Here is a 68491-nt window from a genome sequence, read left to right on the forward strand (position 1 = left end):
GCTGCACCTCCCCCCGCCCCCCACTACAGTTAAGATTGTGAACAACAGCTCTCCCTGGAGCTGGGCTGCCAGTGAGTAGCCAGAGGTTGGCGTGAGCTGCCGTGAGCTGCTATGAGCGGCCCACCAACAACTGGCAAACGACTGCCTCAGCTGCGGAGAGCGCAAGGCCCATAATACCAGCACGGGCCAGGGAGCTGTGTCCTACACAACTAGACTGAGAAACAACGGCCTGAACCGGAGTGGGGGTTGGGGGGGTGAAAGAATGGGGCGGGGGGGGGGGGATAATAATAATAATTTGAGGCTTAGGCTGATGCCATTTTCTTCCGGAAAGGATTTTCATTGGTATCTTTAAGATACCTGAGCTGGGGGAGGGGGAGGGAGGCTCTTACCAGATCAGGACTATTTTTATTTCAAGTTCAGAGCTTGAAGTTTCCTGAAGACAACTAAATGACAGGAAGCTGAGCGAAAGCCCATGGTGGCCTGGTTTATTTTCACCTTTCTCCCAAAGTGCGGCCCTTTGGGGTTCTAGCCTAAGGTAATGATATATATCAGATTCCCCAAACTTGGAGGGACCCTAGACTCCTAACTCCTCCCTTTAGCTGCTTCTCCTGAATCAGTAGATGCTCCAAAGGACAAAAGCGCCTTGCCTGCTCAGCTCATCCTTCTGGATTTCTGCATGCAGACCTCGGTTTGGCAATCCCGCATGCTCTTGTTAGCTCTTCTTGCTAGTTGCTTTTTTCTTTCTTAAATAAACTTTATATTGTGGAATAATTTTAGATTAACAGAAAGTCCCTGAATGTCCTTCCCTCTGTCTGCTTTCTCTAACACTAACATCTTATACAACCACGGTCCATTTGTCACAATTAAGAAATTCACATTGGTACATTACTAGTAATGAAACTCCAGGCTCCATTAGTATTTCACTAGTTTTTCCACTAATATTCTTTCTTTGTTCTGGGATCCAATCCAAGATACCATATTGCCTTTAGCCTTCACTGTTTTTGAGAAGATTTTAAAATATATGTCTATTTTACCCAGCTTCTAAGGGAGGAGGGCCCTTATTTCCTGGTCCACCATTACTTCCCTCCCATGTCATTTCACTGTTATTGCTACAAGTTAAAAAAATCCTTAAAACAGTCAACAGAAAAATCTTGAAAGGAGTTTTCAGATTTATATTAGTGGAGGAAGTTAACAATTGAATTTGCAATTGGCTGGGGATGGGGGAGCCTTAGGTAGAAGATGGAATGTGTGTGAGGAAACAAAAGACTGTGCTGGTTCAGGCCATCCCACAGCACCTAACAAACTGCCAAATTCAGTGGCTGAACACATAAAAGTCTGTCTCTTGCTCACATCAGGTCTGCTACAGGTTTGGTAACCGTCAGGGCAGTTTTCTTCCAAGTGCTGACTCAGGGATCCAGGCTCTTTCCAGCTTGTGACTCACCCATCTTTGTTGGGGCGACATCTTCCCCAATCCTGATGTTTCCTTCCATGAGGAGGGAACCCCAGTGGTATAACACCCTTGGTCTGTCTCTATGTCATTTATTTGATTAATGAATTGCAAGGAGAAACAAGACATGTGTCACCCAGCCCTCTTTCTCCTGGGAGCTGGCTCGGCTGCAAAGAGGGTGTGTTTGCGGAACTACTCCATATCTGAGTGTGACATGGACTGCCCCAGCCCCACGGGGGCGGCGAAGTTTTCCAGCATTGCATAAAGTCTGCTTAATTCCGGGCTTCATAATGAGGAAGCCCACTCTCCTACACCAAAACCTTGTTACTACACCTGTATAAACACAACTTACATGACTTACACTTTTATTTTTTCATAGTTTCATTCATTACCTAAGACAGTGTTTCTCAACCCAGGGTAATTTTGCCTCCCAAAGGGAGAGTGGAAATGTCTAGAGACATTTTTGATTGTCACAACTCAGAGGGCAGGGAGGAGACTACCCGTATCTAGTGGTAGAGGCCAGAGATTCTGCTAAACATTCTACGAAGCACAGGACAGCCCGACAAAGAATTATCTGGTCCCAGATGTCACTAGTGCTGCTGTTGAGAAAACCTGATCTAAGGGAAACAAATGACCATCTTAGATCAGCAGAAGTGACAGTCCAAGTGAGTCCAAACCAGAGGAGAACTGGACTAGGATGAGTACTAAGAGGCACCCATCAAGCTCGGCCCTGTTTTGGGCAACAGATTTTGTCTGCCCTACTACTAGGCCTCTCTCAACCCTATCCCGCAGCTGGGACTTAAGTTTCAATCTGAGTTTTCTCAGCTGACTTAGAGTCTCTTTAGGGTTCTCCCTTCTCCTCCCTTCTCCCTTAAGTGAGTCTAAGTTCTGGAGGTCTTTACTTATCATCAGGGCCTAGAGAAGGAAGGGGCACCCTTCATCTTTGTCTGCCCAGGCCAGCATCCACGGGGCTCTCTGGCTTCTTCCTCCCCATGTCTGCTGCCCATCCCCTCATCCCAGCCATGGTGCCTACAGGCATGGCCAAGCCATTACCAGGCACAGGGATGTCACGGAAATGTGAGAAGGCTGCTGCAAGCCCACTGGTCCAGGAGCCCTTTTGCCCCCAATGTTCTCCCATCCTTTGATGGCAGGGCACTTCCCAGTGCTCCAGGTAAGAAGCAGGAGTCAAGTGTCCTCTCCTCTTAGATCCTTAAACCTACCAGGGGAATCTATCCATTGCCCCTCATATACCCTGTGGGGTAGGACCAGGTGCAGGGCCCATGCTAGCCCCTCACCTAGGCCCTCCTCCCTAGCTCTTGCAGTACTTCCGGGCCTGAAGAATCTGTTTCTAACAGAGTCTTTAAACCTGTCTCCCGGTTAGGTGTGGAGATAGGGGGAAGGGGGACTGGAGGGAAAGACCTCACAATACACACGAAGGAAGCAAGGATGACGCATATGACACCCAACACCCTGTACATAAAAATTAAAATTTTGGTAACACTTCTTTTACTCTTATGAAATGCAATTGTAAATAATATGCCTTCTCACACAGTTAATTTTTAAAAATCACAATATAATGCCCGAGCTGTAATAGAAGGAAAAAGGAAAAGGAAAACAACTTGTCACCAAATAACACATATTTCCAAGTGTCAATGGGCAGGCCCCTTGACAACAGAAAAACATAATGAAGTGTCAGATGCTTGCTCCTGCTTATAATAAATAAGTTAGGATTTAAGATAAGAAGATCAGAAATTATTCTGTATAAAGACAAAACAAAAATGAAAGAGCAGAGGTATACTATCAAACCCTAGAATACATATTATTTTAATCTGTGTTTTTAAAACTGCAAAAACCGATTATGTTCTGCAGTCTGTACATGTAATGGGAATGAGGTCCCAGGCTGATATCATGGTTACAGGGTTTTCACTGATATAAACGTCTGTCCTTATCAATTAAATGTCAGCAGTGCCCCCCGATCATTGTGAAATTAAAACATAGCTCCCACATCACCAGAATATCACACACACACACACACAATCTCCCCTCCCACAACCACTGAGTTATGGTTTCAAATTCCAACTATATATATGGAAGTACATATGCCAAAATGTAAACAGTGGTTTTCTAAGGGAGAGGGGAATTACAGGAAGTATTCCCATTCTTTTTTTTTTTTTTTTAACATTTCTGTATTGTGTAAAATTTTGCTTACAACCTGTAAGAACTTTGCAATTAAAAAAAAAAAAAAAGCCGACAGACCTCTTTTGGAAAACGATGTGTCAGGGCTCTCTCTCGTATGCGTGTTTGTTTTGTTCCTTTCAAGGAGGATTCAATTCCTCGGTGGGAAACTGCTAATTCACTTTTTTCGATGGGAAGACAACTCTGTGCAGGGGGAGACGAGCCTTGCAGCTCGGTCTGCAGATGGCTCCCTCTCGGCCCGCCCCTGCAGCTTCCCTCACCCCCGGTGCAACTTGCCTGCACCGCCGCTCGGTGGCCAAAGGGAGGTACTGCGCCCTCCGGGAGGCGATGGAGAAGGAGGGGAAGTGAGCACTGCCAGAGGGGCTCTAACCTCTGTACCACTGACCGCTTCGCAGTCTGGTGAAGCGTATGGGCCTCCTTTCAGAATAATAGTCTTTTAAATATATAAACTACATATGCTTAGAAGAAAACCAATAATATTGAAGTGGTTATCAAAATATTTATAGGTACATAATATAGGAATAAATGTGGTTCTTTATTAGCGCTTTAAATAATCAGTTTTAGTGGCAGGTTAATAATGATTTTCCAAGCAGTGAGGAGAGTACACGGTATTTTGAGCTCTCGGTGACAACCTGATGTGCTAGTACCTGTGAATTTTATTGGTGACAAAGTCACAGGTCCTGGTAATACTTATAATAGACGGAAGATACTACTTACAGGTTAGTGCAAGTCAATATGTAATTCTTTTCCATCCAAATTCATGGACTCGCTGAACTTGACCCACAGACCCCCTGGAGTGTATGCCTGCAAGGGGCACGGGTTTAGGAGAAGCACTGGCGTGGGTTTTCAGGGCGGGGCGTGGGGGGAGGTAAGTGAAGGGAATGGCAGAGGCGTCTCCCTGGGCTGGGCGCCGAGGGGTGACCCGGACGGTCCCTCCCCTCCCTTCCTCATTTTGATCGCTCTCATCTGGAGGACGCTAAAGCCCCTGGCCGGGTGAGGAGTTCCCAGTTCCCGGCGAGTGCTCCCGCGTGTCCGCGTGTCCGGCGCCCACCATGAGACCCCTGGTCCTGCTGTGGAGCTGGCTCGTGCTTCCAGGTGAGATGGAGGCAGGGGGGGTAGTGGAGGGATGTGGGGCTCGGGTCCAACCTCGCCTTTTGGGTCTGCAGAGAGGAACTCCTAAACCTACAGTTCTTATCCCCACCGCGCCTGTGGCTCTTATCATTCCAGGCTTGCCCCCACCCCACTTGCCCTCCGCCTCCTCAGCCCTCAGAGGGGGCTGGCACTTGCTGGTTTTGAAACTCAGAGCCAGGTCTTCTCCCAGACCCGGGGTTCCAGCCTCTTCGTGGCTGAGTGGCTGTGAGAGAAGCTTTTCTTCTCTTGCTTTCATTTTCCTACTCTGCGCCAAGCCTAAAGGCAGACAAGACACCGCCTATACAGTTGCCACATTAAACTCAGCATATATTTCGTAAACTTCTGCTATATCGCTCACAACCTCCCTGAGAGGTAGAGCATTATCCTATTTAATCAATTCGCAGACCTACATTTTTTTTTTTACCTTTTAACATAAAAAATCAGGATGCATCTTATAAGTGATGTCAATTATTCAATTGACGATGTTGTTTTTAGTGGTATATAAAATTATAGTGTATCTCACACATGATAGCATCATAAATTAAATGAACTAGGACATTGTCATCAGTTATAAATGAGAAAACTCAGAAGCCCAGAGAGGTCAAGCAATTTCTCTCCAAAGTCACACAGCTATCAAGTAGCAGTGCTGGGATTCAGACTCCAGGCTGTCTGAATCTAGAGCTTCCCCATCCACAATCTGCTAATACGCCAGGTTTAGGGAAGCAATTATATAGAAATATATATATTTCAACAGCTCTGTCCCAAGGTTCCCTGGTGGGGAAGGGGAGTACCAGCTCTGACAGGGCTGCCCCAGAAAGGGGTGACTGACGAAGACCTCTGGTCTTGACCCTGGTACTTGAATCCAAGGAATTCCACCTTCCACCCTTGCTGTGGTTTCAGGTTATGGAGCCCTGGTGGGCCCGAAGGAGGTCAGAGAATTTGAAGGTGGTACTGTGTCCCTACAATGCACCTACAGGGAAGAGCTGAGGAAAAACAAGAAATACTGGTGCCGGAAGACTGGGCTCTTCCTCCTACGCTGCTCTGACGCTATCTACATAGACGATGGCCAGGAGAAGACAGAGGGCAGGGTGTCCATCCAAGACAGTCCCCAGGAACTCACGTTTCACGTGACCCTGACGAACCTCAGCGTGCAGGACACGGGGAAGTACTGGTGTGGTGTCAAAATGCTGGGCTTGGATGAGACTTTCCTGGTCTCTCTGACAGTCCTTCCAGGTAACAAATGTTTCTCTTTCCCTGGCTGGGGGCCAGGAGATGCAGAGGGGAAGAGGGAAGGGTGGGTAGGTGGTTAGTGGTGGACCCAGTTTTCCCATCACAAAGCAAGGTAATGACTCATGGGGCAGGGTCTCAAGGACTCGGTGAAATCACACAGGTCAAATGTGCACCAGCATTTGGGGCACAGACATTGCCGCATTGAGCCTCAGCTGTTCTTTCACTCTTGCTGCCCAAGGTCACAATCATAGTAGGTGGCAAAGCAGGATTAAACCCAGATCTGTCCAATTCCAGGCTCAGTTGCTCTGTGTCCAAATGTGGGAGAGATTGTCATGGGCGAGGGACAAGATGGACACAGAATACAAAAGACTCCCCCCCTCCCTGGAGTCAAGAGAGGTTCCTGAGGATGACTCAGGCGGGGCCCTAGTCACAACATCCGAGGCTCACTCCGCAGCATCGCCTAAGCCATGGCCACACTGGTCTCACCTGCCAGTGGCCTCAGCTCTCCCTTCTCACCTCCTCTTCCCCTGATCTTGAAGTCCTGAGAACAGGTATGAGGAGTGCAGAGGAGTTTGTTGAGCTCGGGGATCTTAGGGGGCTGAGGGTGGAGCCATGGGGCTCTGGCTGGGGAGGGAGGACCTCTCTGGGTGCCCAGAATCCCACCTGGACCAGCTGAGCCAAGGAGAAAGAATCCAGGGAGAGCCCAGGAGAGTGGCCAACCCATGTGCAGGTCAGTAAGGGTGACGTAGGTCTTTGTATCCCATTTCACAGATGGGAGACTGAGGCTCCAAGAGATAAAATGATTTGCCCAGGGTCTCATAGTAGGAAGTGGTGGAGCCAGGATCCAAAAGTAGGTCATTTCTGGCTTTGGCGTTGGCTCTTAACTTCTCCTGGCCCCAGAGCTGGGACCCATTCCCATCCCCAGGCCCATCCCCACAGCTAGATCCCCATCTTCCATGGGTCTTTATTTTAATTCAAAGAAATAAACATAAACTCACCAAATAATAACAGCAGCATCAAAACCACATTGAACCAAATCACATTGTTTACAAGATTCTCTGATCTCTACATACCAATCCTTATCAACCATCAGACGTCATTTTTACCTGGTGGTGATCAATTTTACCTATATTTGAGGCTCTCCTGTTTTCATTCCTACTCTCATTTATAATAATTTATTTGTGTATAATATATGCATCATTATATTATCCTCCTGTATCAGACCTTGTTGGCCTCTCTCTGATGACAGTTGGGATATTGAAAATAAAGAAGACAAATGGCAGCAATGTGCTGGTGCATGTTTAACAACTGGCTGGAGAAGCCCTGATTTGTAGTGTTTGCCAATTTCTGTGGCGTAAATGCCTCTGCTACCAATTTCCAGCCACCAACAGTTTAATAACCGGCTCACAAAATTCCTGAAAAGTCAAGAATTGGCTCTCATGGAGCCAGTGTGAGCTGTCTCAGCTCATACTAAGTATGGCGAAGCATTAGAAGAATTTCTAGGAAGGTCAGGACAAGACAAGAGTGCCCAGTATCATTTCTTTTCTCCATCATTGCCTAGAGGCCCGAGGCAATGAAATATGACAGGATTGAGAAATATAAATACTGGAGAGAAAAAGAAAAATAGTCTTTATGTGCAGAAGACTTGATCATTTGATCAGAAAAGTTGGAGAAAAACTGACCTAGTGTTAGAATAGAGGGTGGTGGGGATAGGGAGAGAATCCAGGATGGTATGTAAGTCAGAAAGGAGGCAACTGATGGACCTGGGGAATTGGGGAGCTCAGTGGCTCCTGGGGGTTTGACCACACTCGGTTTATACCCACTGTGCTGAGCAGGGGTTGGTATTTTGCCCTTGAGGGATCCCATCCTAGTGGGGAAACCCATAAACAAGTTATTACCACATAATTGAGTATTAGTTCCACTGGCAATGTGCACAGGGTACTGTGGGTACACAAAGGAAAAAGGATTTGCACCTTCCGGGGTAGGTGTTATGGAGTTGACTTTTGAGCCAGCACTTGAAGGACAGAAAGAAGTGTGTTAGGCAGAGATGGAAAGAAAATGCATGGCACACAGTGGAACACGTCAAAGGCGTGGAGGCAGGCAGGAGGCTCGTTTCAAAGGCACTAGAGGGCAACTCTGTACGGCTGGCTCATGGGATGGAGAAGAGATGAAGCTGGCAAGGTGGGCTGAAGTCTGAGTTTAAAAGACCTTGAAAGGCACGAGAAAAAGTTTGAACTTCCGCTTATGGGCAGTGGGGAGCCATTGACTGTCCTGAAGCAGGGAGTGATGGGATCCAATATATAGTTTAGGGATAAAACTGACATCGGTGTGAAGGGTGGCATGGAAAGGGTAGGCTGGTGGGCAGTTGGGGGACAAGGGAAGCTGAAGGTCTAAGCCAAGAGGGAGCCAAGGGGACTGCAGGAAGGGAAGGCCAGTGATATGCTGGAATCTACCATCCATTTCTCCCTAGCAGCCGAGGAAGAAGATGGCGGTACTCTGAGGGGAAGTGGGGGGTGGGGGTGGGAAAGCTGCTGGCTGCTCCCAAGGCAGGAAATCTGGCTCAAAGCAGTGATCCTTGCCTCCCTGAGACCAGCCTCTCCCTTTCCCCTAGGTCCCTGCTGTTCTCCCTTCCCCACTCCTCCTTTCCAGCCTCTTGCTACAACAAGCCTCCAGTCCACCACCAATGCTTGGCAAACTCAGCTCCCAGAATTGAGTGAGTGTGTGGTTTTTCTGCCTCTCCTCCACCCCTTTGCAAAGAAACATCCAGTAAGAGCCTGCCTGGTGCCAGACACTGCATTTTATGACCCCCCACAGCCCGGGAGCCGGATAGTCAGCTAAAGGCTCAGCAGGATTAGGTCACACAGGAAGCTGCAAAGCCAGGAAGTGGACATTGCCTGACCCCACACAGCTCAGATCTGTGTGCTCCACCTAGGGTCCGAGGGGTGAGCAGGAGACGCTGGGCCTTTGGCCCTGACCTCTGAACCTGTCCCTTCCACCCTGCCCTGTTGACCCCATAGCTATTGAAAGAGACCGAGGCCTACTGAGGCATAGGTGCTGGGGGTGGGCATGTGATGCTATGAGGACTTTCAGGTGAGGGCAGAGGTGACAGTTGGCCAGGACTATAGGGGCAGGGCAGGAAGGTATCTACTGAGGGGTCACTGGAATGGGTCATGGATGTGGGGATGAGGGTGTGCCCCTCCCCACAGACAACAGGCTTCAGGCACAAAAAGGGGCTGAAAACTGTAAACAAATATGGGGCATGCCTGTGATATGGCCTGCTTTCTCAAAACGGCTTCACCTAGGCCTCTGTTTGCTTCCTGGAATATCCTTTACCTAGGGATGTTCTGAGAAACTGGTCCCAGGGAGGGTAGAGGTTAGAGGTCAAGGGTCAGAGGTCTGGGGAAGCTAGGATTCCAGCGTCAGGAAAGGTGCTGAGACATTGCTTTTGGACTTGTAGCTTCTCCTGGTCTCCACTCGACAGTCACCGCAACCAAGCAGGGGAAGACAGAGGCTGAGGCCTTTCCGTTCCCAGAGACATCCCCATATGAGCATGCAGGAAACTCTCTATACACAGGAACCTCTCCATATGCAGGGTCCTCTCCTCACGCAGCGACCTCTCCAAATGAAGAGACCTCTCCTCACAAAGCAACCTCTCCTCATGCAGGGACCTCCAGCCCAGCACCATATCTGAATGCCACCTCAACAGAGGACAACAGACTTACCACCAGCAGCAGGTCCAAGTCTAGGTGAGCTCCAGAATACCAAGGTCACCTGTCAGGCCATCACCAAACCATAAAGGGCCTCTGTGCAAATAAGAACCGAACACTCCCTCCTCCAGGAGAGCAGCCTCTTGTCATAGCTGCAGCTAGAGGCACCTAGGGCAGGTTCAGCCCCCATTCCACCCCTCAGCAGGGCCCTTGAGCAGTGAACAACCTACACTCCAGGGGCCAGCAGCCCTGTTGCTGTGGACATGCAGGCCCATTCAAGGTGAAGGGTCCACTGGGGCCCTAGTCCCCACAGAGGACTCTCTCCAGGGGACAGCCCCCCCCCCCCCAGGGGACAACCACCCCAGGCCAATAGTTTTTTCCTGTACACTTTGAACTGGGCCCCACGCCAAGCATGAGAATATGGAACCCAAAACAATTTGTTTTCTTATCCAACTGGAGTCCTAGCCTGAAGGATTGCTTCTTGGGGGTTTATATGTAACTGCAGTCAATTACTGCCATCCACGTAACTGTGGGCAAGTGCAGACCCAGCTGAAAGTGTCTCCTGGGGTTGGCGGTGGGGGCTGGGGTCCTTTCCATTGGGACTGACCAGATGTTTGGTCCCTGGTGCCCTCTGACCTCCTTGGGAAAAACAAGGGACATGGCTGGGACTCAAAACAAAGCCGTGGTGCACACCATGCCATTGATATCTGGTGACAGCCATTGGCCACCTTCTGTCTGGCCCACAGGACGTCCCGCTCAGTGGTCCGAATCTTGGCGCCCGTGCTGGTGCTGCTGACCCTTCTGCTGGCCACAGGCCTGGCTGCCCTCGGCCGGTACATGCTCCAGTGCAGGAAGAAAGGTGAGCAAAGGTAGACTGAAGTGGTTGGGAGGCTCTCGGCTGGGAACCTCACTGAGACCTGCAGTCCTCCCACCACCGCAGAGAGACCTTGGGGCTCAGTGTGTCTGTCTGAGATATGGGTATCAGGAGTCCTGCTCCTCCCTTTTGAGGGAAACACAGGGCCATCAATAGTAGAAAAAAGTAATTCAAATGGGGCAGTGGGAGAATGGGGGCTCTTGGCTTGCTCATGGCTGTCCGAGCTCATCAGTCACTTCTCTCTCTAATCGATCCCAGCAAATCCATGTCCAATCTCTTGTGTCAGGACTGACTACAGGGTGAAAGGCAAGGCTGAGCACTTGAATTTGAGCATAGCAGACATTGTGGCTCCACACCTGCCCCTGGGTCTCCAGAGTTGCTCAGCTTGTTTCGAGGCTTGGCTTCAAATCCCAGCGCTGCCACATTTTAGCTATGTAACCCTGCACAAGTCACCTAAGTTCCCTGAGCTCTGGCTTCTTCAGGTCACAGATATATGTCCAACAGAAATAGAATACAAGCCACATCTGTGGTTTAAAAATCTCTGATAATCATATGAAAAGAAGTAAAAAGAAATTAGTGAAGTTCATTTTAACTATATACTTCATTTAACACGATATAATTAAAACATGTGTTTGCATAGCCAGGAAGCAGTGGAGCCAGGAAGATGTGTGGGAAAACACTTTGCAAATTGGCAATGTTGTCCCTGCGCACTTATCCGTGGGGACACCCTGGACCTGCCTCCCAACTCCTCCCTGTGTGGCCCCAGGAAGAAATGTCAGCTTTGCCCATGTCCCCAGGTCCCCTCAGAGGAGTTGGGGCGGAGCACACAGTGTGGGAGCATTTCTGGTCACAACCTCAGAGCCTCTTGCCTCTCAAATTGTGGTCTCCAGTGACATAGTGGCCATGACATCGCTTGGGAGTCTGTTAGAAATACAGACTCTCAGGCCCCAACGTACTGAATTAGAATCTGCATTTAACTAAAATTTCTCAGGGACCTTTACACACACTGAGGCTTAAGGAGCAACACAGAATTGCTTCCCCAGCTGGTTTCTGGCCCAAATGGAGAGAATTTCCATGTACTGATCTCAAAAGGCCATTGCCAAGGGGTTGAGCTGGAAGGGGCTTCTCTGCCCAACCTGCCTGCCCTGCTTAGTGGTGCAAGGGGACCAGTCCACCTGTGTGAGCAGCTGCAGGCTACTCCTGACTTCAAGGTGCTTCTCCTGGTCTCTTTCAGCTCAACAGGCCATGCAGACACAGAGGAACGAGAAGGTCTACCTTTCACACTTGGTAAGAAAGGAGGCAGGCCAAAACCCAAGCTAAGACCCCAGACCCCTCGGGGCTGGAATTCAGGATACCTGGGCCCCACCTCTGCATCTCCCTGTCTGATGTTCCATGGCTGACCTCGAGGCAGGGATCACTTCCTGCTTTACACTTCCCACACCCAGGTAATCGGAGAGACCAGCTCTCTGGCTGTGAGCTGACAGACTGCCCCTCCTCACCCTGACTTCCCTCCAGGGGCCAGGCAGGGCTCTTCCCCAGGCCCAGCACCCTCTTCCCAACCCCCTTTAGAATCAGAGAACATCAGAGCCGGATCCAGAGAGGGCCTTTGAGATCATCTAGTTCAGCCTTCCTCTAAGTTTGGTGTAAACCTTCTTTCCGAATACCTGGGGTTGGAGGGTGGTCAGGGGTGGGAGGTGTTAGAAATACACTATCCCAAATGAAACCTCAGGGTGAAGCCCAGGAACGTGAATTTTAAGCACCGCCCCCACCCCTCCCCACCAGGATTCTGACAGCACAGCAGATTATGACAACTATAGACTCTAGACTGCTTTTGCAGAAGAGGAAACGGAAGCCCAGAGAGGGTAAAAATCTTGCCTAAGATCATACAGCAGGTCGTGGCCCAAATAGAAAGCAGCAAGAGATATGTACTCCCATCTCCAGTCTTTCCAGAACACTAATGTTTTCTCTGAGCTTTCCTTGCCAGGCTGAGGGTGGTGCCCTGGGGCCAGGGGGCAGAGGGCCCATCTTCCTGGAGAAGGGAACTTGCCCTGAGGCTACCTGCTGCAAGGCCCTTCCCGATACCTGCAAAAAAGAGACCATCCCATCCCACACCAGCACTCCTATTTTATGAGGAAAGGACTATAGACTCACGGATTCAGGAAACTGAAGCCACCTGCCTCACTCACCCCCCCACCCCCCCACCCGGCCTCTCCTTCCTCAGCTGTTTACTGAGATGCCTTCACTCCGATTCCCTTGGACATGGGGGCAGGAAAGGGGTTGCTGTCGCCTTCTTTCCTGGCGCCAGTGAGGACAAAAGCCTCAGGTCCTATCTCTCTAGGGAGGGGCAGGGGCGGGAATAGGGTATTGGGCTTGGCTTAGGAAGCAGCTGTTGTCTCAGGAAGCTCTTCAAGGCCAAAGGTGGCAGAAAAGAGTGAGGGAAAGGTCCCGGAGACAGATGGGGAGAGAGGATCTGCCACTGGCCACCTTCAGGGCCCAGCCTCCTGGCTGTTTACCCTGGGGCTCAACCCCACCAACTCCAGAAGAGGGCCTGGGGTAGGAAGGAGAACTGGAAGGTCTGTTGCTCAACTTCCTGCCTGAGCTCCTGCTGGTGTGGGATGGGACAGGAAAGGGCCCAAGGCCAGCAGTCAGAGGGGATGCGGGTGGAGCGGCCCCTTGTTGGGGGAAGGATGGAACAGGGTCTCCCGAGAGGGTCAGAGGCAAGACTCTGTGAACATAACCGGTTGAGAGCTTTTGCTCTTTTTTGGTTTCTCTGTAGTTTTCAGCCGAGTCTGGAAGTGAAATCGAAAGGGTTTGGGTGTTCTTTGCCCACCTTCAGGTCAAAGACAAAAGACGACACTCTAATTACTCTGCCAGAGAGCCCCAGGGGGTGTAAAAACTCAGAGGGAAATGTTAGGGGTCAGATCAGCATTTTCCTTCCCAAGAGTGTGGGGACTAAAAAAAATTAGCCCCTCCATCTCCGAGTTCTTCTAGCAGGGCTAATACTCATATTAATAGATAGCTTAAAGGGAGAAAAATCAAATGTTTAAATACACGCTCATGGGGAATTCACATAGGCATGAAAATTCCAAAAACAGCAACATTGGGTATATAAGACATTTGAGACAAAGGAGAAAAAGGGAGGACAGGGTATTAGATTTCAGAAGTTAGAATGGGTGATTTACAGGTAGTTGCCAGAAGAGTGAAACATACTGTGGCAGGAAAAATTCTTGCTGGGCAACTCAGGCAATGGGGACACGGGTTATCTAGGTTAGCTAGGTAACAGGCGTGGAGTCATCCTGGCTAAATGCTACGGTGAAAAATCTTAAGGTGATTAAGCCAAGTCTTCCTCCTAAGGCAGTTTATTTGTCTGAATCTCTTGGGCCGGCAAGGGGGGAGGGCCAAAGGTTCTTTCTGAGTCTTATTTCTTAATAAACAGCTTAAAATCAATATCCCAAAAAGGGGTGGCAAAATTTGGTTCCCTTCAAGAGCGACTGCCGAAAGTGCTCCTTTTACTCTTTTCTTGAACACCTACTATGTGCCAGGGGCTTTACGTACATCATGAAATCTTTGTAACTCCTGCACAGCTAAGGTCTTATTCCCCTCTTCTTACAGAATCAGAAATAGAGGCTCAGAGAGGACAAGTAAGCTTCCCACAGCAACCCAGCCTGAAAGAGGCAGAACTGGCAAAACCAATCGTGGTCTGTAGGGCTGGCTGCTACACCGTGCCTCTCCGCCACCCCACACTGAAGTACAAGTGGTTGAAGAAAGGAGCCAACTCCAAGCCCGACACTCTTCCCCCAAAATCAGGACAAAGCACCATCCTTGATCCATGAACACAGGATGGTCATGGACCCTGAATCCTGGAATAGCCCAACTGGGAGTGCTGGGATTAGGTCAGAACTTTACTGTCGAGTGCCTAAAAGCAGAGGCTCTTCCTATATATCTTGTATATTCTAGAACCCAGAAAATGCCCCTGCACCTGCTGGAACAGGCTGCTTGTCCAATGAGAGATGGAGACCTGCACCAGATGTGGGACAGTGGTCCTGGCTATTGCTTACGTGTATAGTTTGAGCTCTGCCTCATGAGGTTCTTTCCTCAAATTCAGTCACCCTTGAGTAGGGGACACTTGTGTGGCTGTTGGTTGTCAGAGGTCAGTAGTGGCTGGGCTTTGACCCAATCATAAAGCTGTTAACATGGGATTAATGGGAAATGGACCTGAGTCCGTTCAGGAGTTTTCTGGTTAATCCCAGCTCTGCCATGGCCTCATGACAGGCAGGGCTGGAGGGACAAGGGCCATGAGTGACAGCGCTTGTGAAATCTCCTTTCCCCTTCTCCTATTCCCTGTACCCTCAGACATTCACCCCTGTCCATACCCTGCAGCTAGGGTATTGAAAAAAGCAGGGGGTCCAGTGAGTAGACCGGGACATGGAGACAGAGAAGTGTATGACATGCTCTGCCAGGATAATACAGTAAAAGAGCTTGGGTCTGAGGTCAAATGGTCACAAGCTCAGTCACTCGCCAGTTGTGTGATGCTGGCAAGTTACGTCACCTGTCTGAACCTTGGTTTTCGCATCTGACAGGGTTGTAGTTAGGAAAGAGTGAGATGAGACACCCCATAGGTGTCCAGAAAATGGTAGCTCCTTTCTTCTAGCTGCTTCCTACGCCAAGCCCATGGGACTCGCTGGCCAGGGTACCTCAGGTCAGCTCTGCCCTTGGGAGACTTGGCTGAGGTCCTGGGTGGCTTCTGCCTGTGCTCTGCCCAACTGTTAGGACAAGGGAGTGGGAAGTGGAGGGACCTGGCATCCCAACCTGAGGATCCATGGTGGCAGCAGGGTCTGGGACAGGAGATGGGCTTCCCCACTCACTCTGGACCACCCACCTCTCTTCCCTGGGCCTCGGTTTCCTCGTCTGATCAGGGAGGGCTTACTCACACTGATAATCTCTGAAGATTCTTCCTGTGCTTTTTGTTTTTCGGTGAATCTTTTAGGTGCCCAACTTTGCTCTTTCTATTACAAAGAATGTGCAGCCTACAAATTCTTTCTGCTTAAAGGCTAGAATAATGATGAAAACGAATTAATCATTCCAGGAGTCCCCAGTTGTTGAATGATAAAACACTATCATTGATTTTCATTATAACCCTGAGGGAAAAATTCTTATCCCCATTTTATAGCTGAGGAAACTGAGACTCAGAGCGGTTAGGTGGCTTGCCTATGGTCACACTGAGACACAGGAAATTGGACCCCAAAACTGACTCCACACCAGCGTTCTTCCCCTTTCTCACCCCTCCTGCCTTTCCCTTCTCTGCCTGGGCTCACAGACCATCCCTGCTGCCAAGAACAGCCTGTTCTGACTGAGTCTTTGTTTTAGCCTCTGGGGAATGGCCTGGTCCCGGAATACGCGGTCATCAACCTCGCAGCACCCACAGGGCCTCGTGCCAGCCTGAAGTCCTCCGCCAGCCCCTACACGGACATCCAGTGCCTAAGCCAGGTGCAGACAGAAGGCTCTGGCTCCTCTCTGACAGTGCAAGGAAGTGGGGGCGGGTTCTTTGCTCAGCATCCACTCCCCCACACTCACCCACCTAACCCCTCGTAATCACAGGTGTTGGCCATTTGGGATCCAGGACTCTTGACTTTACAACCTCCTTTCCCCCATCCAGAAAATTCTCAAATAGTTTGTTGGGAATTACAGCTTAAAGAGCTCTGGGCTGGTAGGATTCCAACATCTAAAGACAGAATGTGGCCTAAGCCATGAGTATGCTCCTTCAGGGAATGTATGGATGGAGGGTGGAGAGGTGAATCAAAGCCTGAGAATCCTGGAGAGGAGAAGCTGTTAGTTCCTGCGCCCCTTAGATGGACAGAGACCTGGAAATGTGAAAAAGCTGGGGTGGACCCAGCAGCTACCTGGAGACACCCCGCAGCTGGGCTCTGCTTTCAACCCCCAATATTGTCCTTACAGACTTCAGAGGAAGAGGAAGCCTCTTTCCAGGACCCTGAGCGTGACATGAGCCCAGGGCCTCCCCCTCACGTGTCTGAGGAGCTCAGCCTCTCCAAGTTCATTGCAGTCTAGCCACAGAGCCCCTCGAGACCAGGCTTGCTGTGAATCTGAGTGACTGGATTTCCATTCATTTGAGTAAGCTTTCTGGCTTTCACCTTGGCTTCAGAGTTCACCTGCTAGACTCCAGGGCGCCTCCCACCTTCCCCAGGCTCTCTTCCTGCGTCCCTCAGCCTGACCTGGAAGCCTCTGTCAGCCTGCAGTGGTAGCCTCCTCGTTTCAACTGAGACTGGGACCTTCCCAATATGTTCACATCCCTGGGCAGGGCATGTAGCCGCTGGGCCCTCACCAGGGCCAGGCAGGGCTGAGGAGATCTGGCCTGGGTTCGTATCTGCTAGAGGCAATCCCCTGGGCCTGGGTGCCCAGCAATAGGCCTCTGTCTTTCCCCGCCAAACCCCACCTGCCCCGCCCTTCCTTCCAATCTCAAATTCAGCACCACTTTCTCCTGCATAAGGTGGAGAGAGGAGGAAACATGCTGGGGTTAGATTCTGATTTCCCAGCTCGGCTGTGACCCACCTGTATCCTAGTCCTTCAGGAAGCTTGTTAAAAATGTGATTCCTGGGCTCTACCAAGACCTACCAAAACCATTTCTGGGGCTGGGCCTAGGAATCTGCATGTCTCATAAGTGCCTGGTGATTCTAATACTCAAGTTGGAAAACCAGTGGGCCTATTGAACTCTCAGGTCCCTCCAGTTTAGAGTCTACATTTGGAGTATGGAGTGTTCCACCTGCCCCTGTAGGCGCTGCTCTGCCCCTAACACCGTGACCCAGCTGGGGCCTTTTCTGGGCCTGCCTGAATCCTGGCCCAGGGCAGGGCACACTGGAAGGCAAGGAGAAGTTGCCTTTCAGATCTCCTCCCAGCCCGGCTTTCATTCCAGGTTTTGGAAGGAGGGTGGAAAGAAAAGCTCGGCTCCTTCCTTGTCAAGAAAGGGTTAATTGCCTCTGGGTTCTGGTGGCTGGGGGTGGATGGGGTGGAGAAAACCACAGGTGCAAGTGTGTGTCTAAAATGTAAGAGGAAGGGGATAGAGTAAGAAACTAATGGGAACCTCAAGGTGACCCTAAGTCTGGCCCCCTGGAGAGGGGTAGGGTGGGGAGGTGGGTGGGGTGGTAGAACTATTTTTTTCTTTTTTTATGTTCTTTAAAAAGTGAAATGGGTCAAATATATGGTGATGGAAGGAGAACTGACTCTGGGTGGTGAACACACAATGGGATTTATAGATGATGTAATACAGAATTGTACACCTGAAATCTATGTAATTTTACTAACAATTGTCACCCCAATAAATTTAAAAAAAAAAGTGAAATGGGGGGTTTCCCAGTATACAAAATTCAGAAAGATGAAGGGAAAAAGAAAAGAAGTCACCCATAGTCTTACCACTACCCAGAGACCATCATTGTTGCATTTTGCTGTATTTCCTTCCACTCTTTTTTTCTCCACATCATTTGCTGATGTTCTTTTACAAAGTATTTTGTATATACTGGTACAACTTCATATCCTGCTTTTCCCACTTAGTTAATATATCGTAAGCATTTCTCCGTGTTTTTACAAACCTTTTATAAATAAAATGTTTATCAGCTGTGTACTTTTCATCATTATCAGTATGCTTCAAATTATTTGTTCTCTCACTAGATATTTTCTATTTTTGCTTTATAAATAACAACGTGGTGAATCTTTGAATAAGGCTTTATCTGCAGAAATTTCCTTACGGATTTTCGTATGTGGAAGTGCCAGGTCATAGGTTGTGAACATCGCAGAAGTTCACTGAAGTTACTGATACCCATTGCTAAACAGCTGACAAAAGAAAAATTCTGAGATGTTCTAAATGAAATTACAGCAGGCCGGAGAGTGAGAGAGACAGGAATAATTAACCAATTAATTATTTTTATACTTTAATTACTATACTGGTTCATTAACTAACCAGTTAATAGATGTGGGCCAACTGACAAAAGACTGCTGATGTTCCTGAATGTATGTTGGAGCTTTGCGTCGGCATAAACCCACTGACCACCAGACACCATTGCATCCTGCACACACAAGAACTTTCAGTTGCCTGTAACCAATCAAAAGTAGTAAATATTCCTTGTTTACAGACTGTACGCCTATCGTAGAACTGCCCTGCTTCACCTTAGGTCACCCCTCTTATCTGTAGCCAACGTAAATTCCTTCAAAACAAATTACATCTTTCTTTCCCAGAACAACATATAAAAGTGCTCACCGACTCCGGGATGGTGGACATGTGGCCTTCTGCACGTAACCATGCAGCTGGTGGTTAGCGTTCATGCTCCAGGACCTGGTCCTTTTCTGACTAGCAGTATGGACCAATAAACCCTTTGTTTTAAAAAAAACCCTTTCAGCTGTGGAAGTTAAGTGTTTGCTTGTTTGCTTAACACAGCTTTCTGAAATGTCAGAACCAATTTCACTTCCACCAGGGCCTTTCAATCAGCATTTCTCAAAGACCTCACCAGCCTCTACACATATCCTTGTGTGTGTGTGGCAGGAGAGACCACTCAGAAATGCCCTGCAGGAGACCCTAGAGGGCCAGGGGGGCTGGGTGAGGTGGAGCTGGTCTGATGAAGAAAGAGAAACTCACCAGAAGGTGCCAGCCAGTGCCCGAGGCTCCTGGGAAAGGGTAAGCACCACTTCTCCAGGTGAAGAGGAAGCCCCTGGGTCTGAGCTCTGGGGGCTCTGCTCAGGATCTGGGCACAGTGTGTGCCCAGATATTGGGGGGGAGGTAGGGAGCAGCAAGTTTCAGGTGGTCTCAGTGAGACCAGAAAAGTTCACCCACAGTAGTCTTTCCCCTTGAGAAATCCCTACGCTGGAGGCTGGTGAGGTCTGGGGTTGGCCGGGAGGGGAAAAACCTTCCTGTCCTCTCAACCTGTCACCTATGGCAGCCAGAGCTTCCCGGGGACCAGGACATGGTCAGCCTGTTCATCCCAGTCCCACCCCTTGCCCATTCTCAGACCATATGCGCACTAAACAGACTGATATATTTTACGGCCAAGCTCTCGCCAAGGCAACCTAGGATTGGCATCACGGGATTCCCAGTTTCCGTGGATTTATCAGACATGTAATTATTATTCACAGACGCTCACACACTTCCCTAATTTCCACGACTGTCATGTGCCCGCCTAGCTCTGCCCTCCCAGCTGTGGAGTGAGACCACTGCCTTCCCAGTTGCCACTTTGCAATCCCCCATCTTGATACACCTTGGTTTTATATTTGCACATCAAAACATTCAGCTCTGCAATCTTTTGTAGATATGTAAGACTCTGTTCAATCCCTTTGAACAAAAGAATGCCACAAGTCACTGCTCACCCATCCTGGAAGCAAGGTTTCCAGTTTGGGGACTTGCTGAAAGGTGAAACTTCAGAAAAAAATTAGGGAAACTTCAAAAATTGCTAACATTTAGTTTTTGCCAAACTGGGGTATTAAATAACAATAAGAAACTATCATTTATCCCCCCACTTGTTTCTTTAAAAGACACATTTTAATACCAAAAGGGAGTATTGACAGGAAAAATGAATAATTTGAGCTCACCCTTCCCCACAACTGGGGACAATTGGATGTTATGTTTCTAGTCCATTGAAATGCACTGAGGAGAGGTTTTCTAAGTTCATCCAGGAAGCAGTAGCTCATGGGAGAAGAGAAAACAGAAGAGAGAAGGTGGAAAGCCCCTAAGAGTACAAAGGGATGTGGTGTGCTTTGGGGTACCTCCCAAATGAGAGGGAAGTGTTCTCTGTCTGCAGTACTTTAAGGATGTGACAGGCACCCAGGATGGGCAGCTGGGAGGGGTGCCACTGGGATCTGAGTGTGGGGCTCTAAGACTCATGCAAAAGCTGCAGGCCTGTCCATCTTGAATGGACCACATGGGTTAATCAATTTGTAAGTAAGTAAATAAATAAATAAATAACTACATACATACATACATACTTGCCAAGGCCCAGAGAAGTAGAGGGACCAGCTAAAGGCCACACAGCAAGTTCCAGGTGAAGCTAAATGGATTAGCCATGGAGTCCTTGAGTCCCCTGGCCCTCTTGAATGCTCCCAGACTACTGGATACAATAATTTAGAAAGAGCCTCTTCCTGGGATGGAAACTGTAGAATGGCAGAACTGGAAATTTCAGAAAAAAATCACAGAACACAAGACATGTCACTCCGACGCTATTAAACAATCATCTGTGCTGTGCTCCCCACTCTCACCCTCTCCGGAAGCTATCCACCTGACCCCAACCAAAGACAGACAGAGACCAGAAGCCTTTGCTTTCACATTTAATCAAAGGAAAAGAAAGAAAACCAGTCAGAGAGAAAGCTCAGGAATTGGATGGCTGAAGGAGGGGACAGGGGAAGGGCAACTGGCCTGGGACTAAGTGTGGACAGCACGGGATGGGGTCATTATCCTGAGGTCCCTCACATACAAGTGTCCACCGTGGGAGGAGAAAGGACAGAGTCAGAGCTAATGCAGTGGGCGCACATGCCTGTTCCAACCTGGTCCCAGACCAGTCCAAGGCGTGGGGCTTAGGCAGGGGAGGTAGAAGGCCATTCAGAGAGGGGCAGAGACAGGAGAGGATGGGCCCAGCCTTGTCCCCTGGGCATCACTGAAGGTGAGGTACCAGAACAGCATTAACACTGGAGATTCACCATAACAGACCAGGTGTCAACTCCCCACCAAGGTGCCTACCTCCCACCCCCATCTTTTGGTCAGAGGGCTTTGGAGGTTAACCAAGGGGGAGGGGTGGCTGCAACAGTGGATGCTTGGCTGCCTCCACTCTGAAGTCCCCCAGGTGAGGTGGGAACTGGCAAAGACACTATGGCCTCAGGCCAGCAGGAGAATATCCCATTTTCCTCCCATTCCCAGTCCCCTGGGCTGAGAGTGAGGGGGGTGCAAGGCAGAGTTGAATTAAGAATAAAAAGAACACTGACTAAAGGGGAAAGAGAGGTATAAAGATGACTGCATAGTGGATGCAGAGCTATGCAAATGAGATGGGAACAGGTTTGACCTTGACACCTCATTTACATATCCTATGCAAATGAGATCCCTAATATAATAAATATATTTCTAACTTTGTAATAAATATTCTGTTTCTTCTCCCTCCCCTTCCCTAGGAAATGGGCACACAGTGGTACAGGGGCCAGCTTGGGCTGACACTGCAGCGAACTCTGATTAGACATTCGGAAGGACGAGGAAGCAGAGGGGCTGGGGTGGTGCCCTACAAGGACAGGCTCACCCCAGGAAGGACCACAGAGAAGGCTGAGGGATGAGGTGCCGGGGAAGTCTAGCATTCTTTTCCTAAAAGGGATTCTCCTATTTTACACAACTGCCTTTCCCAAGGACTGGAGAGTGGCATTTAGGGTCAGGGGACAATAGGAGAGCTGGAGGAAGACATCTGGAAGGGCCAAGGCTCTAGAATGTGGGAGAAGGGCCTCATAAGACATGGGGGCTGATGGAGAACCCCAAAAAAGGGGCCTCAAAAAGTGACCTCCAAAGCAAAAGCACCCTCTGCTTCTCTCCAAAAGCCAAGCCTGACACACACACACCCATGGCAGAAAGACAGACCAGGCGCACAGCATCACAGAAACGGTGTGGATGGCGCCCTCTGGAGCTGGGCCCCGGAGTTGCCGGCCAGAGCACAAACGTCCTTCACCAAGCCCATACTCCAGGGCCCAGGGCTCACAAAGTTCCCTCCACACCTTTCCTCAGCCCCACATGCAGCTCTGATGCCAGTGGGCCACTTGGACCCGGCCAGAGAGACCAAAATAGACAATGGTCACGGACAGGGAGCCCAGACATGTCCCCACCATGGGCCATGGAGAGCTAGCTTGGAGACTCAGCTATTGTCACAGGACTCAGCCTCCAACACACCGTGACCTGGGCTGAGCCTACTGCCCCCGACAGCCTTGTCCTTTGGAATGCAGAGCTGACCTGTCAGGGGCACATAGAAGAAGTCTGTGAAGAGACTTCGGCAGTGAAAAGCTGTGGATGAGGAAGGATAGGGCAGTGTCCCACTTGTGGGACTCTGCCTCATTCCGAGGGAGCCAAGTTTGCACTGCTCCCCGGCTGTGGCAACTGGCTCAAGCTTTGGCTCCTGCAGCATTCAGGATGGCACCAGGCTGGCACCACTACCCAGGCCTGCCTGGCTGCCAGGGAGCTATCCACTCCCCAGACCACATGGAAACAGCTTAGGGCCTGCTCCTAGGATGGAAGGGTGAGAAGTAAGAGGAGCCCAAGGAATGGGGTGGGTGTGGCCAGTCCAGAGAAGAAAAGGTGACCGGAGAGAGAGGTGACAGAGGGCAGTGTACCTATTGACCACATGGTCCCAAAGCAGCTTTTCCCTTCTCTGGACTGAGCCTTTTGAAGGTGACTCGGACACACTCCTGGGAACAGCTTGGTCCTCAGAGAGGGACATCTGGTGGCTAATGGGCATCAGGAGGGAGCAGCACCTGGGCACAGAGGTACCCCATGAACACCCACCTCCCTGGCAGTGCACGCCTCTGTACTGAAGCCAGACTTAGGGCCCACTAAGAGCTGCTACCCAGGGAGAGCCCGAGCGCCAGGGATGGGAGCTAAGGATTGTGGTTGAGGGTCATGGCTGGGGAAGGATGGACTCAGGGTTCTGGGTTACAACCAAGCAGGCTCAGTACACCCAGCTGACTGGCACCCACTGGGGCTCTGTCCGCAGCTTCTCCATGGCAGTCTGGAGCTCACGAAAGGTCCTCTCCAGGTTGCTGTTGACCAGGCTGAGGTCAAAGTAGTGGCCATAGCACCTCTGGATGCGGCTACTCTCCTCCACTGTCCGTCTCAGATCTGCCTCCTGCCGGCACAAGGGGACCTCTCACCAGTCAGTGTCCCCCACTCACCCCCATCACCAGGGGGATGTACAGCCTGCCCCATCCAGCAGCCTCCCCAAAGCCCAACCATGGTGGGTACCGACTCCCTGGCTAGGGAAGCAGGACCCCTCCCTGCATGCCCCAAGGCGGCTCTCCTGCAACCACGGACAGATGGGTGAAAGGAAGGAAGGAAATAGTCTTTAGTAAGTGCCAAACATGGCACTAACCTCTTTGCAACCCACATAATCTTCACTACAGCTCTGCAAGGCAGGACTAATAATTCCCTGTTTACAACAGAAAAAAACTGAGACAAAGAAGTCACATAGCCAGCTAGTGACTGCACCGGTTCTGCCTAACTCCACAGCCAGTGCTCCCTCCATTCTGACTAGGCCCCCCTTACCTGGGCAGCCTGAGAGGCATTTGCCATATCCGGTACTAGGACACCCACAAGTGCCCAAGGCAGCCCCCACCCCAAACCCAGTTCAAGCTGGCCAGGCAGGGGTGGGAAAGAAACTTGAATAAGCCAAGGTGGGAGCTCTAGGGCTGGCCCAGCTGTGTCACAGCGGCACCAGTCGGCGGTGTTTGTGGCCAGGGGGCTGGCCAGGGGGCTGTGCAACAAACAGAGCGGAACCCAGCCCAGACAGCCCAGATAGCCCAAACAACGCAGCCTGACAGCTACAGTACAAGGCGTGGCCAGCAGAGGGACTCCTGAGCTCAGAGCTCTGCAAACCTACACCTCTTGGGGAAGGCTGCTCCAAGAGGTACCTAGGAAAAGGGGTGTGGAAGAAAAAAAGGGGTTCTATGGAAACTTCACAGAATGATCTGATCATAAATTCCTAACTGGGCAGGTCATGGTGGGTATTACACCCCAGGCATATAACTCTTTTAGTAAAAGCCTTATCTCTGTCCATTGTTTCTGTGCATCTACGTTAATACACCTTTGAAATGCCCCCTGTTAGAATCCATCCTTCTAAAGCAAGACCACCCTCAAGAGAGCATATAATCTTAACTAATCTGTAAAATCCTTGCCTTGCTCTCTCCCACTTTCATGTAATCTTCCTTACGTTCCCTCCTTAATTCCAAATGTATAAAAGAAACTACAAACTGTTATTCTCTAGAGCATTTGAGATCTTGTTCCTGGGCATATGTTATCAGTTTGGCTCAAATAAACTCATAAAATTCTCCACAGGTTTGGACATTTTTTTCAGTGGACAGGAGAGGACCCTGGAGTCATGCACCACCTGACCGGAAGCCTCTCCTCCCAGAGCTGCCTCCTCGCTGACTAACTCATCCCTCCAGCCAGCCTTCTAGCCTGTCTTCCTCCCTCCTTTCAGCCTTTCCCCCAGCTGTAAACAGCCCTGAGCCCACCTGGCCTGCCTCTGCCCAAAGATCTCACACTGGCTCTCTGGGCTCCCTTTGGTCAGCACTCTGTCCCTGCAGAGTAGCCCGAGCGGTGGGCCTGGCAGAATCTCCCCCTCCCCAGGCTGGCTGTGTCTCTGACTCTGTGAGAATCTGGGTACTTCACTTCCTTACTCAGACCTCCGTTTCCAAACCAATACAGCAGGAATCACAAGTCCTCCCTTGCTGATACCTTGGGTGGGCACCCCTTCCCCTTCCCTAATACCACTTTCTTCTCTTCATTAGCTCTGGCCTGCCCCTTCCTACCCCAGGCAGACATCAGATCCCTTCCATGGCACCTCAGAGCCCCTCACCGTGAGCTGTTTGGTGGACACCCCACTCTCCAGTGCAGCCCGATTCATGGCCCGCAGGGTCTCAAAGTCGGGGGCCTCAATGAACACCACGTAAGGGACAAACTCAGCTGTTCTCAGCACCTTCACTGCCTGCAGGAGAGGAGGGTCAGGGAGTATATCCCCACGTACATCTGGGGTGATGGGGATGAGGATGGATACCTGGGGCCCTGGGACGTGAGTCTTGGGGATGAATGGTAGAGGAACAGCTGGCAGGTGGCTGAGGATTAGAGTAACTGAGGAGACTAGAGGAGTGGAGGGTCCTGGAAGGTGAGAAAAAGGGTCTAGGTGGTCTGGGTCCCTAGCAGTAGTTGAGGGGTTACATGTAGGGGTGTTTGGGAGACAAATGCCTGGAAATACAGGGGGGAGTGCTGGGGGAAGCAGAGTACCCCGAGGGAATATTGGGCAGGATGAGAAGGATCGGGCCAGGCGGTACCTGGGGGTTGACATCCAGCACGCACACCTTGCCGGCTGCAACCACACCCCGGATGGAGTCGATACGTGTGCCATACAGGTTGCCCTCATATTCGCCATGTTCCAGGTAGCGCCCAGCACGGATATCAGCCTCCATCTCTGCTCGGGACACAAAGCTGTAACCCTGGCCTTCCCGCTCTGAGTCCTTGGGCCGCCGGGACGTGTCTAGGGGGAAGGGGGACTGATGGGGCTCAAGCAGACCACACCACCTCAGACACACATGCAGGTATTCTACATGTGTCACACAGCCCTAGGGGTGCAGCCTGCCCTCCACCTTCTCAGCACTGCTGCCTTCCCACACACCATGCCCTTACCCTCACCCTTGGCACACACACAGACTCAGGACATCCATATTGGAAGGAACTTCAGAGATCACTGCTCCAACTCAGAGTTCACAGGTGAGGGGCTGAGGCCCAGAGAGAGCAATGTGCAGCCCAGAGTCACACAGCAAGGTCAAGCTGACCTGGGGTCAGCATTCAGGTTCCTGCCTCCCGGAACCAGAAGCTTTCACCACCCCAGCTGCTTCTGTCACTAAGAATCCCTGTCTTCCACAAGGTCACACCCAGCTCATAGCCCTGTTTCACATGGGTGCACAGCTGGGCTTTTAGCAGGTGAAACATGAGAGAAGAAAAGGTAAGGCTAGCCCAGCCCACCTGGCCACAGGTTCAAGGGACAGCTAAACCTCCCCAACCTGCAGTTCCCCCATCAACCCATAGAGAGCGCACACCCCACACCTCACAACCAAAAGCACTGCTTGACCAGGTGCCCATGCAGATATCTATTCAGTGGACCCAGCCCCAGGGCAGCCCCTGCTCCCTGCCCCCCACCCAGCAGGGCAAAGCTCCCACTCACAGGGCACCGTGGTGCCGTAGCGATCTGGATCCCACATGATGAGCTTGTTCTTCAGGCTGCGCCGGCCCACACCCTGAGCCCCAATCAGCACCAGAGTTTTCCGGCGGAAAGGGGGCATGCGGGCCACCTCTTCATAAATGAGCAGCTCATGGCGGTCAAACTCTGGACACAGGGAGATGGCACTGCTCATCAGGTGTAAGGGCTGGGGCTGAGCTCTCAGAGGCCAGGGGCAGCAAGGAGAAACCGGGGAGGGCCTAGGGACAAGACTGGCCACATCAGAACCAGGAGTGCATATGCCTGTCATTGGGGGGGGGGCAGGAAGGGGCGTGCCATATTAGAGGAGGACCGGGGAAGGCAGGCCTCCAACACTCACCTGCATTCTTTGTGGTCAAATACATCATTCGCTTCTTTTTCTTTCCTGAAAGGCTGCCACATAGGGTCCCTGGTTGCAGAGAGATGGGCAAGTGAGGCCAGGCAAGACCCGTCAGATCCCAGATTGGGGGAGGGAGGGCTTATACCTGAGGTGGGTGTCAGTTCCAAGTCCCGCTTCACAAAGGCTTTCCGCTTCTCCTCCAGCAGCTGGCTGGGGATGAGCCCAGCGCTGCCTCCTTCTACGTGGCATGCCTGAAATGGACGTGGGCAAAGCTCGGCCTGAGTGAAAGGACATCTTTCAAAACCTCACCTCCACCCACCATGCCTGGAAAGATTGTGTAGCACCTAGGGCTCACCTGCCACCAGTTGGCATCATCCTGGTTTACAATCTGGAGCAAGTCCCCAGCAGTGAAACGAAGGCCAGCTTCTTTGCAGGGGATGAGGCTGTCACGGGCTGGGTCATAGTCAAAGTGGCATTTCACAAACACCTGGGCCCGGGATCAGGGAAGGGTTAAGGGAAGAAGCTGGGAAAGGCTGGAGAGGACATGCCCTCTCCTATCCCCCACCCCTACCCAGTCGGAGGAGTATCACACAGTCCACCCACTGCCCCTCCCTCACAAAGATGACAGAGGCCCTGGCACTGCCCCTCTAAAGGCAGAATGCGCCCAGGCCTGCCTGGCAGGCCTCCCTGGTACCAGCCTCCCTTTGCAGCTAGAACAAAAGGACTCAGACAAAGGGATGGGGAATCTGCTCAGGCCTGGGGCCCTGGCCCCACCCACCGAAGAGGCAGGATCACCAGGATCACAGGGTAAGGGATGTGACCCTGGCACCTAATGCAGTATCCTTGTGTCCACTCACCCCCCCTCCCCGTGCCCTTGGAGGAGGAGGCTCTGGCAGACGGCTAGAGAACCAATAGAAGTGGGCAGAACAGCCGAACCTCCACAGTCCACCAACCCGGAGGCAGCTGTACAGAACGCCTGGCAACCAGACTCTGCGCACCCATGCATATACAGGCGCGCAGACAGCTGCATACAGTGCAAGTGCTCATTTGTACAACCAGGCACCCCAGGCCTTGAATGCGCACACATCCCTTGTATGAGAGCCCAAGACCAGGGCAAAACCTCAAGCATGGTCATGTGCACCACACTCTAGGCTGGTAAGTGGCTGGGTTCACGACACACACACACACACACACACACACACCCAGGTCCCCCGCAGACCCCATCCCCTATCTTGCTTGGAGGGTTGGTTGAAGAGGAGAGGCTCCCACCCCGAGGCCTGTGACCCTGACAGCTGGGAGTTTCAGCTACCCCTTGGGCCTTGTGCTGGGTGGGGACTTTGTTTGGGGGACCCACCTGGCGGGGCAGATGGGGCTCCTGGTAGCTGGGCAGGATCTTAAGGATGACGCTGCCACTGGCGCTGCGCAGCAGCTCCTGAAGCGCGCGGGGGTCACTGCCAACAGGCTGCCCATTCACCTCTTTGATGATGTCGCCCACGTGCAAGAGGCCTTGCTGAGCCACCATGCCCCCGTGCAGAATGCGTGCGATCACCAGCTCACCGCCCTCCACACGGAACGTCACGCCCTGGGGGACCAAGGGCACACATCATGAGGCCCCAACTGCTCTACCGCAGAATTTTCTAATAGAATCTCCAGCAACCCCTCGCCCATTCCTATCCCCAACCCTCCACCCCACCACCACAGACTTCTCCTCTTCCATCCTTCTGCCCAAATCTTCACTTACAGGAACACTAATGGAGGGAAAGTGGACAGAACGATGAGGGTTCTGGCACTTCTATGGATGCAGTTCATACGCAGCGTCTGCGGCCTCCTGGATCTGCATGGGCGGCTCCCTGGGCAAAGCTGATTCGATCTTCGTCTTTATCCCTCTCCTGACCAGGTTTGACCCCTGCTAGTTACCCTCAATCCCCCCTCCAGACCCCACCTCTGGCGCTGCCCGGCACCCTCACCAGATGTTCTCCAGCGGTCTTGCGGATGCCCACCATGCGCACAGCGTCTGGAGGCACCGGCTGGTTGCTGAACGTGGGGTCCAGGCCAGGGCTGGGGGGTGGGGTCTCATAGGTTTTCGATGCCACAGAGTCGTGCGTCTCCAGGAGGGACTGAAGAGACGGCGGGAAGGAGAGGGACTGTGGGCAGTGCGCCCTGGGCCCTTCCCATCCCAGCTCCGACTTCTTGCCAGCCCCTCCCCCAGCGGCCTGCCCCAGTTGCCATCCCAGGGGGCAGGGGGGAAGAACCTGGAAGTGGGGCTCCTGAAGGATGCGGGCCAGCTCTGCGGCTGTGCTGCTCTGCTCTGCCAGCTGCGCCAGGTCCCGCAGGATCTCCTGCACCAGCTCCAGGTTGTTGTCCCGAACAGCCTCCAGCTTGGTCTCCTCCAGCCGCTCGTGGGCCTGGGGGTGCGTCAGAATACGTACGACCTGATGCTTCCCCCAGAGCTCCAGAGTACCCAACTGTGCCCCACCACTAGCCCCCAGGCATCTCCCCACCCCCAAATCCTGACGTTAGACCCTTACAGAAAAGGTACAACTCTGTGTACACTCTTTGATACCTTGGGTTTTTTGTTTAATTGGTTTATTTTTAAACTTAACAATATGCCCATATGCACGCTATGCTGCAACGTTCACATCATCTATTATTATTATTATTATTATTATCATCATCATCACTTAAATTACTACATTTGATTCATTGTTTGGCTGGAGTATCATAATTTATTCAGTCAGTCTCCACGGGTATTTAGGTTGTCTCTAATATTTTACTATGACAACTAAAGCTGCAGTGAATAACCCTGGCATGGAGCTATTCTGAATCTGTGGAGATCTTCCATGTAAATTCCTAGAAGTCTTGCTGGATCGAGCAGTAAATACACACATGGTTTTGTTAGATATTGACAGATTCCCTTCCATGCGGCTTGGGCCACTTTGCCCTCCCACTAGCATTGGATGAGTGACTTTCCTGAAGCCTTGCCACCAGAGTGTGTGATCAAATCTTGGAAGGTCTGCCAATCACATGGAGGAGAAATTATCTCAGTGGGGCTTAATTTGCATTTTGCTTACTGAGAAAAGTTGAGCATCTCTTCATATGTTTGAGGGTCATCTGAGTAACTTTTTCTGTGAATTGTCTGTTCATGTCTTCTGCTAATTTTTCTATAAGGTCATGGTTTGTTTTTTCCCCTCTTATTTATTTATTTATTTATTTATTTATTTATTTAGTATGTTTTTCCAGGACCCATCAGCTCCAAGTCAAGTAGTTGTTTCAATCTAGTTGTGGAGGGCGCAGCTCACAGTGGCTTGTTCAGGGATCGAACCAGCAACCTTGTTGTTAAGAGTACCGCACTCTAACCAACTGAGCTAACCGGCTGCCCCTTTTTCTCATTTTTAAAAAGTTCTCTATGTTAGGAAGATAAGCCCTTTATCTGTTGGGCTTCTCTTGCAAAATATCTTGCAAATATTTATCCCCAGATTTTCATTTGTTTTTGACTCTGCTTATGGGTTTTTTTTTGTCAGTGCAAAAATACATTTCATGTAATTAAATGTATTAACATTTTATGCATCTGAATTTTGAGACATCGTTTAAAAAAAGGTTTTTCCCCCACACAGATCCATGTTCTTTCTAGGATGTGCATGGTTCATTTTTTTCAATATTTAGATCTCTGATCTGCTTGGAGTTCATGCTGATGTATGGTGTGAGGTATGGATCTACTTTGATATCTTTCCAAATGACTATCCAGTTATCCCAATACCATTTATTAAAAATTCATAAGAAAATTATTTTGATGTTCTATGTGTGATGATGATAATGTGATTACTTTTTAAAGAATCTTTGTTTTTTAGTTATACATACTGAAATATAGTTAAAATTATGTCTGAGACTTGCTTCAAAATAGCTCAGGAAAGAGGGAAGTAGGAGGAGGTATGGATAAAACAAGATTGTTCATCAGTTGTTAAAATGTTGAAAGGGGACAATGAATGCTGGCGGTTCAGGAGACATTTTTTAAAATTTTCATAATAGAAAGTTTTTCAAGCCTATGAGATGAGATTTTAGTAACACCTCATAGGGATACTCTGAGGAGTTGGTTAGATAGGACACAGTGCCTGGCACACAGCAGGTGGTCCATAAAAAGACTAGCTGGTCTCTGTCTTCTCTTCCCTAAACAGACAGGGGAATAGCATCCCACATAGGGAGGCATGTTGGCCTCACTGTCACCTAAACTGTCCTCTACCCAAGTAGGCAGCATTTCAGACTGACTCCCACAGTCTGGCTGGGCAGAGTGCTTCTGCTGGGGAAACAGTTAAAGGGGAAAATGAGTAACACTCAGAGGCCCCTTATGCCTTGATGCTCCTCGGAAGCTAGAGGGCAGGGATATGCCCCAGAAGCTTCCACTGAACCCTATGTGATCCTCAGTCATTTAGCTCAGCACAGCCTGTGGAGCTTCCCGACTGTTACCACTGTGTCTAGGTTGATGCTGGGAGTCTGCCGGGGGACCCCAGGAACTGTGTTTCAAGATGAACAAAGGCACTCAGGCATGCAACCATATCACCATGGTGACCCTGACAAGACACTTTTAGGTTAAAGGAGCTAGTCTGGCCCAGGTGACATGATGTGAGCATAGAGGTCACCCATTTTAGCTTTAGCATCTTCTGCTCCACTGATAGGGAGGACAAGTTTCCGTAGGAGCCCTCGCCTGGCCATGTAGGAAGCAAGGATATCTCCTAAGCCACTTACCTCCCATCTTTCATTTAATGACCCTCCCACAGCTGATCCATTCCTCCTCCTGAGGCTGACCCTGGACATCTTGCCCACACACATAAAAGGATAGCCCTCCAAGGTCAACCTTCCCAGCCCAGAGGACACTTTAAACATTGAACCATTCTTGGGCAGCCGGTTGGCTCGGTTGGAGCACATGCTCTTGGCGGCAGCGTTGCCAGTTTGATTCCCGTATGGGATGGTGGGCTGTGCCCCCTACAACTAGATTGAAAACGGCTACTGGACTTGGAGCTGAGCTGCGCCCTCCACAACTAGATTGAAGGACAACAACTTGACTTGAGGCTGATAGGTCCTGGAAAAAACAGTTACCCAATAAAAAAATTAGAAAAAACCCCACATTTAACCATTCTCATACAACAGAAACCTTACAGCAGGCTGATCTGAACAGGTGAGTGACCAGTGCTGAGAACATCCAACCTGTATCACAATCTGCAACACACTTTTCTGGGACTTTGGAAACTCAAAATTGGATTAATCATATCCTTTGTTGATGATATGTTCTCATCATTGGTTTGTGCATGGCTTCCTTTGAGGTAGTTTGTATTAAACGAGCCAATTTTGTAATAATATAACAAGGATCTAAGAACCCAGCACTCAAACTATAAATGAGGATCTTGACAATATCCTACATCTAACCACCAATTCCACCCACACATCCACTCCCAGTATCCACCATCCTGAGTTCGTGTTCATCATCCTCTAGCTTCCTACTTTACATAGTTTTAGTGAGTCTATATGTATTCTACGTATTCCTAGAATGGATATCGTTGTTATTTTTACCTTTAAAATCTGGGAATTATGCTACACATAATCCGGGGGGGGGCTGATTTTTTTCATTTAATATTATTAAATTAATACAATTTTATTTAATATTAATTTTTCCACTTAATATAATTTTCTCAATTAATATTAAATTATTTCACCTACTATTTTTACCCATTATTATTTTGCGAAGATTGACTCTCTTTTTTCATATTAAGAGACAACATATTTCACTTAATATTATTTTTCACTTAACATTATTTTGCTATGATTCATTCTTTTTCCCCACATCACATGAGTTCATTCATTTTAACCACCATATTATATTCCATTGTGTGAATCCCCCTCATTTCATTCATCTCCTCGCTCTTGGGGAGGCATCTGGGTCATTTCAGCTTTTTCCATTATGAACATTCCAGTTAGTATCTCCTGGTGCACATGGGACAGTTTCTCCCAGAACAGAATTGCTGGGCCGTGGGGTATACACATGTCCCATGGTGAAGCTGCACATTTGCAAAATATCATCCCATTTAAAAGTCACAACGACCCTGTGAGATCAATAATATTAAAGCCATTTCCCCAATAAAGTATCTGAGGCTTGAATGGGTATAATGAATTCTTTAACAGCATGCAGCTCGTCAGTGTACATCAGGCACTGGTTCCTGACTCTTTGAGCTCCCTCACAGTGGAGGGATCTATCTGGGCACCTATTTTTATTTATTTATTTTTGTTTTTGTTTTTGTTTCTTTTCTTTTTTGTTTTGTTTTGTTTTTTTCCTTTTTCTTTTTCTTATTTTTTTTTATTTTATATCTGGGTGCCTATTTTTAGAAAGCACGTTCTTGGTATAGCACTCACTGCTGTAGTAGAGGCACCAGGTTCCACAACCAGCAAAGTGGTTTGGAATTTCTATGGTAACCATTTGTTTAATTCTGCTCTGAAAATCATCTTCAACACAGCAGGGTCTCAAGCTCTTTATAGACCAGAAGATTGGGCCAGGTTCACAGCTAGGTAATGGTAGAGCCTGTACTTGAACCCAGACCTGCCAGCTCCTGAGCCAGAGATGTAAGCCAACTGCAAATGCAGAAACGCTACACAGCTATTTCTTTGAAAGGTTTTCCCTCCACCCTCCCACTCCAACCTCTCTGATCTTGGCAGAAGACAGGGAATTCTCATTTGAAACCCAGGCTCATAGTTAAACAGTTCAAAAACTGAAAGAAGTCCCAGAGAGCAGTGTGCCAGAAAGTGATGTCACTCTTCAATCTGGATTTGATCATGTGATTTGCCTTGGCCAATGGAACATTAGCAGATGTGATACAAGCAGAGGTTTGGAAAGTGCTTGGGATTTGGGGCTTGTCCTTGCTTGCTGCTGAGACCACCATGTGAAGAAACCACCCTCCTAGAGGATGAGGACCTCACCATCCTAGATGCTGCAGCCTTCCCAGCGGAGACAACAGACATGTGAGTGATGCTATCCTTGAGCACCCAGCCCCAACTCAGCAAACCCAGACCAGAAAAACTACCCAACCAATCCACAAAATCATGAGAAACATATCATGGTTGTTTTCGGCCACTATGCATTGGGGTGGTTTGTTACACAGCAAAGGCTAACTGACTCCGGGCTCCCCACCATTGTAGCCTCTGCCAGTCATGTGCCCTGGTCAGAGTCTTAGTGACCTCCCCGGGCTCTCATTCTTCTAGGGCCCTGTCTTGTTCTTCCATCTCTCACTCCAGCTTCACTACGGAAGTGGAGTCCTCCCTGTGAGCTCCAGTCCAATGGCTCATCTTTCCTCATGAACAATATCCCAGGTCTTTACCATTCCACACATGATAACGTGACCAGGCTGTGTCCCTGGGACATAATGTCCTCTGTGGCAGCTCTCTCCCTCTAGTGGGGTATGATCCCCCCCCCATACCCCATGCCAGGGCCCACCACAACTGTCTTGTGACAGTCCTCACACACTCACACCCCTCCGTGGAACCCTCCCCCCTTCCAACCTGGCTATATCACCCTCTTCCTCCTTGCACTGGAAGTCTTTGCCAACTTCCTGGTCACCCACACCACCATTCACTGAAGACCCTGGGACTGTCTCAGTCTCCTCTCCACCTCAATGCCTGCCATAACCCTAAATTCTAATGCCCATGTAGACCCCCCCCATCCCTCACTCAAGCCTTCTATTCCTGGACCTCTCTCACATCGATGACCTGTCCACTGCAGTCACACCCTAGATTGTCATGTCATCCCCCAGAACCATCCTCCTTGGAAATCTTTCACCTCCCACCTCTGTCTCTCTGACCTGACCTTCTTCTCTTCCAGCTATACACTCTTTCCCCAGACACTGTGACCTCAGAGAGCCTTCAGCTCCATTTTCTCCCTGCCTTTCTGTCTCCTCCTAGTCCCCTCCCAGCCTGGGTACCAGAGGGGATGCTCTGAGCTGCTCTCACCTGACCCCTTCACACTGCCCCCTGCATCTCAGTCTCCCACAGTCTCCATCCAGCACAAGCCCTGAACCAAAGCCACCCTTACCCTGGGAAATCCAGCACCTGCCACAGACAGTCTAGGCCCTCGATCCTGCTCTTTGGCTTTGGTGGGTTCCCTCTCTCCTCCCCTTCAGTGATTACTTGAACCTATACTTCCAAATCTCCCCCACCTTCTTTCTCAACCTCTGATCCCCAATTCCCAGCAGATGACTGCCCCTTCTGAATGGTTCTATGCAACTCCCAGCCTTGCCTCCAACACAGCTATTGGCACAAGTGCTCAGGCACAGTGCCCAGTGCCCTCCACCACCTGTTAGCATCTCTGCAGCTCATACTCTGTCTCATACCTGAAGCTCCAGCCTCACCGTGACACATACAGTCCCCTGTATACTTCTGCTTCTCACCTCTGCTTCTGCTCAAGCTCTTCCCATGGCCTAGAATGCCCCCACCTCCTCATTCTTCGTGATGCAGCTCAAGTGGCCTTTCCTTCAGGAAGTCTTCCTCTGCCCACCCTGGGCTGGGTTAGTCTTCTGTCCTTTATGCTCCCAAAATACCTACTGCTCCTGCCTCTATTACTGCCATTACCCAGTTGTTTTATAACTTTCTCTTTTGGTGAGTCTTTTCCCCACCTGATGCATGGCAGGTGACCAAGAAAAGATATCTGCACAAAATGCCCAAAAACAGAGGCATAGACAGGATGAATGAACTCTGGAGATTTCAGCACACAAACGTACTTACCTCCCTCCCATTGTACCCTCCACAAACTAGCCATCACCAAACACCCATCCACATGGGCATGTCCCCCCACTCACCAGCCAGGCATGGGGCAGCCCCCCCACCTACAGTAGCTCAGATTCATCATCTGGGTATGAATGTTCATGCATTACCCCCCTTTAGGGGTCTCCTGCGCCACATGCCTCATTCCCAGGACCCCATGTAGCTAACACCCCATCCTCCAGTGTGCCTCTGGACACAGGGCCCACCTCTATGGAGCACTATACCTTGGCCAGGGATCTTACTATTGGACTTTCCATAATGCCTCGAAGGAAGATCAGGTCCAGTTCTGCGGCCCCCGTGGCATTGGGGAGGGATCCCAGGTTGTCCAGGACTTGCTGCATGGCTGGTAGGGAGAGGTGAGCAGTGAGACACACAGATGCCAGCTGAGTACAGGACACCAAAACACACCACAGCAACCTCACCCCTCCCACCCCATGACCCACAGAATATAGCCCCTCTCCGGCACCACTTCCCTCCCAGCCAGGCATGGGAATGCAGGGGGCAAGGGCCCTGGGGGGGATTGAGGAGTTTCCTCGGCCTGTTCTCTAGGCTCTAATTAATGCCAGCCTGGACCAGTGGGAGGCTCCAGGCAGCAGAAAAGTGGACTCTGAGGTGGGGGAAGAGGAGAAAGGGAAGCAGGCATCAGGTTCCAGGTTCCGCCCTGAATCAGAGAAACACAGGCTCCGCGCTCAACCTCTGGATGGGCTGAAGCCCCAGGACTCAGCCACCTGCACCTGGTGGATTCGGAAATGAGAGACAGTGCTTGGAGCATGTCCCTTTTGCAGGACTGGAGTCAAGCAGGCAGCCACACAGGAAGCCAGGGCCTACGCAGCATCCAGTACAAGCGGTGCCACTAATCCAGTGTGATTTTGCACAATTCACTTTCCCTCACTTCAGTCTTTCCCTCCTGTAAAGTCGGTGGGTTGAACTAGACAATGTCTACAGGCCCTTCAGCTCTGACAATGATCTATAATCATTGAGAAATTAACACAGATCATAGAAAACTAAAGCGGAGGCCCAGAACATTGGCAGGAGCTGGGGAAAACAGGCACCATGGGTCTGGGATGGCTGTGAGCACCCAAGGGCAGAAGTCAGACCAAGTCATCTCAGGGATCAGCAAATGCTCAGCCTGGGACAGACTTAACCAAGGACATGAGAACACCTGACATTGGGCCCCAGCATGGCTGCTGAGATTTGAGGTGGGGGTTGTGGTCACCCCCCAACAGAGGAGGGAGCTCCTGGCTGTGGCAGGTTCTGGGGAAAGGAAGGGAGAAGCAGAGTGTGCCCAGATGGGGGCAAAGATGGGCAGGGAGTATCATTACTCTGCCACCCTGCCACCCACGCCTACATCTGCCTAACAGCTCCCAAGCCATGGAGGAGGAGGGGTAGACACATCTCTGGCACCTCTCACAGCTCTTGTCAGTGCCCCCTCCTCCAGGAAGGAATGGCGATGGAAAGGAGGGGGCACTGGAATTGGAGCTGGCAGACATGGTTCAGGGATTCCTGGACTCCTACCCTCTTCCCTCGCCCTTCACCCCATCTTCTCCAGAAACAACATCCCAGCCTGCCCTCCAGACCCCTCCTGCCCAGGCCTGGGCTTGGCAATGGTCAGAGACCGGCAAGGGCAAGGCCCTTAATGGGCTCAGAAAGAGGCCAGGGCAGAGACCCTTCTCACTCTGCAGGGTGTCCTGGAGTCCATCCTCTCTAGTCATCCTCACATACAGACTCCCCAGCCTGCTAGCCATGAGGGAGGACTGAGTCGGCACCCTTGACCTCCGCCAGCTCTCCTGGGGGGCCGGGCCGCCAGATCCTTATGCTACCGGAAGCCCTTCTCTAGGATACCCTCTCCCGATACCCCAAACCTTGTAGGACAAGCTTTCCTTCCAGCCTCCCCGCCCTGCCTTTCCCTACCTTCCCTTCGGAGATCAGCTTCCTCATTGGAGCCCAAGGATATACCCTCCAGGGAGACCCCGCTGCCTGGGCTGCCTGCCATGGCTGCCCATCAAGCCCGGCCTGGGGCTCCCGGAGTAGTAGCCTGCACTGTGCAGTGAACTGCCTTCCCAGCCAGAGACAGCCCGCGCTGGAGGAGGCGGGACTCAGGGAGGGCCCTCAGAAGGATCAGCCAATAGCAAGGCTCAGCCGCCTTGACCGCATCACTGATTGGCCAAAGCATACGGGTGGGGTGGGGGCTGTGGAAAAGAGTCCAGGTCCCACTGCTGGTCTGATCCCCCTTGGTTTAGTACTCGCCAGTGGGAGTGGGGAGGAGGCGGCGGAGAAGGGGGGGTGGTTAAGTGTGCTGCCCCTTCAGATCTGGGGCAGTGCTCACAGTCCAGCTGCAGGAAACTCAAAGGGGACTTGATCCCACCTTATTCCCACCCCCACTTCTGAAAGCCCCTCCTCTAATACACCCCCGCCACCTCATCTAGTGCCCTGCAACCTCTACTCTGTTCCCTCTTCAGCCCCAATTTCCTTTACAATGACCCCCTCAGGATTAAAGGAAGCCCCGGATAATGACTCTCAGTCCTCTGCCTGGAGCTGTGGCACCGCTGTGGCCTGGGGAGGAACTCGGAGAAAGAGTAGGCAATGGGGGTGGCACCACTGTGGACAAGGAAGGGTCCCTCAAGCCCTCTGACCCCCACATCTCAGCAGCGGCTCCTCCCCTCCCCCATCTTCCTTTAGCTCCTTCCCTTGAGTAAGAGGTGACCAGTGGGCAAGTTAGACATTTTAGAGTTGGGAAGGGAAAAGGTGAGGGCGCATTCTCTCATGAGAGACGAGGGTGAGCAGGAGGGAGAGACTTGGCAGTTACCCTACCCAGTGCTTCTACTCCTCTGAAACCCTCTACCCATGAGGCCACCACCAGGTACTGCCACCAGATAACCATTCCCTGAGGAGTGGCACCAGGTTGCTTTGCACCCCTGACTACCATGGCAACAAGAGGGATTACACACCAGGACATTAACCCTGGGATGCTAGAGAGATTTAAAGGAACAGCTTCACCTGAAAGCAGCCCACATCCCCACCTTGATTCAAAGAAAGGAGGGCATCTGGTAAAGGGGAAAGAGAGGGCAAAGCTGCAGATCTGGAGACGCCAGAGGCAAATTCTCTCAACTATCAGCCCTTGCCATCACCCACATACCTCCCAACTCTTTCCCCAACCCTCTCTGCAAGAGGAATACACCCACACCACTGCGCCCTCTCCACAATGATAATGACCATGTTGACCTATGGGAAAGGGTGGGAAAAGGACCTTGCTAGCTTCATTCTCTGCAGAGCACAAGGCTGGGATCTCCCAGAGAAGGAAGACGGTGGGGGAAGGTGAACTTGACCTCAGAGGCAGGGGTGCAGCTGTCTCTCAGGCCTTTAGGAAGTGTAACAGCCACATAATGAGAAGGGACAGAACCCACCATTAGATATTTAAGGCCAGGAGCCAATCCAGCCTAGGGTGGGCACAGAGGGCTGCCTGCAGGAAGGGCTAAGAGACTCATAGTCTTTGAGTTGTATATCACTTCTTTACAGAAGAGGAAACACAGGTTCCAAGAGGCTAGGCAGCTTGTTCCTGTCCTTCCCTTGGATATGGGAAGGCAGAAGCATCCCATGGTAAAATATCCAGGGAAGCAGGGGCCTCAGGAGTCTTCGGAGGAAGCAGGCCCCATTGCCACTCCCTGCCCCGTCCCCCACCCACCCCATCATGCCCCCATCAAGTGGCCTGCATCAAGGAAGCCAAATTGCTGGACTTTCTCCCTCTATACCCCTTCCAGGCACAATTAATGGGTTTACTAGCAGCCCCAGATTGAAAGGGCTTTAATCACAGGCTCAGGGATGGGCTTCATTAAGACCTAAGCAGCTTATAGTGTATGTGTGTGTGTGTGTGGGGGGGGGCAGGCAGGCTGGAGCAGAGGGCCCCAGAGGGCCTAGCAGGCTGGACAGGAGGTGGAGGCACTGAGCCCTCTAAGGCTGCAGAAGCTGGGGGACATTGGGACAGTCCCTCCACTGAATGGAAAAGAGGCTTTTCCTGGGGGACAAGTGTGTCACGGTTTAGGCTCTGGCCCACTCACTGTAGCCTTCACTTTCCTGGTTCACTTTCTCAGAGGGGAGGGACAGTCACTCTAACCAAATTGGGAGGCCTGGAACATCTTATAGAGGCAGCAGCAAGGGTAGGGCTGCCTGGGGAGAAGGCATCCAGGCAGGGGGAATGGCAGACAAATCAGAGCAAACCCAGAGCAGTTTACACTTGTTAGGGCCCTTAGCCTCTAGCACAGGGAGCCTTACCCGGTGAGCCCCTGAATGCACTTAAGGTGTCCATGAACTCCAGAGTAGAATACAGATTTTTTTGCAGAAAAGCATTTGTCTATGATGAGAGTCCACTGCAGTCATTAGATTCTCAAAAGAATCCAGGACCAACAAAAGTTAAGAACCATGATCTTGTCCCATCACCTCATCTTACAGATGGGGAAACCTAGGTCCTGAAATGGAAGTGATTGACTCAAGGTCACAGGTTAATGAGGTAACAACTTAGGAGCACAGCATAATAATCATGAATATTCCTAACCATAATGTTCTTTCCTGGCATAGCCTTTGAGTCTCCCATCAACTTCTTTATACAAGAGACACAGGCTCTGAGACGTTAAGTAGCTTGCTCCTGAGGCTTCCTAGCTTATCTGGGTGACCCGTTCCCTTGCCCTAAAATCTACAAAACCAAGTAGAGGCTTTCTGATCTGGCATTCTTCATGTGCCCTAGCACACACATATCCCATCTCTAGTACATGCTGATCTACTCCACCCATCTGGTGAGTATCGCACCAAGGACTTCTCAGCCCCAGGCTGAGCTGCTGCAGTCCCTCTACCCTACAGCCAGCCTCCAAGGCCCGGTTCCTAGGGGCCACTTCCTAACCAGTCTGGCTCCATGCCGTTGCCTGCAGCAATAGTGTACACCATCTGAAGTATGCATGCCCCTGCTCTCCATGGAGGTGATTTGTGCTGTGTCTCCAGCCCTACCCTGGTGGGTATGACAGGGCCATAGAAGCTGCTTGAATGAATGGCTGAGTGGCTGGGGGGAGTAGCAGGGGGGGGAGCAGTTTGTTCTTACAGGTCCTGTGGGAATGCCTGACTGCTGCTCCCTACCCTACCCGGCATCCTCTGAACCACTGATATAAACTGACATCCTCACCCCCTGCTTACCAGTCTCAGAGTTGGTGGCGGCAACCGGCATGGTGAGGTTGGCAAGGACTCTGAAATGTCTCTCCTAGGGAGGATAAAAAGGAGTATGAGAAAGCTCAAGGGCAAAGCAATAGGAAAGGAATCAGGGAGGGTCCCCCTTAGGATCAACCAGCAAGGTAGGAAAGAGGACATTGCCCAGAAACTAGATTATCCCACAGTCCTGAGAGGCAGGAAGAGCAGATATTTCATGCCCATTTCTCCAATGAGGAAGAGACAGAGGATCAGTGAGATTAACTGATTTGCCCAAGGTCACAAAGCTAATAAAGAGAGCTACAATGAAAACCAGGTTTTATGACTCTTAACAAAAAATTAAGTGTTTCTGCCTGCCATCTGTCCTTTTTTTTTTAAAGAGGGGACCAATAAGAATACAGAATTTGAGTCAAAAGCAGGAAAGATGGGTGCTCCCAGGCTATAAGCTCCATGAGGTCAAGAACCACATCTGTTTTATTTTGCCTCTGGATCCTAGGCCTAGCAGTGTAGGTGCTCCACAAACATTTGTCCATCTGATAGAAATGATGTCATACCTCCTCAAGGACTCTCTGGCTTCCTCTGTCCCTTTTCCCCCCTTTTTAACCCAGAGCTGGGACAAGGACAGCAGGAGGCTCTGAGCAGAAACTGGCATAGAGTTTACAGCCCCAGTTCCCATCCCAGGGCCACCCCAAGCTGGGATTGGCTCCCCCATTCTTCAATGGAGGGGCCAGGGGGGGAACCCACCACCCTTCCTCCCTTTGCCTTCCTGGGCATGGTGCTGCTGGAGAAAACCCTAATTCCTAGTTGCCATGACAGCAAGAGGCAGTGGCTCACAGCAGGGGTGGGGGAGTAGAGGGAAGCAACTGGCAGTGCCCAGTTTAGGATTGAATGCCTGCTGGGTCCAGGGAGCAGGGGAGCCTATACTTCACTTCCCGCCCCACCCCCAAAGAAAGGATTCTTCCCAGAAGGACCATTACCTGATTTTAAGAAAAACCTCTCTACTCCCATCATCCTCCCAGGCCTGAGATGGTCACCTGAGCTCAGGTAACAAATTACAAAGGTGGGGGAAGACTCCCCTTTCTCCTGGATCTGCCCCCAGGACGCAGAAGAAAGCAGCTTTCAGGGAGAGGAAGGTCACCCCCTGTTAGGCTAGCATCAGGCTGAGAGAAATACCCAGGATCCACTGTACCAGTCAGTGCCCCCATTGCCAACCCTACCGTCCCTATTCCTAGAGAGCAGCGAGGAGTAATCCCTTCCTTTCCCATCCCAGGTCCTCAGGACCTAGAACCTGGAGCCTTCCCCTAGCTGGTGCTGCTCTCCCTGACAGAGATACTGACAGAGGGGACTCCAGACATCCGCCCTCCCTGCAGGGTAGAGGGGGGGAAGCGGCAGGGGGATTCTATCCCCAGAAGTCTTTCTTGCCCAGCCTGCCTGGGTTTTCTCCCTGGGGAGTCGGTTCCTGCGGCGGCAGCTAGCTCTGCCCCACCCCCCACCCGAGCCTACGAGAGGGCGGGGCCCGGCTGTGCCCACAGGAGAACAGCAGTGCCAGGCAAGCCAGCCTGGCTCCGGTCCAAGGTCCGGGGCCCAGGCATTAGGAAACTGGCACCTCGGCTTCCAAAAGCCTGGGCCCAGGTGCTCCCTCACCCGGTGCTCTCTCACCCCTACCTCCCGGCTATCCACGTGACCCAGGGGCGGTAGGTGTCGCCCGCCAGCAGTGAAAGGGGTAGGTTTCCTTCAACCTTCCCATCCACTCCTTCAACAGTACACATACAAAGAGATATGAGGGAGAAAGGTATGACAAAGGCGCTTTTAAGACTCACAGGTCGTGGGGAGGGGTTGAAAGATTGAGGGATGAGAGTCTAGAGACCTCGCGCACTGCAAGCTGAGACAATCAGATCGCCCCCGCCCCAAGAGCCCAGTCCTAACAGGCTGGGCACTAGGACCTTGGGGGAGGGGGGCGTGTTGCGAGCCATCAAAGAAGGCTCTGCTTGAGCACCCGCGGGAGACCGAGGGATGAGGTCACTGAATGGTTGCCCCTAGCCCGGGTCCTCACTCTCCCGGCTTAGTTGACCTAACTTTCTGACCCTGGCTCCTCACGCCTGGCACCGATCCCCTCCCAGATCTCCAGGCCCTAACGCTGGCCCCCGACGCCGACCCGCAACCCCCACCCTAGCCTGGGAGGAAGAATAAGGAGCGCGCCCCTTCCCCAGGACCCTCTCCCAGGGAAGATTGAGGTGTTAGTCTCCCAAGGAGATCGGGGAGCCACGGGGCCCCAAGCAACGTCTGTCTCGCGCCCCCACCCCCCGGAAGCGCTAACAGCGCAGTTCTTACGTAATGATGGGCTCTGAAGTCCCCCGAATCCGCACGGCCCCCAGAGAGGCCGCGCTGATACTCAGTCCCGGCACAGCTCACCAGCTCTGTTCCGGATGTCACTTTGCAGCCCTTACCGCAAGGGCCGGGGCCAGCGTCAACGGGCAGCCGGGTTTGGTCTCTTTCTAGGAGCACCCAAGAAAGGGAAAGGGTGGGAGGTGGAGAGGGACGGGGCGGGCCTGGGGGAAGGGGCCGGGGGAGATTGGACCCAGAGAATAGGGCCCCAGTTCTGTGCCTGGATGTAGAAGACAGAGGGACCCCGGGTGGGTGCTAGCTGGGGAGCGGGGGGCGCCTACCTGAGTCCTAGGGAGCCACTAGCTTGGGGCGGCTCCAGCGCAGCCTGGCGCTCAGCGTTTATTGCTTGTCAATTGCTAACCCAGCTCTTAAAGCGGCGAGGCCTCCTCTGAGCGAGGGGGCGGAGACCAAGAGCAGAGAGGAGGAGAGGAGGATGTGGACGCCCCGGGACAACCCCGCAGAAAGTAGTCCTTCGGAGCAGCTCGTGGGTGAACGGGGAGGTGGCGCTTTGAGAGATACCGCACAACCCACTATTCCCTGATCGCTGCCCACTCGGGGAAGCACGGGTGGGACCTGTACCCACTAGTGTCCCTCGGCGCCCAGCGATCCCTTAAAAGGGCGATGGCCAAAGATTACTCCGCCCTCCTCTCTCAGGTTAGACCCGCTTTGGAGTTCCAGGCGTGCTTCACTTTTCCTCGTTACCCTGCTTCTCAAATGGGAAAGAGAAGAGGAGGAGTTTAGGGAGACCCCCAAAAAGTAGGAGACCCACCCTCATAAGGCCCTCGCGCTCAGGGTCAGCTTTTAAGGACTCGAGTGGCGGATAGGATCCCCGACTCTTTAGAAGTGCAAACGTCTTCGCGAAGGCATTCGAGACCCTGTTTGAAGCCTAGGCCAGAGAGCTGGTCCATAGCCCTGCCTATGGAATACGGAAAGAAGTAACTCCTATCCTTCCTCAGAATCCCATCTCAAGAAATAAATAAAGTGTTAAACTTAGTTGCCCGCACCCAGTCTCCAGCTCCACCCCAGATCCGCTAGTGAAAAATCCTAAAAGGCCTCAGGAATACTATCGAGGCTCCCAGGCACCACCCTTCTCTCAGTACGTGGAGCATTTGGGACCAGCTGCGGTACTACTCTGGCCTGGGTGTCTCCCCACCCGCTCCACTTGCCCTCTGTAATATGCAGTGGTTATCCCTCTTGCGTGCTAACTGGGCTAAGATCAGAAATAGATTGTATCCTGGAAACCTGTTTGGAAATCTCAGAAATGGGTTTCATTTAGGAATCCATCCTGGACGCAGGGGACTGGTCCCGTGCTCTCCCCTGAGCTCCGAAGGGCATAGGTTTGTATATTGGTATAAGGAAAAGCCATAGAACACTCTGCTACTGAAAGCTCTGACCTTTCGGTGCCCGCTGCCTTTAACGAGGGAGGAGACGAACGTTAGCGACCACAGATGGCAGAGACTGGAATTGCAGGCTTCGGCCTCCAGCCAAACAGGCTTTCTGGAGCATACTGCTTCTAATTCTCTCGTTTGCCTTCAAGCCAGAAGATCCTCCGAATTGAACTCAGGAGGAAGTCCTCGTCTCATTATGAAAACTATCCTCCACTCTCACCTGACCATCTCTGGGCAGGGAATCCCTCGAATATTTGCATTTGGTTGGAAAGTGGAAGGATCTTGAATCATTTCCAAATATTAATTACTTCTCAATCAGGCAACTACTACCCCACAGCATCCCACAGCTTCGATTCCATTCAGGATCCCCAAGACAAGGTAGGATCCCAGATTCTGGCCTACTAGGGCAGTGGAGCCCAATTCATTATTCTTACAAGTCACCTCCCTCCATTAGTCAGTCAACTGTATCTCTCTATTAAGGGCCTAGTAGACTGCCAGCCCCTCCCATCTGCTGAGGACCTTACAATTGGGAAGTTGTTTGATTCTCCAACAGCCCCATGAGGTAACAGAGTAGGGAGAAACATTTCTGGATGCAGAGTAAGATGCTCCTATTCTGTTTCAGACAAGGTGCCAGCTTCAGTGATAGCAAGTCAGATAGCAGCTTTGGTGCCAGCTTCAGGGATCCCTGATCTCTTGCAGCTCACAGTCTGGGGTGGAGGTCAGGAGGGTGGTGTCAGACACCAAAAGCACTTTCTGGTGGTATAATTGAACGTCATAACACAGGTGCGGCAAATGTTCTAAGCTGGGCCCTAAAGGAATGAGGGTACTACTGGTAGGAATAGAGTAGCTGGGAAGGGTCCACAGTGCATCCCATGGTAGTTAGGGGCTGCCCCTCCTACCCGGGGGGGTGGGGATGGAGAAGTGAGGAGATGAATCTTCCACCCTCTGGGGTCTTTAATTAGCTCTGTCTTCCTCCCTGCCTTGCCTCAGAGGTTACAAGGATGCAAGCAGTGCCTCTGCTTCCCCTGAAATCAAGGCTTTCCTCTGGTAGATGTTTATTCCAGGGCTTTGGGAGTCAGGGCACAGAGAAATAAAACTCAGAGCTGTGTTCCAACTTTCCAGATCTGGCCCTGTATTGAGTAACGTACTTCTGGTAATGGTCAGCAGGAGCCACCAACAGCTATCAGGAGTCTATCTTTCTATCACCTCCTCCCATTCCTCACCCCCACCCCTGCAACTCGCCAGTCTTGTTCTCAAAACCTTTTCTATTGGCTATACCTCTCAGTAAAAACAAACAAACAAACAAAAACAAAAAGCAAAGTTTGGACTCTTCAATGCATGTATATTTATATTTATATATTACTATATCTTTGCTATTGAACTAATATATATATTAAAAAACGTTCACAGACAGAAAAGAAATTTAAAAATGATTATTTTAAGACTATAAATAGAAGTTCCAATATTTTTCTTACCACACCCCAAAGGAGCATCTGTATGCTCCTAGGTGCATCCCCACTTTATAAATCACATTTCTAAAGGCAAAGCTGTGCCTACTCCGCTTAAGCCCAGCCTCAACAGGGCCTTTTTACAGGTATCTCTGCCTGCCCTCCAGAACCAAACCAAACCCTCCCTGGAGGACCAAGTGTCCTGGTCCTTTGTTCTCCTCACAGACCTCAAGACAGCCTGAAACGCCCTGCCCCACCACGACCACCACCAGCCAGCCACACATCATATGCTTTGCCCCACATCAGGTTGCTGGTCTTGAGGATAGAGACCCAAAAGGAGCCTCCTGGCCCTCCTCCTCCCACCCCACCCCTGACCCAACACTGGCTCTTCACCCTGCCTCCTTGCTTTACTCCACTACAACCCTCTGGGGTAGGAAGTTCTGAGACTAGATATTCTGTGTTGAAATCCTAGCTTGGCCTCATGGGGTGTGTGTCCTAGGCCCGTTACATAACCTCTCTGAGCCTTAATTGCCTCATCTGTACAATGGGGATAACAGTGTCCCCTTTGGGGAGGACAGATGTAGATGGCTGCCACAGTGCCAGGCACACAGAACCTGCTTCATAAATGTGGTTCCCTCCTGGGAGCAGGTCTAGGCAGGCTCTAGCTAGGTGCCAGCTGGGCAGTGAGTGATTAGTCTCTGTTTCTGGCTGTTTGATGTGCCCATAACTGACCTTAGGTCCTCTTGGGGAAGGTGGGGTCCACCCCAGGGCTTCTGGAGCCCCAGGTATCTGGTACAGATAACATGTCCTCTTTCCGCTGCCCACACACCCATTAGTGTCCCAGCCCTATCTATGCTACCCACTTCTCTTATCCTCTCCCTCCAGTGCCCCCACCGAGGTGCCAAGGGTTTTGCTGTGGGCACCGTGTAAGGGGGCCAGGAATAGCCCATTACCAGAGTGGGGATGAGCTTGCAAAAGGCAATGCAGACCCTGGGAATGAGGAGTCCTACCAGCCACCCCAATAACCCAATGTCTGTTGCTGGAGAACCCCACAAGCCAACTATGCCTTGATTGCACCTGTAGACCCTGGACAGGGCAGGGATAGGGGGTCAAAGGTGAGAGAGTAGTGAGACCCTGAGGACTGTTTGAGGCATTTGAGTTGCTATTTGGAGACAGAAAGAAAAGAGAGAGGATCCACTTGAATTGGTGACCTGGAGGCGGGCTGCATGTACACACACACACATACACACACACACACACACACACACACACACACACACACCCTGTGCTGCTTCCCTCCCCTTCGCCCTGGGCCTAGGGAACACTTGCAGAGTGGGTTGGGACAGACAGAAGGGACAGAACCAGGGGATATGGAGAGTACTGAGACAACTTGTTGGGTGACTTCCGGCAAGTCGTTGGACTGGCTGGATAATATCCACTTCAAAGGCTCTGTATAGACTGGAGGGCATAACCCATATGAAAGTGATTTGTGAACCACAGCAGGTCACACAGGGCATGCTCTGGACATGTCCCCTTCCCACGAATGCAGAGAGGCCCCCACCCCAGAGCCATTCTCTGCCCCTCTCCTGCCTCTACCACACAGCAACAGCCCTTTGCCCCCAGCCCTGCTTGGCTCCAACTGCTCCGCTCCAAGCCACCCCACCAGGACTTTTTCTTGTCCTCTGCATTGGGGTTTAGCCACCCTGGGCCTACCCTGTGCACCAGTCCACTCTGAGGTGCCTGGGGGCAGAGTGGGGACCTCCCGCCCATCTCACAGGGCCTCTAAGCCCTGTGGCTTCTCTGCTTGCAGCTCTCTGCCCTGAGGTGCTGGTGTGGAGAGCAGGCAGGGCCCTGGGAGGGGGAGAAGTCCAGGTCCTCTGTACCCCCACCATCTGGCCCTTCTCTAGTCTAGACCCCTTAGGGGAGAGGCTCTCCTCCCACCCCCACCAGTGCAGAGTGTGGGAGGGGTTGCCTTCGCCCCAAGCAGAGTGGGAGCGTGTGGATCCTGGGCAGCAGGCTTCAGGGTCTGTGTTGAAGGTGTGGGGGGTGGGACACGGTCAGTGCTTATGGCAGGAACATCCCAGGCATCCCCCCTTCTGCTCATCCCTTACCCACCCAAAGGAGCAGCACCGGGATTGGCAGAAGGAAGTGCCCAGGTGGCAGTGTCCCCCCAGGAGCTCTGGGCCTTCCTGAGCCAGGCAGGCAGACACCTGGTCTGGGAGGTGTGCATGGTCACATGCAGACAGCACACATGTTTCTAAGTGTGCCTGAGGCGTGTGCAGGGAAGTGTCTGTGCACATGTGTTTACGTGTGCGTGAGTGTGTTCATGATGCATTTGTGTGTCAGTGTGGATGTGTGTACAGGTGCACATACAGGGATGGTGGTATGCTGTGCCTGCACATATGGCCTGCAGGGGCCTCTGTGTGTGTGTGTGTGTGTGTGTGTGTGTGTGTGTGTGTGTGTGTGTATTTGTGTGTGTGATGTAGGGGATTGCTGGTTTCTGCCACTGTGGGATCCTGAGCACCCCACCCCAGCAGTCTGCTCTGGCTTCCCCCACTGCAGTTACCGAAAACAACCCATTCCGGGTCAAAAAGAGTGACTCCCGGGGTCCCAGACCTTGGAACAGCCTCTCCAGCCACCCGAGGGTTAGCCTAAATCATCAAAGGGTTCCTTGGGGCAAAAGGTTTGAGTCTGAGGCTCTCAGATCTGAGGGCTGTGAGAAGAGACCCAGGCCTTCCCCCTTTGGGAGGAAACGCAGGCTGGAGGCAAGGGGTACTGCTCGCTCCAATGCAGCTCAGGCAGAAAGAACTAGGCTCAAGAACTGATTCCCTTCTTTCTCTCTGAGGCTCCCTGATTCCTCCCCAAATGGCTTTGGCTCCAGCTGGGGGGTGATCTGCCCTGCCCTCCCTTATCCTCCTTAAGAATGTGCAATGAACTGAAATCCACAACCTGATTTTATATATTCTGTTTCTCAGGCAAGATAGTTAACACATGTTCACTCAACTAACCCCAGGCTTCTATTCTATTCCAGGCACTGAGCACTGTCTGTGGGACATGGAGTGAGCAAGGCACTATTCCGTCCCCTCTCCAGGAGTTCAGTCTGGCATAGGAGCCAGACATGGGCATCACCTGGCAGAAGACACGATAAATGCCATCATAGCTACTTGAGCTGAACAAGAGCCCCAGGAGCCCAGGGCAGGGCAGGGAGGGGAGCAGGGAGGCTTTACAGAAGACAAATTGCCAGAACTGGGTCCTGAGTGGGATTTTGCTGGGCAGAGGAGTAGAAGCAGCTCATTCGAGATAGAAGGAACAGCACTAGCAAAGGCCGGGGATGTGGAAGTGCAGAGCTACTGAGGAGGCCACTGGAGTCTAACAGGTGGAGGGTCGGACAGGTACGGGGAGGGAACAATAGCAGGAGATGTGGCTAAAGAGAGTGGGTGGAAATGCAAACATCCAGGCCAGGGGAACCATAAACAAATCGTGGTCCGTCCTCATGAAGGAACAGTACTATTCAGCAGTGAGAGAGCTAATGGCCGATATGCCTAGGAATACAGAGCAATGTCAAAAACAGCGTGCTAAATGAAGCCAGGCACAAAAAGAACATACTGTTTGATGCCGTTTATGTGAAGTTCTAAAACGGGCAAAACTAATCTATAGAGATCAGATCAGCGGTTGCCTCAGGCCAGATAAACTAGAAAGGGGATGATAGAAATGTTCTGTAACTTGACTGTTTGGAGGGTACATATTTGTTAAGACTTATCCAACTGTACACTTAAAATGGGCGAATTTTATTGTGTGTAAATTATACTTCTGTAAAGCTGATTTAAAAGGTTTTTGTGGTGTGTTTTTTAAGGCTGAGATCAAATTGTTAAAGATTTTAAATGTCATGCTAAGAAGTTTGGACTTAATCCAGGAAGTAATAGGAGGCATTTTAGTCAAAGGTCTTTCATTTTGCTTTGGTCTGGTTTGGTAGCAAGTAAAAATCCAACTCAAGCCAACTTAAGCAAAATAGGGAATTGCTCTGAAGGATCCTGGGGCGACTCACAGAATTCCAGGGAGATTTGGGACTGAAATTTTGAGGAGCCTTCTCTCTCAGCTTTACTTCCCAATAACCCCAAGGCCTAATTCTAGTGTTCTCCCCATAGCTGGGGACACCATGCTCAGAGAAGCAAAGCAACTTGTCCAGGGACACACAGCCAGCAAGCCGCCATGTCAAGCTTGAAGCCCAAGTCAGTCTGCTACGATGTCTGTGTCTTCACCACCAGACCTGGAGGAGCAGGGAAGAGTTCATTTGAGAAGGCCCCTGTTTGAAACAGAGCCAAGCAGGTGGAGGGAGAATGGGAAGAGGGAGGGGGCACAGAGCACAGGAAGCAACCCCGCCTGAGACAGGAGAAGTTGATGGGCCAAGGGACAGGGAGGTGATGGAGACGGACTCAGAACTGCAGATGTCCTGAGGCCTGAGAGACAAAGGGACATATGTAACTGGCTGGGGGTAGCTTTCCAAGAAGATGGCACTGCTTCTCTAGACCTGAGTCTGTCCTGAGCTTGAATCGCAACCCCACTGGACTTCTCTGAGCCCATTTCCTCAAATGCAAAAGGAGTTAATGATGCCTACAAGTGTCATCAAAACTAGAGATGCTACAACAGATAATTCCTTCCTGTACATGGCACTGAGCAAGTGCAATGATTATCAGTTATGAGTATATAACTGTATATTCATAGAGCTATTGTTATTGATAATATTGGGTCCTTTGTGCCTCCTCCCCCAACCTGCTCACCCCATCAAACATTTTGTTCTGGGCCAGGAAGGGGGGTAGCTGAGCACCATCCCTCAGAACTTGACAGGTCCTGGAATGAGTGAGTGAGCCCAGAAGAGTGAGGGACTGAGAGCCATTGGTGCCCACAGAAAGCCCTGGAGTTTATAAGTGCAGCCTGGGTTCTCACAGCCAGAGCTGCAAGAGGACACATCATTTGAACTCTTTTGGGGATGGGGGCGTCAACATTGGACTCATGCCTAAGTGGAATAAAGGATAGCCTGTTTGTTGGGGCTTGGGGTACACTGGCCCCTAAATCTCTCCTCCTTCCTTGTATTATGGAATTTTATCATAGGAATCTCACTGCCTTTTCTGGAGATTCTTGGCTCCAAGGAACTGTAGGTCTCACTTGGCTACTGAGACATTCTATTAACTTCAGTGACCTTGATATTGAGTTTCTTACCCCTGTTCCTGAGGGAGAAGTCGAGATAGGAAAAAAGAGTGCCCAGGAGTGGAGGGGCTCATGCATGTTAATCACCTAGTATGTCAGGAGCTGTCAAGGGATTCAGCTACATCATCCGACTCAGTCCTCACAGCAACCCTATGCTATGGGAGCAATCAGCTCCGTTTCACAGACATGGAGGCTCAGAGTACATAACGTTCCTTAATCAAGGTCACACAGCCGGAAGTGATGAAGTCTGGATTCCCACCCAGATGCCCCTGCTCTTCCTACTATGCCCTTTCTGGGGATGGGATGGGCATGAAAAAGCATCAGCTCCCATTTCACAACCTTGTCCCAGAAAAGCGGCAATGTGAACAGGTAGAGGGGCCCTGACAGCATCCAGCCAAACAAAGCTCTGTGACCTAAGGCAGCCCAAAGCCTGAGTTTATCATTCAGCCAGACAAGACCCCCTCCAGCATGGGCTCCAAAGTGGCTAGGCAGGCCAAGAAAATCTCCAGGATGAGCAGTGGGGCCTGCACCTGAAGGTAGAAGCCTCAACTTTGCCCCCTCCCCATGCTAGCAGGCTTAGAGGCCAGGAATGAGGGTGCTGAGGCCCCACCGCAGCTCAGCAGGTAAAGGAGGCACCCTGGATCCAGCCAGATGGGAAGGGCCTGGTCTCTCAGCATAGTCCCCCTTCCAACTCTGAGAATAGCCCCTGGGAAAAGCACAGCACCCTCTCAACCCCAGAGACAGTTCCTCCTTAGGATCTGTAGACTTAGAGCAAAAAGTTACCTGACCACTCAGTGCCTCAGGCCTCTACCACCTACGCCTTTGGGCCCCCGACAGGGACTGTGCCCTGGTCAGGACAGCCCATGTGCTTCCACCCCCAACCTCTCCCAACTCCCAGGTTATAACACAGGGGCACAATAAGGAGGCCAATCTGGGGGTGTGCCTTAGAGGAAAAGGGAAACGGGGCGCAGATCCAAAGGAATATGAAGGGCCCTGGATGTCCTAGGCAGAGACTCTGGTCGTGCTCTCTACACCTGCCCAGAGCACCATGGTAACATCTGGTGGCCCCTCTCAGCTGTGTTCTTCAGGAGCTTGGGGATGAAGGCTGGCACCAAGGGCCCCTCCCCAGGGTATTAAGGGCATGAAGGAGACAGGCCAGGGCAGCTCCCTCTGCCAGTCTGATGGCCAGGACAGCTGCCAGGGCTTCCTGTCCCCACTTTGGGTGGTGGGGATGAGAGGATTTCCTGGTCAAAAGAGGGCTGAGTGTGTCAGGAGCTCTGGCGTGTGTGTGTGTGTGTGTGTGTGTGTGTGTGTGTGTGATGTTTATGGACATCATAGTATATGAATCACTCTGTGTGCCCGCACAAAGTCGTCTGTGCACAGCTGGGGGTGTGTATGGGGGGGAATCTCTGGACTGGTGTTCCTGTATGTAACTGTGTTAATAGTCATTCATTTAACATCTATTATTGAGCACCTACTAAGTGTTGGGCACTTGTGATACAACAGTGAACAAAACAGGCAAAGAGCCCAGCTATAATGGTGCTGACATAGTGTGGGCAGCGCTTAAGAGAGACAAAGGCAATTTAAAGAAGCGTAGAACCTAGTAAGTTAGAAAGTGCAATGGGGAAAAAAGTAAAGCAAGATGAAGGAATGGGTTGCAATTCTAAACAGGTGTGGCAGAGTAGGAGCCATTTAGAAGGTGAATTTTGAGCTGATGCATGAAGGAGGTGAGGAAGCTGGCCATGAGAATATCTGGAGGAAGTCTTCCAGGCAGAGAACAGCACTTCTGGCATTTTTTAAAAACAGCCAGGAGGCGGGAGAGGCTGGAGTGGGGTGAGCAAGGAGTTACGGAAGAGGTCAGTAAGGTTAGGGAGCTGACCAATGTCTCTATGCCGTCCTCGTGTGTCTATCTTAGGGCGAGCCTCCCCGTTCACGTCCATTGGTCCCGTTTGCCCTGTGCTTTGTGCGCACCACTGTGCAACTCCAGATGTGCACCATTCCGCCTGGGCACCTGGACGCCCTCTCGTGCGTCTATGTACGTCCCAGAGGCTGTCACGTTCCTGTGTCTGAGCGCCTCTGCGCCCCAGCTCACCCACCCCTCCACGTGCCAGATGTCTGGCCTCACGTGACCGCCTGCGGCAATGTCTGCTCGGTCCCCTTCAGGCACCCGCTCTGTGCTGCGCGTGCGCACTGACCTTGATGTGCCTGGGGTGGTTCTGCTGCTGCCGCGACGGGGTGCCCTGGCGGACGAGCTGCAACTGCAGCAACCGCGCGGGCCCAGGGCGACCGGTTGGCTGACCACCTTCGGCCAGTTCAGCAAGTGCATAGAGAACCTCTTCAACAGCAGGTCGGTAGGCGGAGGGCAGGGGAAAGGAAGCGTGGAGGCTGAGGGAGGGGGGAGGAAACGGATGCCACCTGCCTCCCCACACGCGCATAGCAGCCCCGTGACCTCTGTAAAGAAGTGTTTCCCAGCTTGAAGTCTAAGGACACCAAGAAATCAAAAGATGTTAAAAACCCCAAGAAAACCACCAACAGCACAAAAATTCCACGGTTGAACGCCACGAAACCCCTACCAGTGAACGCCACGAACCGCTCCCCACAGGACCCCATGAACCCCCCACCGGGGAACACCAGGAAACTCGAAACTCGGGCCACCGACCTCCTCTGAGGGCCCCAGGTAGGAGATCCTGGGCTCAGCTGTCACCAGTCAGGGGCCTCGGAACTGGGGACAGATTGGGCAGGAGTGAGAGGAAGCCCTGGGGGGTGGGGAGCTACCAGGGCCCCAGGCTGGGCTTTGACTTCCAGGTTCCCAGCTCAAGTCTCCCAGCTCAGTCCCCCTTTATATGTTAAGAGGGGCCTGAACTCCTCCACACCCCACACCCTCAATGAGAACAATAAAGAGAAATCAAATCTCTGTTGCTTCCTTGACTAATGTGGGCCCTGGGCAGGAAGGGACCTGTTCTTCAAAGGGGAGAGGGGACCCTGGAGCTCGTGCTGTGGGAGGAAAAGACCTCAGCTGCAACTGCAGCAGCTTCCCTGCCTCCTCCCTGCAACCCATGCACCTCCCCCACCTTACACACATACACCACCACCAGAATGGGGGCTCTACCGGGAGGGAAAGCAGAGTGAGAGGAGCAGGTCCCAGCGACCTCAAAAGAGGGGCTTCAACCAGACTCCCCTCTCCCCAAGTTTCTACACAGAGCAGGGCAGCTTCGATGCCAGCCTGGGATGTCAGTGTTGGCAGAAGGACAGACAGCCGTGCTTTTGCCTGCCCGTCAGTGTGCAGAGTGTAAGGTCCTGCCTTTGCCTCCTGGACCCTTTCAGCCCCTCTGGCAGTGAGCAGAGCATGGGAAGGGACCAGAGCCCAGCCAGGGCCTATGACTGACAAGCTGGTTTCAAGGGTGACACTCTCCTCTGGGCTGGTGGCCAGCAGAAGCCTGGGAAGGGGCAGAGGCCTGGGCTGCAGAGGCACCTCTCTTGATGCAACTCACACACAGGTGTGTCCTGAGCAGGGTCCTAATTCCTGCCCTTGGGAAGTGTCTACACCTCTCCCTACTCAGAACCCATCCCCTTAGCTGCCAAAGAAAATTCTAGGACTTCAGTCTCCATCATCCAGATCCAAACTCTGATCTCCTGCTAAAACCAACCCCTCTCTCAGACACCTCCCTGGACTTAAGAATCAGCCTGAGCCATGCATTTCCCTGGTAGCTGCATCCTCTCCAGCGCTTTGCTTTTTAGGGCCAGGTTCCACTTTCAGGTCATTTGTACACACCAGATGCTGCCAGGACTGGAGGGGAAACACAACGTGGTGTCGTTGCCATGGGGTCAGTGTGAGGTGCTGAGTCCAGGAAAGTGGACCCCCTCATCCACCAAACCCACAAGCCCCATCTCTGTAGGCGGAGCATGTGGGGGAGGCAGAAGCCATTCCAGGAACCAGAAAGGTTCTAATTCTCTCATTTCCCCCTTACCCACCCCATGACTGTCCCTTATCCACAGGTGCTCCCAACCCCAGGAACAGGGAAGAGACAAGCTCCTCTCTCCCAATCATACGTACACATCACCCCATCCCCACCTATTCAGGTGCCTGAGAAGGACAAGGGCTGCCAAAGGCCATGGGACTTCTCAGGGCAGGCCTCCCTCTGGCAGGATCTGGGCCCTCACCCTCCCAGAGCTGGAGTGTGGAATCCACAGATTGGACTCCCAGAGGTGGCCATAAGTTGGCTAATCCAGCCTCCTCCCCAAAAGGCCGCATTCCTCCTGTGGCCTCCCCTCCTGCAGCTGCTTGAATAGTTCCTTTGCCCAGGAGCTCACTACCTCTCAGGACAAGCTCTCTCCAAATTTCCAGCTCTTCAAAGATGCTCCTTTATACTAGTCCCAGAAAGCCTGTCTTCTGGATCCCCTTCCTGGAGCCATATGAAGTTAATCATGACCCTTTTCCTTAAGATGGAGCTTCCATGTTTAAAGAGCACTTTATGTCTCTGCTCATCTTTCCAGCATGTTCGTGGAAACAGCTGGTTGGCCAGTGGCTGCATCATAAGTCTGCCCCTTGAAAGCTCCCATTTACTGAGCGTTTACCTGGATCAAGGGCCATGCTAACTGTTTCCCAGGCATTATTTCATGTCATGCTCACTACCACCCACTCATTCTTCCCATGTTATAGATGAGGAATCTGAGGCTCAGAGAGGTGATATCCCGGTCCAAGAGCACACAGACGGAAAGTAGCAGATCCCGGATTTGAACCTAGGTTTATCTAACTCTAACGCAGATGCTGGATCCCTCTGTTAGATTGCCGTCTGCCGCAGGACTTGGACACGCTGCTGTAACTCTCTGAGCCTCGGCCCTCACAGGGTTGTTGAGAAGGTTAAGGGTCCCTCGCTCCTTTTCCCAACAATCTACACATGACACCATCTCCAGACGCCTGTCTGTCACAGTTGCCCTCCTTTGGCCATGCTCCTGATGAGCTGTGCTCCAACTGACTACAGCCCAGCTACACAGCACTGAGCTGCCCAGAGGAGGGCAGCTCCGATGCCACCAATGGAGCTGGTGACTGTCTTAGCACCAGTCATTCCTCTGGGCTGCGCTGCCGCCACTACCCCCATGCCAAGGACACTAGGCTATAGGAAAGCATTGGTGGGGGTACATTTGGGGACAGGACTGTCATCAGGCTGTTGGTCTGGAGTGTCTAGAGATGCTGAAATGGGAAGATTTAAGCTCAAGACTGCTGCTTCATTGACTTGCTGAATGACCTTGGGGGAGTCCCTGCCTCCCTCTGAGCCACAACTTGCCCTTCTGTGAAGTGGTAAGGAAGAGCTGAATGGCTCTGATGACCCTATAGGCCTTCTGTATCACTCATGACACCCTCCTTTCCTTTCTCCTCCTTCCCCTCCCCCCCTCCTGACATTTGGCTGCTCCTGCCCCCACCAGGGGTCCACAGAGACACACAGAGAGAGGCTATGTCTTTGATTTGCTTTATTTAGCCTGGGTGGGAGCAGGTAGCAAGCTTTGGCCAGAGCCAAGGGTGTGGAGGGGAGAGCTGGGTGGGCACTGCCGTAGGAGTCAGAGGAGGCAGGAGATGGCATTACAAGTCCATCGGGCTGAGCTCCCTGTGAGGAGAGGGCAGAACATGGATGGCAGTGTGAGTGGGCAGTCTTTGTGCCTGAGGGAGCCCTTAGGCCAGCCCTGGACCCCTGTTCCCCCCTCCCACATTTCAGGCTCAGGGAGCTGGTCAGACAGGGCAGGGAATCAAACCTACCTGGGAGCAGCTGCATGGGGTGAGCCCCACTCCAAGAAGTCGGGCGTATTTTCGTTGTCTCTTTTCCCATACCTGTGGGGGGGAGAGGCAGCTGGGGCAAGCGCTGTGCCCAGGTGTCAGCTCACCTATCTCCCACCTGCCCTTGGGCACCCTCCCACCCAGAGCCTGGTGAGTAGAGAGTCTCTGCTTTCCCAAGAGCAAGGAAGGGGCAGGGCCTGAGGTTGTGACCCGGGGGCTGGGACCTCTCGCCTTCTCTCTCTACACACCTGGGTCTGGTCAGCATGTTGATGTACCGGCGGAGCTCAGCTGCATACTGAGCCATCTGCTCCAGTGTCGCATTGTCCCCCGGGTACACTGGCTCCAGTGGGGCCCCCTGAGCACCCAGTGGTGGCTGCACCAACAGAGCCACGCACGTGGACAGGAGCAGCAGGGAGAGGCAGTGGCATGCGGTGGCCATCTGAGAAGCAAGGAGCGGGGAACCAAAGGACAAAAATCCACGGCCTGTGGGTCTGCCCCCACCCTCCCACCACCAGGGTCACACACACATATCCCAATCACTCAAAAGGTCGCAGTCACTCATACATCTGTGTTGACATCCACTACCCACTCCCCAAACACATTTGTCGTCTTCTAGTCAGCAGACTGCTCTTCTTGGATGACAGATTTGTCAGATGCAGAGCCAGACCCATGCAGAACCTCAGGCCTCCTGAGGCCCCCAGCCCTGCAAAGCATCAATTCCCTCCCATCCCAGGCCCTAAGCCCCAAGGATCCCCCAGATCCCCCCAGAGCCCCGGGGGCAGGCTGAGCCCACTTACCCTGAGTGCGAGCAAGTGGACCCTGGACCAAGCAGGTGCCTGCCTCAGGCTGGATGGGTCCCCCTGCCCTCTGTTATGCCCCTTTATAGTCCTCAGCCCCCACCCCCCAAGTCCCCGCCTCCTGTCAGCCTCTCTCACTTTCCAGCCCTCACCCCCCTCACCCCCTCCTCCCACCGTCCGCCTGGTACTCGCAACACCAGCCGGGCGAGGGACAGGAGGCGCACAGGGCAGTGTTGTAGGTGACAGACAAGCAGCATGACGGGTAAAAGAGGACCACAATAAGTCACCTGTGTGCCCCCATCTGCCTTTGGGCCCCAGAGCAGGCTTGATTCAAGGACGGGGTTCTGGGACCTCAGGATGAACAAAAGGTCTGGTCACAGGCCTCAGAACAGCCCCTCCTGCCTCCCAAGGATTAACCCAAAGCATCAAACGGATTCCCTCAGGGCAGAAGATTGGGGCTGAGGCTCTGAGACCAGGGATGCAGAATGGAGACTTGGGACTTCCTCTCCAGTTTGTGATTAGAACAAGGTGGGAAGAGAGGAGATGCCTCAGGTAACTAGGCCATGCGGGAAGTAGTGGGGAAAGTAATGAGACACCCACTCCCTGGCTGGTGTGTAGGATGCAGAACTAGAACTGATGTGCCTGGGTTCAGGGGAAATGGGGGTGCCAGCTTCTGGTAGCCATTTCACAGCCCCCGTTCCAGGGAAGTGATAAAAACCAACATCATTTGTAAAGACTTGAATTTTCCAGAGTGCTTCCAGCTCAGTCACCTCACTGAGTCTCTACAACAACCCATTTTACAGAAACAAAGGCTCAGAAACCATTAAGTCGGACTAGTCAGTGGGAGATCCAGGTTTTGAAATGAAGTCTAATTCCAAAATCTGTACTCCTTTTTTCTAAGTGGGGTTATCAACGTTTTGCTATAATTTTCCACTTTTTGGCTGATAAACGTGACTCTCACAGAGGTGAAGACACTTGCCCAAGGTCACACAGCTATCTAGGACTCAAGTTTTGGCCTAGATTTCCAACCCCACCAATGCAAAAAGTTCTCCCACTCAGGAGTCTCTGAGTCCCACCGCTCTGCGTCCCTTCCCCACTTCAGGCTGAGGAGCAGTAACTGGCTGTGTCTGAATCACATACGAAAGCCTGAGAAGGAAGCAAAAGACCTCTCACCCTTGAGGTTCTGCTGTCCCAGATCAGAACAACAAAAGTGCGAGTTAGGAGAGGAGTTGGGGTGGGGGGATGATCCGAGCTTCTATTTTCCTCAACATAGTGAAGATAAAGGAAGATTCAGTAAACATCGACGTCTGCTTGTTTCTCTCAAGTCTGATTTCTGGTAACAAAAAGAACAATAGTGCTTCCCCCAACAACTTATACTTCACAAGGCAAATATGCAGGTCATTCTGTCTCCACCAGCCCCACCCTTCTCCTGTCCTGGGTCAAGACAGACAAAACGAGATGAATTCGTAACTGGTCTCAGGCAGGCCTGCAGTGAGGCCGGCAGAGGCAGTAACGTGCCACCAGGGGGCGTCAGGCTCTAACCCTAGCTGGAAGGGTCTGGGCTCCCACAGGACTAGATAGCCCGTTGGGATCTGTTCTGGCCACTATGCTCGTCAGGACCCAGCCCCTGCAGACAGATGGTAGGTCTGGGGATTGACTCAAGTGCTGGGGCCATTTATAGTTTTGTAAACAGCTTTGTCACTGTCTAAGAAATGACAGGTACTTCACAATGTCAACTGAACATATAGCTTTCATTTTTCTCCTTTGCAAACAACCTATTCCTCTTCTGGGTCCCCTCAGGGATGCTGTGACAATTGAAATGGAAGAGGTAGTGGATGTGCTTTCTAAACAGTGGTTCTCATTCATCTTCATAGGTTCCCAGGGCTTGCCATGGAGCCCTGCCTAGAGAAGGCACCGAGTACTTCGCTGCAGGCCAACTAAGTGAAAATGATAGTGGTCCCTCTCCCCTTGCCCAACCCCATGCCCTCTGGAACAGGGAAGATGAGCATTGGGCAGTGTTGGGGATAGAGTGAGGGCTGTGATGAGACTAGGAAAGGAACCCCCAGAAACCCCTGGGGTCACAGCGTGAAGGCAAGTATACAGCAGCAAGGGGAATGGGGATCCCCACATCTAAGATGGCAAGGAATTTAACCAGCATGGCGTCCTTCATACCCCCTTTCACAAGAGTGCCTCCAAGGCTACCAGGTAGGTCCAACTACCCCACGAACATCATGCTGGAGAGGCCACATGTAAGAGCTGCATCAACAGCCCCAGCTGAGCTCCCAGACAACAGCTGGCACATGAGTGAGCCTTCTGAGCTGTCAGCCCAGTGGAGCCCTCAGTAGACTACAGCCCCAGCCAACCTCTGGCTGTCAGTATGTGAGAGACTCCAAGTGACAACTGCCTAGTCAACTGCCTTCCCAATCCTGACCCACAAAATCATGAGTGAAATACGAGGTGTGATCAAACAAAATGGTGAATATTTAAATAAAAAATGTTTTACAGTAAAAGACACATTGCCATTAATCCCTCTTAATATACTCCCCTTCACTTTGAACACATTTATGCCATGGTTCTTGCCACTTTCTGAAGCAGTTCTGGAAGTCCTCTTTCGTGAGTGTCTTTAGTTGTGCTGTCATGGCTGCCTCAATGTTCTGTATCATTTTGACTTTGGGGAAGAGCCATTAGCCTGAAACTGACCACAGCCCTCCCAAACAGACCAACAGACAGGGGACTACAGACACCAACACAGATATACATCCTCCCACTCCCCCGACCACAAAATGAATGGTGCCAGATCTGGTGAATAAGGTGGATGAGGACATACCACAATGATTTTATTTGACAGAAATTGCCATACCAGAAGCATTGTGTGACATGGAGTCTTTCCATTGTGATCAAACAATACAATGAAAGCTGCTGCTGAGTGCCAACCAACAGGAAGGCAGGGATCTTCAACACAGGAAGTGGTGTGTCGCACCTTAGTAACAGTGTGTGACAAGTTTCAACTTGTTCAGTACAGTCAGTGGGGTGTGAGCTACGGTTGAGAGAAGGTGTTTTTTGTTGTTGTTGTTATTTAAAGTTTATTGGGGTGACAATTATTAGTAAAGTTACACAGATTTCAGATGTACAATTCTGTAATACATTATATCTCACACTGTGTGTTCACCAGCCAAAGTCAGTTCTCTTTCCATTACCATATATTAGACCCTATTTACCCTCTTCTAGAGAAGGTGTGTTTTAGTGTGCCATAAATCATCCTCCATCATGACAATGCTCCGTGTCACACATGGCTTCTGGTATATGGCAATTTCTGTCAAATAAAAACATTACGGTGTGTCCTCCTCCACCTTATTCACTGGATCTGGCACCGTACAACTTCTGGCTCTTCCCCAAAGTCAAAATGATTCAGGACATCAAGGCAGCCACGACAGCACAACTAAAGACACTCATGAAAGAAGACTGGATAGATGTGTTCGAAGTGAGGGGGAATATTTTGAGGGAGATTAATGGCAATGTGTCTTTTACTGTAATAATTTTTTTTTAATTTAAACATTCACCTTATGTTTTGATCGAACCATGTGTTATGTTTTTTTTTTAAGCTCCTAAGTTTTAGGGTAACTTGTTATGCAACATGGTAACCCACACACCTACCCTTTCCCCATCCCTCTGTTCCCACTGGCTGGAACATCAGAAGTAGTGATGGTGGGCCATCTCCAATCATGTAGATGAGGGCATGGGGAAGCCACAAAATAGGACCCTAGGCTCTTGGATGTCATGGAATGGAGTTGCCAACTTCCCAGATGCCACTTGTATCTTATGTAAGAGATAAATAAATTTCTATCTTATTTAAGCCACTGTTAATTCTGTCTCTATTTAAGAAAACACATCAATATCCTAGCAATATAACGTGTGTAAAACAAATAGTGCAGTGGTGATTTTTTAAAATGGCAGCTGTTTCTAACATCATTAGTGTTATGTCTAAGGCTCCCTCCACTCCAACGTTGGTTGTGTCTGATCAACAGTGGATCAACCACCTGTTCAACACTCCTCCATGTAAATGAGAGCTTAACCCATGTCCTGAAGGTCAACCAGACATGTCCAGCTGGGTGGAAATTGTCTGTGGTCATTCAGAATGGGCATCTCTTCCATTAGTCTGAAACTGACCACAGCCCTCCCAAACAGACCAACAGACAGGGGACTACAGACATCAACACAGATATACATCCTCCCATTCGCCCGACCACAAAAATGAATCAAAGCTCATGGCAACCATTTCGTGTTCTACCTCTCCTGGTGCAGGAGGTGTGGGATTGGAGGAGAGAAAACAGGGGTGGGGGGGGTGGGGGAGGCGGGAAATGAGATAGGAAGTGCGTCTCAGATAATGGCAATACAGTAGGGAGAGGGAAACAGAGAAACTTACTCTACCCTGAGAAATAAGGACAGGTTTTTGGAAGGAGGTGAACACTACCCTGAGATGTTTTCCAGACTGAAGAAAGGAAAATGTCTCTGCAGTCAGGGGCCGTGGCCTGGGCAAAGACTTAGAGCATCAGAGTCCACAGAGCTTGTGACCGGCAGCAGGCCCCAGCCCTGCCTCCACTTTCTGCTTCCAGTCCTGCCTTGAGTGAGGCTGGAGGGTCGTGCAAGGGAGGCTAGGAGTCTGAACTCTTAGGCCACCTAAGGCAGGTTGTATCCACACAGGAACCACTCCTACAACTATGGATGAGCCAGCTTTAGGGTCTTCTCCCAGAGCCACCTAACTGCAAATAGTCCTGCATGGGTCTTACCCTCCAAAGTGACACCAACAGCTTTTCAACCCTTTTTACCCTCTCTGAGTCTGGGGCTTTGGCCTCAACCTGATTCTCCCTCCCATCTCCCAGTTCCCACCTCAGGTTCAGCCAGATCCTGCTGAACTAGAGGCCCAGGAGTGAGCCCACACACAGAGGAGGCTGTCTGATGGGGGAGGCATAGCGCTTTCTTCAGGGGGCCATCAGACCTAGAAGGGAGACAGGACACAGAGACATGGGCAGAACACAGCAGTGTCCCTGAGAGCCAGGCAGCCACAGAGTGCAGGAAGAATGCAGATCAGGGAAAATCAAGGCAGGCTTCCTGGAGGAAAGGGGCTGGGAAGGAAGGGAGTCAGGGAAGATCAGCTGCAGGCAAGCTCTGGGATTCCTCACTGTCACAGGTAGAGTGGTGAGGGATTCAAGTTAGAGTCCGGCTTAAATATCCACAGTGCCTTCAGCCTTCAGTGTCTAGTTCAAGGGGAGGAGGGGTGCACAGGAGGGTGTCCCCATAGCCTTGTCAGCAGTTAGTGTCTTATCCACTGAGCATGAATTCAGCAAGATGGGAGACGGTGGTTGCTGAGGGAAAGGGCAGCCTCCACATTCCCACTGTTCCTCCTGCCTAGGAAATGGGGGATGTTAGCGATGACCTCCACCCCCACACACACACCCATCTCACCCTTTCAATAACTCTCCACAGTCCCATCTTAAATCTCATCTGCACCCCCAGACACTACAGCCCTGGAGGTTAGTAATACATCTCCTCAGGGTACCTCCCCAGGGCTTGGTTTCCAGCCTGTTCACCCAACCGCCTTCATCTTTGGTGGGGGGAGAAAATGCTCTGTACCCCTCCACTCTCCTAGGCTGCCTAACATGCTCTTTTCCACCCTCCCCATCCTCCACTGACTCGTGTTCCTGCTCTTCCCTACCCTTTTTCAAGAACTTTCATCTTGTCCCGCTCCCGTCTGACTAGAAAGTTCCACAGAGGTCCCTGTCTGGGTGCTATCCACTCCCAGGGCTGTGCAGCAAAATCTTCTCTTGGCTCAGAGTAGGAGCCCCCCACCACTCCGCCCAGCCCTGTCCTGGAGGGCCTTTTATCTGAGGCATCAAGTCTTGTCTCAGCTCACACCTCCGCCTTCCACTCCCACCTAGATACCACCTCCACGAAGAAGGGAAAGGAAATACAAACGTATACATTCCAATGCAGTGAAATTTGCTCTTTATTTGGGCATCAGGGAAGGACCACACACAGCCCTCCAGCCCAGTGGGGGCACGGAGAAATGGAACAGAACCCTACCCTGGAGCCTCCCCAGCGGCACAGGGCAGGGGGAGGAATCCAGGGTCCGGAGTCAGGAGCAAACATGCAAATGAGGTCGGTGTATGTAGCATCTCTCCCAGGAGGCCTTGCGGGTGGTCACCACATGTAGGTGCCTTCTGGCCTGTAGGAGGGGAGGGAGAAGAATCGCAAGGAGCCTAGGATCTGGAAAGGCGAGATTGGGGGAAGTTCTAGATGGCGGTGCAGGGTATGGACTCGATAGGACAGCAGGACCACGCCGCGCTCTAGGGGACAGGGCGAGGAGCGAGGAGGGCGCTGTTACCGCGACTTGACTGAGCTGTCCTGGCCATCGGGGAAGAGCAGTTTTGAGAGAAGCGCTTCCGGGCTATCGCGTTTCCCATACCTGGCGGGGGTGGGGGGCGGGAGGTGTGATCAGAGTGGGGCGTGGTAAGGTCTAGCCATGCCCCGGGTGGAGTGGGGCGGAGGTGGGAGCTCCAGAGGCAAGGCTCTGTCCGCCCAGAGCACGCGCTCACCGCTGCCGAGTGACCAAGTTGAGGTAGTGGCGCAGCGACGCGTAGTAGCGGCTCAGCTCCTCCGGCGAGGCGTCTGCGCCCGGAGCCTCGGGTTTGGTGGGGTAGGCGTCGACCAGCGCCCCCAGGCAGGCGAGCAGGGCCAGCAGCACTGTGGCCATGGCGGGCCACGGCCTGCGCACCATCCCCATCTGCAGAGGGGGTACTGGAGTGTGGGTCATTCTGAGCCTCGACCCCCCGATGGCTGGAAACTGAATCTGCCGTCAGGCCCACGCTCCAGCGGGCCTGTCTGGGACTAGTGCTGGACCAAGGCTCAGCTACCTGCTCGCTGATAGTGTGTTCTCTGGCACTGAACCAGTTTTTGGCCTCAGTTTCCTCATCTGTCAGAGGGGCATGAGCCCTGCCTGCCTCGTCGGCACTGCCCAGAACGGTAGATGGAGGAAGAGGCCACCGCTGGCTGCAGGGCCTCCTGGGCCTCTCTCCCTCCTACTTCTGCTAGCCCCCTTCTAACCCAGCTGCCTGCCACTCAGCCAGTTTCCACCATACCAGCCTCAGCTTCCCCCCCAAATAGCCTGGGTTACCGGGCATCAGACCATTCCTGGGCCCCGGGCCACTCACAGCGACAGATCCCAAAGCAGAGATGAGCAGGAGGTGGAAGGGGAGAGGAGTCCCAAGGGCTGGGTTGCTGCAGGTCAGCAAAGGCCGCCTCCTCTGCTCAGTGCTTTCCCTGCGGGGCTTATATCCAGTCCTGGGAAGGGAGGGGGAGCTCCAGGGGGAGGGGAGCCTGAGGGGGGAGGGCCCTATCTCCTCCCTTTCTCCTTGCCTGCGCCATGGGTAAGCCTAAGTCCAGACAGTGCATGATATCTCCTCCGCCTTGCAGGAGCTGAGGGGGCAGCCGCCATGCTCATACTCAGGGTCCCTCTGGACTAGGTGCCTAGCCTGAACCCAGCCTTCACCCCACAGCTCTGCAACAGCAGCTCTAGCCTCCTAAAGAAGTGAAGCATTTGGATCTAGACTCCTGGGGTAGCCCCTTGGACCAAGGATGAGAATCCATCTTCCCTAGCCTGTCCGAGTGGGGGTGGGAGGCAGGAGGCCAGACACATTCTCTCCAGCCTGTGGGACCTGTGACCACTCCCTAAAAAAGGCAGCCTTTTCAACCCTGCTCATCAATACCTTGGAGCAGGGCTGGGGAGTGACAGGATCTGCGGGGGTGGGAGCTATGACCTTGGCTCTTGACCTGCTGTTTATAATGTCCTGGAGGAGAGGCCTCTCCGGACATCCCATTATGTCCCCTCTACTTTAGAGAGTTGGCGAGAAGGGCAGGAGGAGGCAGAAGCCAGTCCCCTCACCAGAAGCAGCTGAGTTGGCCACCTGTGCATCCAGCCTGGCACAACCAGACCCGGCTCCAGCCAGGCCCGGCATAGAGACACCTTCCGAGCAGTGTGCACTCATCCCACTCAGGTGATGCCAGGACTACCCAAGCACATGCCGCTGTCCCCCTAGAGCCCTCTGTAGTCTCCACTGGGCTCTAGGAAGAGAGCCTCACCCGGGGCCTCTGAAGGAAAGAGGAAAGGACTACTGTTTATTAAGCAGCTACTATGCACTGGGCAGTACATGACTTCAGGCCCAACAACACTGTGAGCTGACTTTATCCCCAGTTTACAGGTGAGGAACAGAAGCTCTGAGAGGTGAGGGTACAGCCAAGGACACCCAGGATTCCAACAAAAGAAAAGGGCTGAGGCAAACCCCAGGAAGAGGCCCTCTCAGTCATGAGGCACAGAAAGCCTCACTATCTGGGATAACCATGGGGTTCAGGAGTCAGGCATGGGAGCAGGAGAGGGGAGGCTAAATCTGAGGCCTGCCACCCGCTGTGAGAGGACAGGGTGGAAAGGGGCCTCCAGACTGCCAACCTCATGAGACCCACCTGCCCCAACAGGAAGAGAGGGGCTGTTGGGGAGTCTCCCCCTGCAGCCCTTTCCAGCTCCCTTTTCACAGCCTCGTCGGAGCCTCCAGGGCTTCCAGGCATCCCATCAGCTGTGAGGGCAGGAAGGGCCATCTTGTCCAGTCCCCTGGTTCTGGGCCAGCCCCTCCACCCTCTAGGACAGATGGCCGTGGATGTTATTTTTAGAACTCTACCGAGGTGGAGAGTCAAGGGTTCCCTCAATCACCTTTTTATGGATTCAATCACCTGCATTCTCCGGAAATGGCTCCTTATCAGCCAGTTGGGTCCCATGAGCCACGAGAAAGGCCAACAGTGTGCTGAGCATGGAGGTGGAAGAGGACATCAGGACAAGGGGACATTGACCCTATTATTGAGGGAGGAGAAAAATCATTCTTCTTAGGGAGCTGTCATCTGAAGGGCAAGTCATGGCCCTGTTCTCCAGAAACTCCAGTCTTGGAGGAGTCATGGCAACATCCTTGGGGGTCTCCAGGCTGAGGTGAGGGGTGCAGCTGTATCACTGGGGAGCCCTAACCTGAGGGAAGAAGCCCTCCACTATCCTTGCAGAGCCCCAGTCTGAGGAGTTATCAGAACACAGGGACAGACAAAGCCAAAGGGACAAGCTGAGGTCCAGTTTGGAGAGGAGACAGCAGACATAAAAGAACTCCCCTCTTTTAGAGGCCATGGAAATACTCTGACAGGTGCTCACCCTGGGGAAGGAAAGGGCAGCCAGGGGCCTGGTTAGGACAGCTGCAATCCCAGGGGTTCGGGCCTGGATCAGGACCTTGCAGGCTAAAGGGGCAAGGCTATCCAAGAGAGCAGGGCCCATTGCTCTTCCGACACTGCAGCATTAGCTGGGCAGTGACAGGTTTCTAGTGGGCAGACTCCAGGCTGAGAGAGAGAATAGGAGTTGTGAGATGCCCACAGGGAATCTGAGGCACCGCTTACACCTTAGTGTGTGGGGGTCCAAGGAGGAGAGCAGAAACTGTGGAGAAGCTAGGGGGCATGGGGGAAGGCCCAGAATTAGGGTACAGTCTCTAAAGAATTCACTCCCCATTCACCTTAAGCATGAAAATAAATGGCACCCAAGGAGGTTCCTCGGGGTGGACCAGGAGCCAGCCTCCCACATCCTCATCAACCCTAACCCTCCTTACCCTCCAAATTCCACTCCCCAATTACAGGGCAAGCTGATTGGTTCTTTAATCACCATCTCCTCATTGAAGAGGTCATTAACTTGTTGATTAGTGGGTAGGATGTCTCAGCCTTCAATCAACGGACTCAGCTACCCCCCACCCACACACCCTCTGCCATCACTGATCCATGACTCAGTTACTACAAGACATGGCTGGAGGGTGGAAGGCTGACATCTGTGAGAGAAGAAACTTAAGAATAATTGTGATTGCAGACTTGGGACCAACACCTGCTTCCAACTTATCCTCAAAGGGTAGGGGGGCACAGAATCACTGGGATTTCCTTGATCCCAATCCTCAGAGTACCCAGCAAGGCCATCTCAGGCATCAGCGAGGCCATGGACGCGGACCCCAGCTGACCATTTCCCTTGCCCAGTGGGCTCAAAGGCCACTCATCAAGATAGGCTTTGCATTGTGTACCCCACCACCCTCTGTCCCCCCCACCCCACTTCCCAGACACAAGGCCACTCTTTCTTTTTTTCTTTTTTAAAAGATTTTATTGGGGAAGGGGAACAGGACTTTATTGGGGAACAGTGTGTACTTCCGGGACTTTTTTTCAAGTCAAGTTGTTGTCCTTTCAGTCTTAGTTGTGGAGGGCGCAGCTCAGCTCCAGGTCCAGTTGCCATTGCTAGTTGCAGGAGTCAAACTGGCAACCTTGTGGTTGAGAGGACGCGCTCCAACCAACTGAGCCATCCGGGAGCTCAGCGGCAGCTCAGCTCAAGGTGCCATGTTCAATCTTAGTTGCAGGGGGCACTGCCCACCATCCCTTGTGGGACTTGAGGAATTGAACCGGCAACCTTGTGGTTGAGAGCCCACTGGTCCATGTGGGAATCGAACCGGCAGCCTTCGGAGTCAGGAGCACGGAGCTCTAACCGCCTGAGCCACCGG

At 51.9% G+C, this 68491-nt stretch overlaps 4 protein-coding genes across 23 annotated transcripts; 1 reads left to right on the plus strand and 3 right to left on the minus strand.

The window, feature by feature from the left end:
• The first annotated feature begins 4553 nt into the window (after positions 1–4553).
• Positions 4554–18231, plus strand: CD300LG (CD300 molecule like family member g). Of its 6 annotated transcripts, none has more exons than XM_019752241.2 (7): positions 4556–4738; positions 5675–6007; positions 8616–8717; positions 9462–9750; positions 10458–10570; positions 11820–11872; positions 14198–15668. In XM_019752241.2, exons 1-7 carry the CDS (start codon positions 4696–4698, stop codon positions 14207–14209), a joined length of 945 nt encoding a protein of 314 aa, XP_019607800.2. In that variant the 5' UTR covers positions 4556–4695; the 3' UTR covers positions 14210–15668. The 6 variants fall into 6 exon arrangements, with proteins under 6 accessions (XP_019607801.2, XP_019607800.2, XP_019607805.2 ...); XM_019752243.2 differs by having other exon boundaries at positions 4557–4738; positions 9597–9750; XM_019752245.2 differs by having other exon boundaries at positions 4559–4738; positions 9669–9750; positions 14198–18231.
• Positions 18232–18969: 738 nt separating this feature from the next.
• On the minus strand, positions 18970–43740 carry MPP2 (MAGUK p55 scaffold protein 2). Of its 14 annotated transcripts, none has more exons than XM_019752226.2 (15): positions 43558–43740; positions 43223–43386; positions 40883–40946; positions 35947–36047; positions 29161–29313; positions 28876–29025; positions 28263–28490; positions 27264–27395; positions 27054–27186; positions 26909–26977; positions 26536–26697; positions 25646–25848; positions 25174–25302; positions 23297–23445; positions 20890–23074 (listed from the first exon to the last, which is right to left on the minus strand). In XM_019752226.2, the coding sequence occupies exons 3-15, from the start codon at positions 40911–40913 to the stop codon at positions 22783–22785; spliced, it is 1932 nt and encodes a 643-aa protein (XP_019607785.2). In that variant the 5' UTR covers positions 40914–40946; positions 43223–43386; positions 43558–43740; the 3' UTR covers positions 20890–22782. The 14 variants fall into 14 exon arrangements, with proteins under 14 accessions (XP_074175613.1, XP_019607785.2, XP_019607783.2 ...); XM_019752224.2 differs by having other exon boundaries at positions 35929–36047; positions 43558–43736; XM_019752225.2 differs by lacking the exon at positions 43223–43386 and having other exon boundaries at positions 35929–36047; positions 43558–43736.
• A 13031-nt stretch (positions 43741–56771) lies between these two features.
• Positions 56772–57963, minus strand: PPY (pancreatic polypeptide). The gene is made up of 4 exons (XM_019752221.2): positions 57885–57963; positions 57336–57526; positions 57070–57141; positions 56772–56920 (listed from the first exon to the last, which is right to left on the minus strand). Exons 2-4 carry the CDS (start codon positions 57524–57526, stop codon positions 56896–56898), a joined length of 288 nt encoding a protein of 95 aa, XP_019607780.1. The 5' UTR covers positions 57885–57963; the 3' UTR covers positions 56772–56895.
• Positions 57964–63870: 5907 nt separating this feature from the next.
• Positions 63871–65133, minus strand: PYY (peptide YY). 2 transcript variants are annotated; one of them, XM_019752222.2, is made up of 3 exons: positions 64478–65133; positions 64267–64347; positions 63871–64107 (listed from the first exon to the last, which is right to left on the minus strand). In XM_019752222.2, the coding sequence occupies exons 1-3, from the start codon at positions 64693–64695 to the stop codon at positions 64083–64085; spliced, it is 324 nt and encodes a 107-aa protein (XP_019607781.2). In that variant the 5' UTR covers positions 64696–65133; the 3' UTR covers positions 63871–64082. The 2 variants fall into 2 exon arrangements, with proteins under 2 accessions (XP_019607781.2, XP_074176371.1); XM_074320270.1 differs by lacking the exon at positions 63871–64107 and having other exon boundaries at positions 64263–64347.
• Between the last annotated feature and the right edge of the window lie 3358 nt (positions 65134–68491).

Source organism: Rhinolophus sinicus, linkage group LG15, assembly GCF_036562045.2.
Source record: "Rhinolophus sinicus isolate RSC01 linkage group LG15, ASM3656204v1, whole genome shotgun sequence".
In the NCBI taxonomy this organism is placed as follows: domain Eukaryota; kingdom Metazoa; phylum Chordata; class Mammalia; order Chiroptera; family Rhinolophidae; genus Rhinolophus; species Rhinolophus sinicus.

Coding starts and splice junctions, on each gene's coding strand:
- MPP2 (XM_074319511.1), bottom strand. CDS start 37,697: ATGGCAGGCAGCCCAGGCAGCGGGGTCTCCCTGGAGGGTATATCCTTG. Junction 27,187..27,263: donor ATGATGCCAACTGGTGGCAG/GTGAGCCCTAGG, acceptor CCTTTCACTCAG/GCCGAGCTTTGCCCACGTCC. Junction 23,446..25,173: donor TGTCCACCAAACAGCTCACG/GTGAGGGGCTCT, acceptor TTGTGCCGGCAG/GAGGCAGATCTGAGACGGAC.
- PYY (XM_019752222.2), bottom strand. CDS start 64,695: ATGACCCACACTCCAGTACCCCCTCTGCAGATGGGGATGGTGCGCAGG. Junction 64,348..64,477: donor AACTTGGTCACTCGGCAGCG/GTGAGCGCGTGC, acceptor CACCCCCGCCAG/GTATGGGAAACGCGATAGCC. Junction 64,108..64,266: donor GACAGCTCAGTCAAGTCGCG/GTAACAGCGCCC, acceptor CCCCTCCTACAG/GCCAGAAGGCACCTACATGT.
- PPY (XM_019752221.2), bottom strand. CDS start 57,526: ATGGCCACCGCATGCCACTGCCTCTCCCTGCTGCTCCTGTCCACGTGC. Junction 57,142..57,335: donor AACATGCTGACCAGACCCAG/GTGTGTAGAGAG, acceptor TCCCCCCCACAG/GTATGGGAAAAGAGACAACG. Junction 56,921..57,069: donor CCCCATGCAGCTGCTCCCAG/GTAGGTTTGATT, acceptor CTCTCCTCACAG/GGAGCTCAGCCCGATGGACT.
- CD300LG (XM_019752241.2), top strand. CDS start 4,696: ATGAGACCCCTGGTCCTGCTGTGGAGCTGGCTCGTGCTTCCAG. Junction 4,739..5,674: donor GAGCTGGCTCGTGCTTCCAG/GTGAGATGGAGG, acceptor CTGTGGTTTCAG/GTTATGGAGCCCTGGTGGGC. Junction 10,571..11,819: donor GCTCCAGTGCAGGAAGAAAG/GTGAGCAAAGGT, acceptor GGTCTCTTTCAG/CTCAACAGGCCATGCAGACA.